This window comes from Triticum aestivum, chromosome 2D (assembly GCF_018294505.1).
Source record: "Triticum aestivum cultivar Chinese Spring chromosome 2D, IWGSC CS RefSeq v2.1, whole genome shotgun sequence".
In the NCBI taxonomy this organism is placed as follows: domain Eukaryota; kingdom Viridiplantae; phylum Streptophyta; class Magnoliopsida; order Poales; family Poaceae; genus Triticum; species Triticum aestivum.
The window spans coordinates 596700318-596772406 of NC_057799.1; the positions used below are offsets into that span (position 1 = coordinate 596700318).

A 72089-nucleotide genomic window follows, 5' to 3' on the forward strand; every position below is an offset into this window, starting at 1 on the left:
AGATATGGGTATATCTACTTGATGAAACATAAATCTGAAACATTTGAAAAGTTCAAATAATTTGAGAGTGAAGTGGAAAATCATCGTAACAAGAAAATAAAGTTTCTACGATCTGATCGTGGAGGAGAATATTTGAGTTACGAGTTTGGTCTTCATTTGAAACAATGCGGAATAGTTTCGCAACTCACGCCACCTGGAACACCACAGCGTAATGGTGTGTCCGAACATCGTAACCGTACTTTATTAGATATGGTGCAATCTATGATGTCTCTTACCAATCTACCACTATCGTTTTGGGGTTATGCATTAGAGACAGCTGCATTCACGTTAAATAGGGCACCATCTAAATCCGTTGAGACAACACCATATGAACTGTGGTTTGGCAAGAAACCAAAGTTGTCGTTTCTTAAAGTTTGGGGTTGCGATGCTTATGTGAAAAAGTTTCATCCTGATAAGCTCAAACCCAAATCGGAGAAATGTGTCTTCATAAGATACCCAAAGGAAACTGTTCGGTACACCTTCTATCACAGATCCGAAGGCAAGATATTCGTTGCTAAGAATGGATCCTTTCTAGAGAAGGAGTTTCTCTCGAAAGAAGTTAGTGGGAGGAAAGTAGAACTTGATAAGGTAACTGTACCTGCTCCCTTATTGGAAAGTAGTTCATCACAGAAATCTGTTCCTGTGACTCCTACACCAATTAGTGAGGAAGCTAATGATAATGATCATGTAACTTCAGATCAAGTTACTACCGAACCTCGTAGGTGATACGTCTCCAACGTATCTATAATTTTTTATTGTTCCATGCTATATTATATTCTGTTTTGGATGATTAATGGGCTTTATTATACACTTTTATATTATTTTTGGGACTAACCTATTAACCGGAGGCCCAGCCCAAATTGCTGTTTTTTTTGCCTATTTCAGTGTTTCGCAGAAAAAGAATATCAAACGGAGTCCAAACGGAATGAAACTTTCGGGAACATGATTTTCGGAACAAACGTGATCCAGAGGACTTGGAGTGGACGTCAAGCAATCAACGAGGTGGCGACGAGGCAGGGGGCGCGCCTACCCCTCTGGGCGCGCCCTCCACCCTCGTGGGCCCCTCGTAGCTCTCCTGACCAACCAACTTCTTCCTCCTATATATACCTACGTACCCCCAAACCATCAGCACGGAGCCAAAACCCTATTTCCACCGCCGCAACCTTCTGTACCCGTGAGATCCCATCTTAGGGCCTTTTCCGACGCTCCACCGGAGGGGGCATTGATCACGGAGGGCTTCTACATCAACACCATAGCCTCTCTGATGATGTGTGAGTAGTTTACCTCAGACCTTCGGGTCCATAGTTATTAGCTAGATGGCTTCTTCTCTCTCTTTGGATATCAATACAAAGTTCTCCTCGATTCTCTTGGAGATCTATTTGATGTAACTCTTCTTTTTGCGGTGTGTTTGTCGAGATCCGATGAATTGTGGGATTATGATCAAGATTATCTATGAACAATATTTGAATCTCCTCTGAATTCTTTTATGTATGATTGGTTATCTTTGCAAGTCTCTTCGAATTATCAGTTTGGTTTGGCCTACTAGATTGATCTTTCTTGCAATGGGAGAAGTGCTTAGCTTTGGGTTCAATCTTGCGGTGCTCGATCCCAGTGACAGTAGGGGAAACGACATGTGTTGTATTGTTGTCATCGAGGATAAAAAGATGGGGTTTATATCATATTGCATGAGTTTATCCCTCTACATCATGTCATCTTGCTTAAAGCGTTACTCTGTTCTTGTGAACTTAATACTCTAGATGCATGCTGGATAGCGATCGATGTGTGGAGTAATAGTAGTAGATGCAGGCAGGAGTCGGTCTACTTGTCACAGACGTGATGCCTATATACATGATCATACCTAGATATTCTCATAACTATGATCAATTCTATCAATTGCTCGACAGTAATTCGTTTACCCACCGTAATACTTATGCTATCTTGAGATAAGCCACTAGTGAAACCTATGGCCCCCGGGTCTATTTTCCATCATATTAATCTCCCGTCAACAAGCTATTTCTATCTTCGTTTATTTTGCTTTCTTTACTTTTACTCTTTATCATAAAAATACCAAAAATATTATCTTATCATCTCTATCAGATCTCACTCTCGTAAGTGACCGTGAAGGGATTGACAACCCCTTTATCGCGTTGGTTGCGAGGTTCTTATTTGTTTGTGTAGGTGCGTGGAACTCGAGCGTGGTCTCCTACTTGATTGATACCTTGGTTCTCAAAAACTGAGGGAAATACTTACGCTACTTTACTGCATCACCCTTTCCTCTTCAAGGGAAAACCAACGCAGTGCTCAAGAGGTAGCAAGAAGGATTTTTGGCGCCGTTGCCGGGGAGGCCTACACCAAGTCAAGTCAAGATTTGACTCCCGACAACGAGCCATTTCTGGCGCCGTTGCCGGGGAGTCTACGCACAAGTCAAGACATACCAAGTACCCATCACAAACTCTTATCCCTCGCATTACATTATTTGCCATTTGCCTCTCGTTTTCCTCTCCCCCACTTCACCCTTGCCGTTTTATTCGCCCTCTCTTTCCCTTTGCCTCTTTTTCGCTTGCTTCTTGTTTGCTCATGTGTTGGATTGCTTGCTTGTCACGATGGCTCAAGACAATACTAAATTGTGTGACTTTACCAATACCAACAACAATGATTTTCTTAGCACCCCGATTGCTCCTCTTACCGATGCTAAATCTTGTGAAATTAATGCTGCTTTGTTGAATCTTGTCATGAAAGATCAATTCGCCGGCCTTCCTAGTGAAGATGCCGCTACCCATCTAAATAGCTTCGTTGATTTGTGTGATATGCAAAAGAAGAAAGATGTGGACAATGATATTGTTAAATTGAAGCTATTTCCGTTTTCTCTTAGAGATCGCGCTAAAACTTGGTTTTCGTCTTTGCCTAAAAATAGTATTGATTCTTGAAATAAGTGCAAAGATGCTTTTATCTCAAAGTATTTCCCTCCCGCTAAGATCATCTCTCTTAGAAACGATATTATGAATTTTAAGCAACTTGATCATGAACATGTTGCACAAGCTTGGGAGAGGATGAAATTAATGATACGTAATTGCCCTACTCATGGTTTGAATTTGTGGATGATTATACAATTTTTTTATGCTGGATTGAATTTTGCTTCTAGAAATCTGTTAGATTCGGCCGCGGGAGGCACTTTTATGGAAATCACCTTAGGAGAAGCTACTAATCTCCTAGATAATATTATGGTTAATTATTCTCAATGACATACCGAAAGATCTACTAGTAAAAAGGTGCATGCGATAGAATAAATTAATGTTTTGAGTGGAAAGATGGATGAACTTATGAAATTGTTTGCTAATAAGAGTGTTTCTTCTGATCCTAATGATATGCCTTTGTCTACCTTGATTGATAATAATAATGAATCTATGGATGTGAATTTTGTTGGTAGGAATAATTTTGGTAACAACGCGTATGGAGGGAACTTTAATCCTAGGCCGTTCCCTAGTAATTCCTCTAATAATTATGGTAATTCCTACAACAATTCTTATGGAAATTTTAATAAGATGCCCTCTGATTTTGAGACTAGTATTAAAGAGTTTATGAATTCGCAAAAGAATTTCAATACTTTGCTTGAAGAGAAATTGCTTAAAGTTGATGAGTTGGCTAGGAACGTTGATAGAATTTCTCTTGATGTTGATTCTTTAAAGCTTAGATCTATTCCACCTAAGCATGATATCAATGAGTCTCTCAAAGCCATGAGAATTTCCATTGATGAGTGCAAAGAAAGAACCGCTAGGATGCGTGCTAAGAAAGATTGCTTTGTAAAAGCGTGTTCTTCTAATTTTTATGAGAATAAAGATGAAGATCTAAAAGTTATTGAAGTGTCCCCTATTAAATATTTGTTTTGCAATATGAATCTTGATAATGATGGGACTGGAGATGAGTCAACTTTAGTTAGAAGGCGTCCCAAAAATTCGGAGTTTTTAGATCTTGATGCAAAATTTGGTAAATGTGGGATTGAAGAGGTCAAAACTTTAGATATCAATGAACCCACTATCTTGGATTTCAAGGAATTTAATAATGATAATTGCTCTTTGATACATTGTATTTCCTTGTTGCAATCCGTGCTAAATTCTCCTCATGCTTATAGTCAAAATAAAGCTTTTACTAAACATATCGTTGATGCTTTGATGCAATCTTATGAAGAAAAACTTGAGTTGGAGGTTTCTATCCCTAGGAAACTTTATGATGAATGGGAACCTACTATTAAAATTAAAATTAAAGATCATGAATGCTATGCTTTGTGTGATTTGGGTGCTAGTGTTTCCACGATTCCAAAAACTCTATGTGATTTGTTAGATTTCCGTGAATTTGATGATTGTTCTCTAAACTTGCACCTTGCGGATTCCACCATTAAGAAACCTATGGGAAGAATTAATGATGTTCTTATTGTTGCAAATAGGAACTATGTGCCCATAGATTTTATTGTTCTTGACATAGATTGCAATCCTTCATGTCCTATTATTCTTGGTAGACCTTTCCTTAGAACGATTGGTGCAATTATTGATATGAAGGAAGGAAATATTAGATTCCAATTTCCGTTAAGGAAAGGCATGGAACACTTTACTAGAAATAAAATAAAATTACCTTATGAATCTATTATGAGAGCCACTTATGGATTGCCTACCAAAGATGGCAATACCTAGATCTATCCTTGCTTTTACGCCTAGCTAGGGGCGTTAAACGATAGCGCTTGTTAGGAAGCAACCCAATTTTATTTTATTTTTTGCTTTTTGCTTCTGTTTAGGAATAAATATTTGATCTATCCTATGGTTAGATTCGTTTTTGTTTTTTAATTAGTGTTTGTGCCAAGTTAAACCTATAGGATCTTCTTGGATGATAGTTATTTAATCTTGCTGAAAATTCCAGAAACTTTCTGTTCATGAAAACAATTGTTAAAAATCACCAGAACGTGATAAAATATTAATTCCAATTGCAGCAGATCAATAAACAAATTATTTAGGTCTTCCTATTTTGGTAGATTTTTATGAGTTCTAGAAGTTTGCGTTAGTTACAGATTACTACAGACTGTTCTGTTTTTGACAGATTCTGTTTTTCGTGTGTTGTTTGCTTATTTTGATGAATCTATGGCTAGTAAAAGAGTTTATAAACCATATAGAAGTTGGAATAGAGTAGGTTTAACACCAGTATAAATAAAGAATGAGTTCAATACAGTACCTTGAAGTGGTGTTTTGTTTTCTTTCGCTAACGGAGCTCACGAGATTTTCTGTTGAGTTTTGTGTTATGAAGTTTTCAAGTTTTGGGTAAAGATTTGATGGATTATGGAACAAGGAGTGGCAAGAGCCTAAGCTTGGGGATGCCCAAGGCACCCCAAGGTAAATCTAAGGACACCAAAAAGCCAAAGCTGTTGGGGAACGTAGCGATAATTCAAAATTTTCCTATGTGTCACCAAGATCAATCTAGGAGATGCTAGCAACGATAGAGAGGGAGTGCATCTTCATACCCTTGAAGATCGCTAAGCGGAAGCGTTACAAGAACGCGGTTGATGGAGTCGTACTCGCGGCGATTCAAATCGCGGAAGATCCGATCTAGCGCCGAACGGACGGCGCCTCCGCGTTCAACACACGTACAGCTCGGGGACGTCTCCTCCTTCTTGATCCAGCAAGGGGAGATGAGAAGTTGAGGGAGAACTCCAGCAGCACGACGGCATGGTGGCGATGGAGCTCGTGGTTCTCCGGCAGAGCTTCGCTAAGCACTACTACTACGGAGGAGGAGTTGGAGGAGGAGAGGGCTGCGCCAGGGATGTGGTCCTGCAGCCCTCCCTCCACCCCTCTATTTATAGGGAGAAGGGGGAAGGGGGTCGGCCCCTCTAGATGAGATCTAGAGGGGGGCGGCCAAGGGGGAGGGGGCTTGCCCCCCAAGCAAGGGGCGGCGCCCCCCTTTAGGGTTCCCCCAAACACTAGGCGCATGGGCCCTAGGGGGGATGGCGCCCAGCCCACTTAGGGGCTGGTTCCCTTCCACCTACAGCCCATAAGGCCCTCCGGGGCAGGTGGACCCTCGCGGTGGACCCCCGGAATCCCTCCGGTGGTCCCGGTACAATACCGGTATACCCCCGAATATTTCCGGTGACCGTATGATGACTTCCCATATATAAATCTTCACCTCCGGACCATTCCGGAGCTCCTCGTCATGTCCGGGATCTCATCCGGGACTCCGAACAACCTTCGGTAACCACATACTATTTTCCCATAACAACTCTAGCGTCACCGAACCTTAAGTGTGTAGACCGTACGGGTTCGGGAACCATGCAAACATGACCGAGACGTTCTACGGCCAATAACCAACAGCGGGATCTGGATACCCATGTTGGCTCCCACATGTTCCACGATGATCTCATCGGATGAACCACGATGTCGGGGATTCAATCAATCCCGTATACAATTCCCTTTGTCTATCGGTATGTTAATTGCCCGAGATTTGATCGTCGGTATCCCTATACCTTGTTCAATCTCGTTACCGGCAAGTCTCTTTACTCGTTCCGTAACGCATGATCCCGTGGCTAACTCATTAGTCACATTGAGCTCATTATGATAATGCATTACCGAGTGGGCCCAGAGATACCTCTCCGTCATACGGAGTGACAAATCCCAGTCTCGATTCGTGCCAACCCAACAGACACTTTCGGAGATACCTGCAGTGCACCTTTATAGCCACCCAGTTACGTTGTGACGTTTGGTACACCCAAAGCATTCCTACGGTATCCGGGAGTTGCACAATCTCATGGTCTAAGGAAATGATACTTGACATTAGAAAAGCTCTTAGCAAACGAACTACACGATCTTGTGCTATGCTTAGGATTGGGTCTTGTCCATCACATCATTCTCCTAATGATGTGATCTCGTTATCAATGACATCCAATGTCCATGGTCAGGAAACCATAACCATCTATTGATCAACGAGCTAGTCAACTAGAGGCTTACTAGGGACATGTTGTGGTCTATGTATTCACACATGTATTACGGTTTCCAGTTAATACAATTATAGCATGAACAATAGACAATTATCATGAACAAGGAAATACAATAATAACCATTTTATTCTTGCCTCTAGGGCATATTTCCAACAGTCTCCCACTTGCACTAGAGTCAATAATCTAGTTCACATCACTATGTGATTGTAATGAATCCAACACCCATGGGGTTTGTTCATATCTCGCTTGTGAGAGAGATTATTAGTCAACGGGTCTGAACCTTTCAGATCCGTGTGTGCTTTACAAATCTCTATGTCATCTTGTAGATGCAGCTACCACGCGCTACTTGGAGCTGTTCCAAATAACTGCTCTACTATACGAATCCGGTTTACTACTCAGAGTCATCCGGATTAGTGTCAAAGTTTGCATCGACGTAACCCTTTACAACGAACTCCTTTTCCATCTCCATAATCGAGAAAATTCCTTAGTCCACTAGATACTAAGGATAAGTTCGACCGTTGTCATGTGATCCCTTCCTGGATCACTATTGTACCCCTTGACTAACTCATGGCAAGGCACACTTCAGGTGCAGTACACAGCATAGCATACTGTAGAGCCTACGTCTAAAGCATAGGGGACAACTTCGTCCTTTCTCTCTCTTCTGCCGTGGTCAGGTCTTGAGTCTTACTCAATACTCACACCTTGTAACACAGCCAAGAACTCCTTCTTTGCTGATCTATTTTGAACTCCTTCAAAATCTTGTCACGGTATGTATTCATTTGAAAGTACTATTAAGCGTTTTTGATCTATCCTTATAGATCTTGATGCTCAATGTTCAAGTAGCTTAATCCAGGTTTTCCATTGAAAAACACTTTTCAAATAACCCTGTATGCTTTCCAGAAATTCTACATCATTTCTGATCAACAATATGTTAACAACATATACTCATCAAAAATCTATAGTGCTCCCACTCACTTCTTTGGAAATACAAGTTTCTCATAAACTTTGTATAAACCCAAAATCTTTGATCATCTCATCAAAGCGTACATTCCAACTCCGAGATGCTTACTCCAGTCCTTAGAAGGATTGCTGGAGCTTTGCATACTTGTTAGCATCTTTCAGGATTGACAAAACCTTCTGGTTGTATCACATACAACCTTTCCTCAAGAAAATCGTCGAGGAAACAATGTTTTTGACATCCTATCTGCAAGATTTCATAAATAATGCAGTAACTGCTAATATAATTCCAACAGACTCTTAGCATCGCTGCGAGTGAGAAAATCTCATCGTAGTCAACTCCTTGAACTTGTCGGAAAACATCTTAACAACAAGTCGAGCTTTCTTAATGGTGACACTTACCATCATTGTCCGTCTTCCTTTTAAAATCCATCTGCACCCAACAGCCTTACGACCATCAAGTAGTTCTTCCAAAGTCTATACTTTGTTTTCACACATGGATCCTCTCGGATTTTATGGCCTCGAGCCATTCGTCGGAATCCGGGCCCACCATCGCTTCTCCATAGCTCGTAGGTTCATTGTTGTCTAGCAACATGACTTCCAAGACAGGATTACCGTACCACTATGATGTAGTACGCATCCTTGTCGACCTACGAGGTTTGGTAGTGACTTGATCTGAAGTTTCATGATCACTATCATCAGCTTCCACTTCAATTGGTGTAGGCGCCACAGGAACAACTTCCTGTGCCCTGCTGCACACTAGTTGAAGTGACGGTTCAATAACCTCATCAAGTCTCCACCATCCTCCCACTCAATTCTTTCGAGAGAAACTTTTCCTCGAGAAAGGACCCATTTCTAGAAACAATCACTTTTGCTTCCAGATCTGAAATAAGAGGTATACCCAACTGTTTTGGGTATTCTATGAAGATGCATTTATCCGCTTTGGGTTTGAGCTTATCAGCCTGAATTCTTTTCACATAAGCGTCGCAGCCCCAAACTTTTAAGAAACGACAGCTTAGGTTTCTCTAAACCATAGTTCATACGGTGTCGTCTCAACGGAATTACGTGGTGCCCTATTAAAGTGAATGTGGTTTTCTCTAATGCCTAACCCATAAACGATAGTGGTAATTCGATAAGAGACATCATGGTATGCACCATATCCAATAGGGTGCATTTATGATGTTCGGACACACCATCACACTATGGTGTTCCAGGCGGTATTAGTTGTGAAACAATTTCCACAATGTCTTAATTGTGTACCAAACTCGTAACTCAGATATTCATCTCTATGATCATATCATAGACATTTTATCCTCTTGTCACGATGATCTTCAACTTCACTTTGAAATTACTTAAACCTTTCAATATTTCAGACTTGTGTTTCATCAAGTAAATATACTTAGAATCTACTCAAATCATCTGTGAAGTAAGAGCATAATGATATTCACTGCGTGCCTCAGCACTCATTGGATTGCACACATCAAAATGTATTACTTCCAACAAGTTGCTTTCTTGTTCCATCTTACTGAAAACGAGGCCTTTCAGTCATCTTGCCCATGTGTTATGATTTGCATGTCTCAAGTGATTCAAAATCAAGTGAGTCCAAACGATCCATCTGTATGGAGTTTCTTCATGCATATCTACCAATAGACATGGTTCGCATGTCTCAATCTTTTCAAAAATGAGTGAGTCCAAAGATCCATCAACATGGAGCTTCTTTATGCGTTTTTACCAATATGACTCAAATGGCAATGCCACAAGTATGTGGTACTATCATTACTATCTTATATCTTTTGGCATGAACATGTGTATCACTACAATCGAGATTCAATAAACCATTCATTTTAGGTGCAAGACCATTGAAGGTATTATTCAAATAGACAGAGTAACCATTATTCTCTTTAAATGAATAACCATATTGTGATAAACATAATCCAATCATGTATATGCTCAACGCAAACACATAATAACAATTATTTAGGTTTAACACCAATCTCGATGGTAGAGGGAGCATGCGATGCTTGATCACATGAACCTTGGAAACACTTCCAACACATATCGTCATCTCACCTTTAGCTAGTCTCCGTTTATTCCGTAGCCTTTTATTTCGAGTTACCAACACTTAGCAACCGAACCGGTATCTAATACCCTGGTGCTACTAGGAGTACTAGTAAAGTACACATTAACATAATGTATATCCAATATACTTTTGTCGACCTTGCCTGCCTTCTCATCTACCAAGTATCTAGGGTAGTTCTGCTTCAGTGACTGTTCCCCTCATTACAGAAGCACTTAGTCTCGGGTTTGGGTTCAACCTGGGGTTTCTTTACTAGAGCAGCAACTGATTTGCCGTTTCATGAAGTATCCCTTCTTTCCCTTGCCCTTCTTGAAACTAGTGGTTTTACTAACCATCAACAATTGATGCTCCTACTTGATTTCTACTTTCGCAGTGTCAAACATCGCGAGTTGCTCAAGGATCATCATGTCTATCCCTGATATGTTATCGTTCATCACGAAGCTCTAATAGCTTGGTGGCAGTGACTATGGAGAACCATCACTATCTCGTCTGGAAGATCAACTCCCACTCGATTCAAGCGATTGTAGTACTCAGACAATCTGAGCACATGCTCAACGATTGAGTTTTTCTCCCTTAGTTTGCAGGCTTAAGAAACTTGTCAGAGGCCTCATACCTCTTGACGTGGGCACTAGTCTGAAATCCCAATTTCAGTCTTTGGAACATCTCATATGTTCTGCGACGTTTCAAAACCGTCTTTGGTGCCACAATTTTAAACCGTTAGCATTACGCACTGAACTATTACGTAGTCATCAAAACGTGTATGTCAGATGTTTCGCAACATCTACAGACGACGCTCGAGGTTCAGCACACCGAGCGGTGCATTAAGGACATAAGCCTTCTGTGCAGCAATGAGGACAATCCTCTGTGTACGGACCCAGTCCGCATAATTGTGAAGGAAATATGCCCTAGAGGCAATAATAAAGTATTATTTATTTCCTTATATCATGATAAATGTTTATTATTCATGCTAGAATTGTATTAACCGGAAACATAATACATGTGTGAATAGATAGACAAACAGAGTGTCACTAGTATGCCTCTACTGGACTAGCTCGTTAATCAAAGATGGTTATGTTTCTAGCCATAGACATGAGTTGTCATTTGATTAACGGGATCACCTCATTAGGAGAATGATGTGATTGACTTGACCCATTCCGTTAGCTTAGCACTCGATCGTTTAGTATGTTGCTATTGCTTTCTTCACGACTTATACATGTTCCTATGACTATGAGATTATGCAACTCCCTTTTACCGGAGGAACACTTTGTGTGCTACCAAACGTCACAACGTAATTGGGTGATTATAAAGGTGCTCTACAGGTGTCTCCAAAGGTACTTTTTGGGTTGGCGTATTTCGAGATTAGGATTTGTCACTCCGATTGTCGGAGAGGTATCTCTGGGCCCACTCGGTAATGCACATCACTATAAGCCTTGCAAGCATTGTAACTAATGAGTTAGTTGCGGGATGATGTATTACGGAACGAGTAAAGAGACTTGCCGGTAACGAGATTGAACTAGGTATCGAGATACCGACGATCGAATCTCGGGCAAGTAACATACCGATGACAAAGGGAACAACGTATGTTGTTATGCGGTCTGACCGATAAAGATCTTCGTAGAATATGTGGGAACCAATATGAGCATCCAGGTTCCGCTATTGGTTATTGACCGGAGAGGTGTCTCGGTCATGTCTACATAGTTCTCGAACCCGTAGGGTCCGCACGCTTAACGTTACGATGCAATTATATTATGAGTTTATATGTTTTGATGTACCGAAGGTTGTTCGGAGTCCCGGATGTGATCACGGACATGATTAGGAGTCTCGAAATGGTCGAGACATAAAGATTGATATATTGTAAGCCTATGTTTGGACATCGGAAGTGTTCCGGGTGAAATTGGGATTTTTCCGGAGTACCGGGAGGTTACCGGAACCCCCCGGTAACTTAATGGGCCTTATTGGGCCTAGGTGGAAGAGAGGATAGGAGGCTAGGGCAGGGGCACGCCCCCTTCCCCCCAATCCGAATAGGACAAGGAGAGGGGGGCGGTGCCCCCCCTTCCTTCCTCCCCTCCACCTCTTCCCCCCTTCCTCTCCTAGTCCAACATGGAAAGGGGGGAGTCCTACTCCCGGTAGGAGTAGGACTCCTCCTGGCGCGCCACACCTCCTAGGTCGGCGGCCTCCCCCTTGCACCTTTATATACGGGGGCAGGGGGGCACCTCTAGATACACAATTGATCAACGATCTTTTAGCCGTGTGCGGTGCCCCCCTCCACCATATTACACCTCGATAATATCGTTGCGGAGCTTACGCGAAGCCCTGCGTCGGTAGAACATCATCATCGTCACCACGCCGTCGTGCTGACAAAAATCTCCCTCAACACTCGGCTGGATCGGAGTTCGAGGGACGTCATCGAGCTGAACGTGTGCTGAACTCGGAGGTGCCGTGCGTTCGGTACTTGATCGGTCGGATCGTGAAGACGTATGACTACATCAACCGCGTTGTGTTAACGCTTCCGCTTTCGGTCTACGAGGGTACGTGGACAACACTCTCCCCTCTTGTTGCTATGCATCACCATGATCTTGCGTGTGCGTAGAATTTTTTTGAAATTACTACGTTCCCCAACAGTGGCATCCGAGCCAGGTTTTATGCGTTGATGCTATGCACGAGTAGAACACAAGTGAGTTGTGGGCGATATAAGTCATACTGCTTACCAGCATGTCATACTTTGGTTCAGCGGTATTGTGAGATGAAGCGGCCCGCACCGACATTACGCGTACGCTTACGCGAGACTGGTTTCACCGTTGCGAGCACTCGTTGCTTAAAGGTGACTGGCGGGTGTCTGTCTCTCTCACTTTAGTTGAACCGAGTGTGGCTACGCCCGGTCCTTGCGAAGGTTAAAACAGCACCAACTTGACAAACTATCGTTGTGGTTTTGATGCGTAGGTAAGAACGGTTCTTGCTAAGCCCGTAGCAGCCACGTAAAACTTGCAACAACAAAGTAGAGGACGTCTAACTTGTTTTTGCAGGGCATGTTGTGATGTGATATGGTCAAGACATGATGCTATATTTTATTGTATGAGGTGATCATGTTTTGTAACCGAGTTATCGGCAACTGGCAGGAGCCATATGGTTGTCGCTTTATTGTATGAAATGCAATCGCCATGTAATTGTTTTACTTTATCACTAAGCGGTAGCGATAGTCGTAAAAGCAATAGTTGGCGAGACGACAACGATGCTACGATGGAGATCAAGGTGTCGCGCCGGTGACGATGGTGATCATGACGGTGCTTCGGAGATGGAGATCACAAGCACGGTGCTTCGGAGATGGAGATCACAAGCACAAGATGATGATGGCCATATCATATCACTTCTATTGATTGCATGTGATGTTAATCTTTTATGCATCTTATCTTGCTTTGATTGATGGTAGCATTATAAGATGATCTCTCACTAAAATTTCAAGATAAAAGTGTTCTCCCTGAGTATGCACCATTGCGAAAGTTCTTCGTGCTGAGACACCACGTGATGATCGGGTGTGATAGGCTCTACGTTCAAATACAACGGGTGCAAAACAGTTGCACACGCGGAATACTCAGGTTAAACTTGACGAGCCTAGTGAAGGAAATATGCCCTAGAGGCAATAATAAAGTATTATTTATTTCCTTGTATCATGATAAATGTTTATTATTCATGCTAGAATTGTATTAACCGGAAACATAATACGTGTGTGAATATATAGACAAACAGAGTGTCACTAGTATGCCTCTACTTGACTAGCTCGTTAATCAAAGATGGTTATGTTTCCTAGCCATAGACATAAGTTGTCATTTGATTAACGAGATCACCTCATTAGGAGAATGACGTGATTGACTTGACCCATTCCGTTAGCTTAGCACTCGATCGTTTAGTATGTTGCTATTGCTTTCTTCATGACTTATACATGTTCCTATGACTATGAGATTATGCAACTCCCGTTTACCGGAGGAACACTTTGTGTGCTACCAAACCTCACAACGTAAATGGGTGATTATAAAGGTGCTCTACAGGTGTCTCCAAAGGTACTTGTTGGGTTGGCGTATTTCGAGATTAGGATTTGTCACTCCAATTGTCGGAGAGGTATCTTTGGGCCCACTCGGTAATGCACATCACTATAAGCCTTGCAAGCATTGTGACTAATGAGTTAGTTGCGGGATGATGTGTTACGGAACGAGTAAAGAGACTTGCCGGTAACGAGATTGAACTAGGTATCGAGATACCGACGATCAAATCTCGGGCAAGTAACATACCGGTGACAAAGGGAACAACGTATGTTGTTATGCGGTCTGACCGATAAAGATCTTCGTAGAATATGTGGGAGCCAATATGGGCATCCAGGTCCCGCTATTGGTTATTGACCGGAGTCGTGTCTCGGTCATGTCTACATAGTTCTCGAACCCGTAGGGTCCGCACGGTTAACGTTACGATGACAGTTTTATTGAGTTTTGATGTACCGAAGGAGTTCGGAGTCCCGGATGAGATCGGGGATATGACGAGGAGTCTCGAAATGGTCGAGACATAAAAATCGATATATTGGACGACTATATTCGGACTTCGGAAAGGTTCCGAGTGATTCGGGTATTTTTCGGAGTACCGGAGAGTTACGGGAATTCGTACTGGGCCTTAATGGGCCATACGGGAAAGGAGAGAAAGACCTCAAAAGGTGGCCGCACCCCTCCCCATGATCTGGTCCAAATTGGACTAGGGAAGGGGGGCGCACCCTTCCTTCTTTCTCCTTCCCCCTTCCCTTCTCCTACTCCCACAAGGAAAGGAGGAGTCCTACTCCCGGTGGGAGTAGGACTCCCCCCTATGGCGCGCCTCTCCCCTTGGCCGGCTGCCTCCCCCTTGCTCTTTATATACGGGGGCAGGGGGCACCCCAGAGACACAACAATTGATCCTTGAGATCTCTTAGCCGTGTGCGGTGCCCCCCTCCACCATATTACACCTCGATAATACCGTTGCGGAGCTTAGGCGAAGCCCTGCGTCGGTGGAACATCATCATCGTCACCACGCCGTCGTGCTGACGAAACTCTCCCTCAACACTCGGCTGGATCGGAGTTCGAGGGACGTCATCGAGCTGAACGTGTGTAGAACTCGGAGGTGCCGTACGTTCGGTACTTGATCGGTCGGATCGTGAAGACGTACGACTACATCAACCGCGTTGTGATAACGCTTCCGCTGTCGGTCTACGAGGGTACGTCGACAACACTCTCCCCTCTTGTTGCTATGCATCACCATGATCTTGCGTGTGCGTAGGAATTTTTTTGAAATTACTACGTTCCCCAACACCTAGCATATGCAGATATGGCCTCGGAACACGGAGACCGAAAGGTCGAGCGTGAATCATATAGTAGATATGATCAACATAGTGATGTTCACCATTGAAACTACTCCATCTCACGTGATGATCGGACATGGTTTAGTTGATTTGGATCACGTAATCACTTTGATGATTAGAGGGATGTCTATCTAAGTGGGAGTTCTTAAGTAATATGATTAATTGAACTTGAATTTATCATGAACTTAGTACCTGATAGTATCTTGCTTGTCTATGTTAATTGTAGATAAATGGCCCGTGCTGTTGTTCCGTTGAATTTTAATGCGTTCCTTGAGAAAGCAAGCAATTACATGGACTGGGTCGGTAACTTGAGGATTATCCTCATTGCTGCACAGAAGAATTACGTCCTGGAAGCACCGCTAGGTGCCAGGCCTCCTGCAAGTGCAACACCAGAAGTTATGAACGTCTGGCAGAGCAAAGCTGATGACTACTCGATAGTTCAGTGTGCCATGCTTTACGGCTTAGAACCGGGTCTTCAACGACGATTTGAACGTCATGGAGCATATGAGATGTTCCAGGAGTTGAAGTTAATATTTCAAGCAAATGCCCAGATTGAGAGATATGAAGTCTCCAATAAGTTCTACAGCTGCAAGATGGAAGAGAATAGTTCTGTCAGTGAGCATATACTCAAAATGTCTGGGTATAATAATCACTTGATTCAACTGGGAGTTAATCTTCCGGATGATAGCGCCATTGACAGAATTCTTCAATCACTGCCACCAAGCTACAAGAGCTTCGTGATGAACTATAACATGCAAGGGATGAATAAGACAATTCCCGAGCTCTTCGCAATGCTAAAGGCAGCGGAGGTAGAAATCAAAAAGGAGCATCAAGTGTTGATGGTCAGTAAGACCACTAGTTTCAAGAACAAGGGCAAAGGGAAGAAGGGGAACTTCAAAAAGAACAGCAAGCAAGTTGCTGTTCAGGAGAAGAAACCCAAGTCTGGACCTAAGCCTGAAACTGAGTGCTTCTACTGCAAGCAGACTGGTCACTGGAAGCGGAACTGCCCCAAGTATTTGGCGGATAAGAAGGATGGCAAGGTTAACAAAGGTATATGTGATATACATGTTATTGATGTGTACCTTACTAATGCTCGCAGTAGCACCTGGGTATTTGATACTAGTTCTGTTGCTAATATTTGCAACTCGAAACAGGGGCTACGGATTAAGCGAAGATTGGCTAAGGACGAGGTGACGATGCGCGTGGGAAATGGTTCCAAAGTCGATGTGATCGCGGTCGGCACGCTACCTCTACATCTACCTTCGGGATTAGTTTTAGACCTAAATAATTGTTATTTGGTGCCAGCGTTGAGCATGAACATTATATCTGGATCTTGTTTGATGCGAGACGGTTATTCATTTAAATCAGAGAATAATGGTTGTTCTATTTATATGAGTAATATCTTTTATGGTCATGCACCCTTGAAGAGTGGTCTATTTTTAATGAATCTCGATAGTAGTGACACACATATTCATAATGTCGAAGCCAAAAGATGCAGAGTTGATAATGACAGTGCAACTTATTTGTGGCACTGCCGTTTGGGTCATATCGGTGTAAAGCGCATGAAGAAACTCCATACTGATGGACTTTTGGAATCACTTGATTATGAATCACTTGGTACTTGCGAACCATGCCTCATGGGCAAGATGACTAAAACACCGTTCTCCGGAACTATGGAGAGAGCAACAGATTTATTGGAAATCATACATACAGATGTATGTGGTCCGATGAATATAGAGGCTCGTGGCGGATATCGTTATTTTCTCACCTTCACAGATGATTTGAGCAGATATGGGTATATCTACTTAATGAAACATAAGTCTGAAACATTTGAAAAGTTCAAAGAATTTCAGAATGAAGTTGAAAATCATCGTAACAAGAAAATAAAATTTCTACGATCTGATCGTGGAGGAGAATATTTGAGTTACGAGTTTGGCCTACATTTGAAACAATGCGGAATAGTTTCGCAACTCACGCCACCCGGAATACCACAGCGTAATGGTGTGTCCGAACGTCGTAATCGTACTTTACTAGATATGGTGCGATCTATGATGTCTCTTACTGATTTACCGCTATCGTTTTGGGGTTATGCTTTAGAGACGGCTGCATTCACTCTAAATAGGGCACCATCAAAGTCTGTTGAAACGACACCTTATGAACTATGGTTTGGCAAGAAACCAAAGTTGTCGTATCTTAAAGTTTGGGGTTGCGATGCTTATGTGAAGAAACTTCAATCTGATAAGCTCGAACCTAAATCGGAGAAATGTGTCTTCATAGGATACCCAAAGGAGACTGTTGGGTACACCTTCTATCATAGATCCGAAGGCAAGACATTCGTTGCTAAGAATGGATCCTTTCTAGAGAAGGAGTTTCTCTCGAAAGAAGTGAGTGGGAGGAAAGTAGAACTTGATGAGGTAACTATACCTGCTCCCTTATTGGAAAGTAGATCATCACAGAAACCAGTTTCTGCGACACCTACGCCAATTAGTGGGGAAGTTAATGATAATGATCATGAAACTTCAGATCAAGTTATTACTGAACCTCGTAGGTCAACCAGATTAAGATCCGCACCAGAGTGGTACGGTAATCCTATTCTGGAGGTTATGTTGCTAGACCATGACGAACCTACGAACTATGAAGAAGCGATGGTGAGCCCAGATTCCGCAAAATGGCTTGAGGCCATGAAATCCGAGATGGGATCCATGTATGAGAACAAAGTATGGACTTTGGTTGACTTGCCCGATGATCGGCAAGCCATTGAAAATAAATGGATCTTCAAGAAGAAGACTAACGCTGACGGTAATGTTACTGTCTATAAAGCTCGACTTGTTGCGAAAGGTTTTCGACAAGTTCAAGGGATTGACTACGATGAGACCCTCTCACCCGTAGCGATGCTTAAGTCTGTCCGAATCATGTTAGCAATTGCCGCATTTTATGATTATGAAATTTGGCAAATGGATGTCAAAACTGCATTCCTGAATGGATTTCTGGAAGAAGAGTTGTATATGATGCAACCGAAAGGTTTTGTCGATCCAAAGGGAGCTAACAAAGTGTGCAAGCTCCAGCGATCCATTTATGGACTGGTGCAAGCCTCTCGGAGTTGGAATAAATGCTTTGATAGTATGATCAAAGCATTTGGTTTTATACAGACTTTTGGAGAAGCCTGCATTTACAAGAAAGTGAGTGGGAGCTCAGTAGCATTTCTGATATTATATGTGGATGACATATTGCTGATTGGAAATGATATAGAATTTCTGGATAGCATAAAGGGATACTTGAATAAGAGTTTTTCAATGAAAGACCTCGGTGAAGCTGCATATATATTAGGCATTTAGATCTATAGAGATAGATCAAGATGCTTAATTGGACTTTCACAAAGCACATACCTTGACAAAGTTTTGAAGAAGTTCAAAATGGATCAAGCAAAGAAAGGGTTCTTGCCTGTACTACAAGGTGTGAGATTGAGTAAGACTCAATGCCCGACCACTGCAGAAGATAGAGAGAAGATGAAAGATGTTCCCTATGCTTCAGCCATAGGCTCTATCATGTATGCAATGCTGTGTACCAGACCTGATGTGTGCCTTGCTATAAGTTTAGTAGGGAGGTACCAAAGTAATCCAGGAGTGGATCACTGGACAGCGGTCAAGAACATCCTGAAATACCTGAAAAGGACTAAGGATATGTTTCTCGTTTATGGAGGTGACAAAGAGCTCATCGTAAATGGTTACGTTGATGCAAGCTTTGACACTGATCCGGACGATTCTAAATCGCAAACCGGATACGTATTTACATTGAACGGTGGAGCTGTCAGTTGGTGCAGTTCTAAGCAAAGTGTCGTGGCGGGATCTACGTGTGAAGCGGAGTACATAGCTGCTTCGGAAGCAGCAAATGAAGGAGTCTGGATGAAGGAGTTCATATCCGATCTAGGTGTCATACCTAGTGCATCGGGACCAGTGCAAATCTTTTGTGACAATACTGGTGCAATTGCCTTAGCAAAGGAATCCAGATTTCACAAGAGAACCAAGCACATCAAAAGACACTTCAATTCCATCCAGGATTTAGTCCAGGTGGGAGACATAGAAATTTGCAAGATACATAGGGATCTGAATGTTGCAGACCCGTTGACTAAGCCTCTTCCACGAGCAAAACATGATCAGCACCAAGACTCCATCGGTGTAAGAATCATTATTGTGTAATCTAGATTATTGACTCTAGTGCAAGTGGGAGACTGAAGGAAATATGCCCTAGAGGCAATAATAAAGTATTATTTATTTCCTTATATCATGATAAATGTTTATTATTCATGCTAGAATTGTATTAACCGGAAACATAATACATGTGTGAATACATAGACAAACAGAGTGTCACTAGTATGCCTCTACTTGACTAGCTCGTTAATCAAAGATGGTTATGTTTCCTAGCCATAGACACGAGTTGTCATTTGATTAACGGGATCACCTCATTAGGAGAATGACGTGATTGACTTGACCCATTCCGTTAGCTTAGCACTCGATCGTTCAGTATGTTGCTATTGCTTTCTTCATGACTTATACATGTTCCTATGACTATGAGATTATGCAACTCCCTTTTACCGGAGGAACACTTTGTGTGCTACCAAACGTCACAACGTAATTGGGTGATTATAAAGGTGCTCTACAGGTGTCTCCAAAGGTACTTTTTGGGTTGGCGTATTTCGAGATTAGGATTTGTCACTCCGATTGTCGGAGAGGTATCTCTGGGCCCACTCGGTAATGCACATCACTATAAGCCTTGCAAGCATTGTAACTAATGAGTTAGTTGCGGGATGATGTATTACGGAACGAGTAAAGAGACTTGCCGGTAACGAGATTGAACTAGGTATCGAGATACCGACGATCGAATCTCGGGCAAGTAACATACCGATGACAAAGGGAACAACGTATGTTGTTATGCGGTCTGACCGATAAAGATCTTCGTAGAATATGTGGGAACCAATATGAGCATCCAGGTTCCGCTATTGGTTATTGACCGGAGAGGTGTCTCGGTCATGTCTACATAGTTCTCGAACCCGTAGGGTCCGCACGCTTAACGTTACGATGACAGTTATATTATGAGTTTATATGTTTTGATGTACCGAAGGTTGTTCGGAGTCCCGGATGTGATCACGGACATGACGAGGAGTCTCGAAATGGTCGAGACATAAAGATTGATATATTGGAAGTCTATGTTTGGACATCGGAAGTGTTCCGGGTGAAATCGGGATTTTTCCGGAGTACCGGGAGGTTACCGGAACCCCCCGGTAACTTAATGGGCCTTATTGGGCCTAGGTGGAAGAGAGGAGAGTAGGCTAGGGCAGGGCCGCGCCCCCCTTCCCCCCCAGTCCGAATAGGACAAGGAGAGGGGGGCGGCGCCCCCCCTTCCTTCCTCCCCTCCACCTCTTCCCCCCTTCCTCTCCTAGTCCAACATGGAAAGGGGGGAGTCCTACTCCCGATAGGAGTAGGACTCCTCCTGGCGCGCCACACCTCCTAGGCCGGTGGCCTCCCCCTTGCACCTTTATATACGGGGGCAAGGGGGCACCTCTAGACACACAATTGATCAACGATCTTTTAGCCGTGTGCGGTGCCCCCCTCCACCATATTACACCTCGATAATATCGTTGCGGAGCTTAAGCGAAGCCCTGCGTCGGTAGAACATCATCATCGTCACCACGCCGTCGTGCTGACGAAACTCTCCCTCAACACTCGGCTGGATTGGAGTTCGAGGGACGTCATCGAGCTGAACGTGTGCTGAACTCGGAGGTGCCGTGCGTTCGGTCCTTGATCGGTCGGATCGTGAAGACGTACGACTACATCAACCGCGTTGTGTTAACGCTTCCGCTTTCGGTCTACGAGGGTACGTGGACAACACTCTCCCCTCTCGTTGCTATGCATCACCATGATCTTGCGTGTGCGTAGAATTTTTTTGAAATTACTACGTTCCCCAACAAATTGCTACTGTCAACTTTCAACTAAATTTTCTCTAGGAACATATCTTAAACAGTAGAACTAAAGCGTAAGCTATGACATAATTTGCAAAGACCTTTTGACTATGTTCATGACAATTAAGTTCATCTGATTATTTAATGAACTCCCACTTAGATAGACATCCCTCTAGTCATCTAAGTGATACATGATCCGAGTCAACTAGGCCGTGTCCGATCATCACGTGAGACGGACTAGTTATCATCGTTGAACATCTTCATGTTGATCATATCTACTATACGACTCATGTTCGACCTTTCGGTCTCTTGTGTTCCGAGGCCATGTCTGTACATGCTAGGCTCGTCAAGTCAACCTAAGTGTTTCGCATGTGTAAATCTGGCTTACACCCGTTGTATGCGAACATTAGAATCTATCACACCCGATCATCACGTGGTGCTTCGAAACAACGAACCTTCGTAACGGTGCACAGTTAGGGGGAATACATCTCTTGAAATTTTAGTGAGGGATCATCTTATTTATGCTACCGTCGTTCTAAGCAAATAAGATGTAAACATGACAAACATCACATGCAAATCATAAAGTGACATGATATGGCCAATATCATCTTGCGCCTTTTGATCTCCATCTTCGAGGCGCGGCATGATCACCTTCGTCACCGGCATGACACCATGATCTCCATCATCGTGTCTTCATGAAGTTGTCTCGCCAACTATTACTTCTACTACTATGGCCAACGGTTAGCAATAAAGCAAAGTAATTACATGGCGTTTTTCAATGACACGCAGGTCATACAATAAATTAAGACAACTCCTATGGCTCCTGCCGGTTGTCATACTCATCGACATGCAAGTCGTGATTCCTATTACAAGAACATGATCGATCTCATACATCACATATATATAATTCATCATATCCTTTTGGCCATATCATATCACATAGCATACCCTGCAAAAACAAGTTAGACGTCCTCTAATTGTTGTTGCATGTTTTACGTGGCTGCTATGGGTTTCTAGCAAGAACGTTTCTTACCTACGCAAAAGCCACAACGGTGATATGCCAATTGCTATTTACCCTTCATAAGGACCCTCTTCATCGAATCCGATCCGACTAAAGTGGGAGAGACAGACACCCGCTAGCCACCTTATGCATCAAGTGCATGTCAGTCGGTGGAACCTGTCTCACGTAAGAGTACGTGTAAGGTCGGTCCGGGCCGCTTCATCCCACAATGCCGCTGAATCAAGATAAGACTAGTAATGGTAAGCAAATTGAACAAATCATCGCTCACAACTACTTTGTGTTCTACTCGTGCATAGAATCTACGCATAGACCAAGCTCATGATGCCACTGTTGGGGAACGTAGAGATAATTCAAAATTTTCCTACGTGTCACCAAGATCAATCTAGGAGATGCTACCAACGAGAGAGAGGGAGTGCATCTTCATACCCTTGAAGATCGCTAAGCGAAAGCGTTACAAGAAAGCGGTTGATGGAGTCGTACTCGCGGCGATTCAAATCGCAGAAGATCCGATCTAGCGCCGAACGGACGCCGCCTCCGCGTTCAACACACGTACAGCCCGGGGACGTCTCCTCCTTCTTGATCCAGCAAGGGGAGAGGAGAAGTTGAGGGAGAACTCCAGCAGCACGACGGCATGGTGGCGATGGAGCTCGTGGTTCTCCGGCAGAGCTTCGCTAAGCACTACGGAGGAGGAGAGGGCTGCGCCAGGGATGTGGTCCTGCAGCCCTCCCTCCACCCCTCTATTTATAGGGAGAATGGGGAAGGGGGCCGGCCCCTCTAGATGAGATCTAGAGGGGGGCGGCGGCCAAGGGGGAGGGGGCTTGCCCCCCAAGCAAGGGGGACGCCCCACCTTTAGGGTTCCCCCAAACCCTAGGCGCATGGGCCCTAGGGGGATGGCGCCTAGCCCACTTAGGGGCTGGTTCCCTTCCACCTACAGCACAGAAGGCCCTCCGGGGCAGGTGGACCCTCCCGGTGGACCCCCGGAACCCCTCCAGTGGTCCCGGTACAATACCGGTATACCCCTGAATATTTCCGGTGACCGTATGATGACTTCCCATATATAAATCTTCACCTCCGGACCATTCCGGAGCTCCTCGTCATGTCCGGGATCTCATCCGGGACTCCGAACAACCTTTGGTAACCACATACTATTTCCCATAACAACTCTAGCGTCACCGAACCTTAAGTGTGTAGACCCTACGGGTTCGGGAACCATGCAGACATGACCGAGACGTTCTCCGGCCAATAACCAACAGCGGGATCTGGATACCCATGTTGGCTCCCACATGTTCCACGATGATCTCATCGGATGAACCACGATGTCGGGGATTCAATCAATCCCGTATACAATTCCCTTTGTCTATCGGTATGTTAATTGCCCGAGATTTGATCGTCGATATCCCTATACCTTGTTCAATCTCGTTACCGGCAAGTCTCTTTACTCGTTCCGTAACGCATGATCCCGTGGCTAACTCATTAGTCACATTGAGCTCATTATGATGATGCATTACCGAGTGGGCCCAGAGATACCTCTCCGTCATACGGAGTGACAAATCCCAGTCTCGATTCGTGCCAACCCAACAGACACTTTCGGAGATACCTGCAGTGCACCTTTATAGCCACCCAGTTACGTTGTGACGTTTGGTAAACCCAAAGCATTCCTACGGTATCCGGGAGTTGCACAATCTCATGGTCTAAGTAAACGATACTTGACATTAGAAAAGCTCTTAGCAAATGAACTACACGATCTTGTGCTATGCTTAGGATTGGGTCTTGTCCATCACATCATTCTCCTAATGATGTGATCCCGTTATCAATGGCATCCAATGTCCATGGTCAGGAAACCATAACCATCTATTGATCAACGAGCTAGTCAACTAGAGGCTTACTAGGGACATGTTGTGGTCTATGTATTCACACATGTATTACAGTTTCCAGTTAATACAATTATAGCATGAACAATAGACAATTATCATGAACAAGGAAATACAATAATAACCATTTTATTATTGCCTCTAGGGCATATTTCCTTCAGTCTCTTTTCCACACTTGTGCTTCAAAGTAGCACCATGATTTTTATGATAGAGAGTATCTTGTTTTGTCACTTTCATATACTAGTGGGAATTTTTCATTATAGAACTTGGCTTGTATATTCCAACAATGGGCTTCCTCAAATGCCCTAGGTCTTCGTGAGCAAGCAAGTTGGATGCACACCCATTTAGTTTCTTTTGTTGAGCTTTCATACATTCATAGCTCTAGTGCATCCGTTGCATGGCAATCCCTACTCCTTGCATTGACATCAATCGATGGGCATCTCCCTAGCTCGTTGATTAGCCGCGTCAATGTGAGACTTTCTCCTTTTTTGTCTTCTCCACATAACCCCCATCATCATATTCTATTCCACCCATAGTGCTATATCCATGGCACACGCTCATATATTGCGTAAAGGTTGAAAAAAGTTTGAGATTACTAAAGTATGAAACAATTGCTTGGCTTATCATCGGGGTTGTGCATGATGAGAGCATTCTTGTGTCACAAAAATGGAGCATGCCCAAACTATATGATTTTGTAGGGATGAACTTTCTTTGGCCATGTTATTTTGAGAAGACATAATTGCTTAGTTAGTATGCTTGAAGTATTATTACTTTTATGTCCATATTAAACTTTTATCTTGAATCTTTCGGATCTAAATATTCATACCACAAATAATAGAATTACATTAAAAATTATGCCAAGTAGCATTCCACATCAAAAATTCTGTTTTTATCATTTACCTACTCGAGGACGAGCAGGAATTAAGCTTGGGGATGCTTGATACGTCTCCAACGTATCTATAATTTTTGATTGTTCCATGCTATATTATATTCTGTTTTGGATGATTAATGGGCTTTATTATACACTTTTATATTATTTTCGGGACTAACCTATTAACCGGAGGCCCAGCCCAAATTGCTGTTTTTTGCCTATTTCAGTGTTTCGAAGAAAAAGAATATCAAACGGAGTCCAAACGGAATGAAACTTTTGGGAACGTGATTTTTGGAACAAACGTGATCCAGAGGACTTGGAGTGGACGTCAAGCAATCAATGAGGAGGCCACGAGGCAGGGGGCGCGCCTACCCCCCTGGGCGCGCCCTCCACCCTCGTAGCTCCACCGACCTACTTCTTCCTCCTATATATACCTACGTACCCCCAAACCATCAGCACGGAGCCAAAACCCTATTTCCACCGCCGCAACCTTCTGTACCCGTGAGATCCCATCTTGGGGCCTTTTCCGGCACTCCGCCGGAGGGGCATTGATCACGGAGGGCTTCTACATCAACACCATAGCCTCTCCGATGATGTGTGAGTAGTTTACCTCAGACCTTCGGGTCCATAGTTATTAGCTAGATGGCTTCTTCTCTCTCTTTGGATCTCAATACAAAGTTCTCCTCGATTCTCTTGGGGATCTATTTGATGTAACTCTTCTTTTTGCGGTGTGTTTGTCGAGATCCGATGAATTGTGGGTTTATGATCAAGATTATCTATGAACAATATTTGAATCTCCTCTGGATTCTTTTATGTATGTTTGGTCATATTTGCAAGTCTCTTCGAATTATCAGTTTGGTTTGGCCTACAAGATTGATCTTTCTTGCAATGGGAGAAGTGCTTAGCTTTGGGTTCAATCTTGCGGTGCTCGATCCCAGTGACAGTAGGGGAAACGACACACCAAACTAAACTGATAATTCGAAGAGACTTGCAAAGATAACCAATCATACATAAAAGAATTCATAGGAGATTCAAATATTGTTCACAGATAATCTTGATCATAAACCCACAATTCATCGGATCTCGACAAACACACTGCAAAAGAAGAGTTACATCAAATAGATCTCCAAGAGAATCGAGGAGAACTTTGTATTGAGATCCAAAGAGAGAGAAGAAGCCATCTAGCTAATAACTATGGACCCGAAGGTCTGAGGTAAACTACTCACACATCATTAGAGAGGCTATGGTGTTGATGTAGAAGCCCTCCGTGATCAATGCCCCCTCCGGCGGAGCGTCGGAAAAGGCCCCAAGATGGGATCTCACGGGTACAGAAGGTTGCGGAGGTGGAAATAGGGTTTTGGCTCCGTATATGATGTTTCCAGGGTATATGAGTATATATAGGCGAAAGAGGTCGGTCAGGAGAGCTACGAGGGGCCCATGAGGGTGGAGGGCGCGCCCGGGGGGGTAGGCGCGCCCCCTGCCTCGTGGCCTCCTTGTTGATTGCTTGACGTCCACTCCAAGTCCTCTGGATCACGTTTGTTCCGAAAATCACGTTCCTGAAGGTTTCATTCCATTCGGACTCCGTTTGATATCCTTTTCCTTCGAAACACTGAAATAGGCAAAAAAACAGCAATTCGGGCTGGGCCTCCGGTTACTAGGTTAGTCCCAAAAATAATATAAAAGTGTATAATAAATCCCATTAAACATCCAAAACAGAATATATAATAGCATGGAACAATCAAAAATTATAGATACGTTGGAGACGTATCAAGCATCCCCAAGCTTAATTCCTGCTCGTCCTCGAGTAGGTAAATGATAAAAACAGATATTTTGATGTGGAATGCTACTTGGCATAATTTTCAATGTAATTCTCTTATTTGTGGCATGAATATTCAGATCCGAAAGATTCAAGATAAAAGTTTAATATTGACATAAAAGTAATAATACTTCAAGCATACTAACTAAGCAATTATGTCTTCTCAAAATAACATGGCCAAAGAAAGTTCATCCCTACAAAATCATATAGTTTGTTTATGCTCCATTTTCGTCACACAAGAATGCTCTCATCATGCACAACCCCGATGACAGGCCAAGCAATTGTTTCATACTTTAGTAATCTCAAACTTTTTTCAATTTTCACGCAATATATGAGCGTGAGCCATGGATATAGCACTATGGGTGGAATAGAATTTGATGATGGGGGTTATGTGGAGAAGACAAAAAAGGAGAAAGTCTCACATTGACGCGGCTAATCAACGAGCTAGGGAGATGCCCATCGTTTGATGTCAATGCAAGGAGTTGGGATTGCCATGCAACGGATGCACTAGAGCTATTAATGCATGAAAGCTCAACAAAAGAAACTAAGTGGGTGTGCATCCAACTTGCTTGCTCACGAAGACCTAGGGCATTTGAGGAAGTCCATTGTTGGAATATACAAGCCAAGTTCTATAATGAAAAATTCCCACTAGTATATGAAAGTGACAAAACAAGAGACTCTCTCATAAAGATCATGGTGCTACTTTGAAGCACAAGTGTGGAAAAAGGATAGTAGCATTGCCCCTTTTTTTCTTTTCTTTTTTGTGCCTTTCTTTATTTTATTTGGCCTTTCTTTTTTTATTTGGGACAATGCTCTATGAATGATGGTCATCACACTTATATTTATTTACAACTCAATGATTACAACTCGATACTAGAACAAAGTATGACTCTATATGAATGCCTCCGGCGGTGTACCAGGATGGGCAGTGAATCAAGAGTGACATGTATGAAATAATATGCATGGTGGCTTTGCCACAAATATGATCTCAACTACATGATCATGCAAGGCAATATGACAATGATGAAGCGTGTCATGATAAACGAAACAGTGGAAAGTTGCATGGCAATATATCTCGGAATGGCTATGGAAATGCCATAATAGTTAGGTATGGTGGCTGTTTTGAGGAAGATATAAGGAGGTTTATGTGTGATAGAGCGTATCGTATCACGGGGTTTGGATGCACCGGCGAAGTTTGCACCAACTCTCAAGGTGAGAAAGGGCAATGCACTGTACCGAAGAGGCTAGCAATGATGGAAGGGTGAGAGTGCGTATAATCCATGGACTCAACATTAGTCATAAAGAACTCACATACTTATTGCAAAAATCTACAAGTCATCAAAAACCAAGCACTACGCGCATGCTCCTAGGGGGATAGATTGGTAGGAAAAGACAATCGCTCGTCCCCGACCGCCACTCATAAGGAGGACAATCAAAGAACACCTCATGTTTCAAATTTGTTACACAACGTTTACCATACGTCCATGCTACGGGACATGCAAACTTCAACACAAGTATTTCTCAAATTCACAATTACTCAACTAGCACAACTTTAATATTACTACCTCCATATCTCAAAACAATCATCAAGCATCAAACTTTTCTTAGTATTCAACGCACTTATAAGAAAGTTTTTACTAATCTTGGACGCCTATCATATTAGGACTAATTTCACAATTTAAGCAAATTACCATGCTGTTTTGTAGGATTCTCAAAATGATATAAGTGAAGCATGAGAGAACAATAGTTTCTATAAAACAAAACCACCACCGTGCTCTAAAAGATATAAGTGAAGCACTAGAGCAAAAACTATATAGCTCAAAAGATATAAGTGAAGCACATAGAGTATTCTAATAAATTCCGAATCATGTGTGTCTCTCTCAAAAGTGTATTCGGCGAGGATGATTGTGGTAAACTAAAAGCAAAGACTCAAATCATACAAGACGCTCCAAGCAAAATACAGTGGTGAATAAAAATATAGCTCCAAGTAAAGTTACCGATGGACGAAGACGAAAGAGGGGATGCCTTCCGGGGCATCCCCAAGCTTTGGCTTTTTGGTGTCCTTGGATTGACCTTGGGGTGCCTTGGGCATCCCCAAGCTTAGGCTCTTGCCACTCCTTGTTCCATAATCCATCAAATCTTTACCCAAAACTTGAAAACTTCACAACACAAAACTCAACAAAAAATCTCATGAGCTCTGTTAGCGAAACAAAACAAAACACCACTTCAAGGTACTGTATTGAACTCATTCTTTATTTATATTGGTGTTAAACCTACTGTATTCCAACTTCTCTATGGTTTATAAACTATTTTACTAACCATAGACTCATCAAAATAAGCAAACAACACACGAAAAACAGAATCTGTCAAAAACAGAACAGTCTGTAGTAATCTGTATCTACCGCAAACTTCTGGATCTCAGAAAAATCTACCAAAATAGGACGACCTAGATAATTTTTTTATTGATTTACTTCAATTGGAATTAGTAATTTATCACGTTCTGGTGATTTTTAACAATTGTTTTTGTGAACAGAAAGTTTCTGGAATTTTCAGCAAGATCAAATAACTATCATCCAAGAAGATCCTATAGGTTTTACTTGGCACAAACACTAATTAAAACACAAAAACAAATCTAACCAGAGGCTAGATCAAAGATTTATTCCTAAACAGGAGCAAAAAGCAAAAAAAAACTAAAATAAAATTGGGTTGCCTCCCAACAAGCGCCATCGTTTAACGCCCCTAGCTAGGCATAAAAGCAAGGATAGATCTAAGTATTATCATCTTTGGATTTCGAGAAGAAAAGGGAAAACTTATTTTCTATAGCATTAATATTTCTATTCTTAAAGAGCACATGGCCATTAATAGTAGAAGAAAGATTAAGCATATTGCGAAAGTTTGCATCTAAACTAGCCTTCATCTCTTTGATAGTTTCGTTTTGATAGGAAAGCAAAAGAGAGGTAGATTCGACCTTCTCATTCATGGGGTGCCCAAATATGGTTTTCATCTTTTCATAGGTATCTACGGCATCCCCTTCAAGAAAACCGTCCTCAAAAATAGAGTCTAAGACATGCTTAGACGACGAAGGTAAGGCAACATAAAAGCTTTTTAAGTATATTTCGATTTGGTATTGGGGCACATAGCTGGCCCGAATTCTTAGTAACCTATCCCAAGCATCTTTCAAAGACTCATCAAGTAAATAACGAAATATTCCGGGATCATCTTCATCAAAATTATTCTGACTCTCATTGATGACCTCGGTAGGTCTTTCTATAGCATCATGGTTTATGAGCTTAGAGAGGATAGAGGGATTATCCAAGGCATTAAAACCCAGGAGAGAACCCCTAACCCTTTTTGAATCAGACATAGCGAAAGAAAGGCAAGCGGAAAAGAGGGCGAACGGAAAAAGAGGGCGAATAGAACGGCAAGGGTGAAGTGGGGGATAGGAAAACGAGAGGCAAATGGCAAATAATGTAATGCAAGGGATAAGAGTTTGTGATGGGTACTTGGTATGTCTTGACTTGTGCGTAGACTCCCCGGCAACGGCGCCAGAAATCATTCTCGCTACCTCTTGAGCACTGCGTTGGTTTTCCCTTAAAGAGGAAAGGGTGATGCAGTAAAGTAGCGTAAGTATTTCCCTCAGTTTTTGAGAACCAAGGTATCAATCCAGTAGGAGACCACGCTCAAGTCCCACGCACCTACACAAACAAATAAGAACCTTGCAACCAATGCGATAAAGGGGCTGTCAATCCCTTCACGGCCACTTGCAAAAGTGAGATCTGATAGAGATGATAAGATAATATTTTTGGTATTTTTATGATAAAGACTAAAAGTAAAGAAAGCAAAATAAACGGCGCCAGAAATAGCTTATTGACGGGAGATTAATATGATGGAAAATAGACCCGGGGGCCATAGGTTTCACTAGTGGCTTCTCTCAAGATAGCATAAGTATTACGGTTGGTAAACGAATTACTGTCGAACAATTGATAGAATTGAGCATAGTTATGAGAATATCTAGGTATGATCATGTATATAGGCATCACGTCCGTGACAAGTAGACCGACTCCTGCCTGCATCTACTACTATCACTCCACACATCGACCGCTATCCAGCATGCATCTAGAATATTAAGTTCATAAGAACGGAGTAACGCTTTAAGCAAGATGACATGATGTAGAAGGATAAACTCATGCAATATGATATAAACCCCACCTTTTTATCCTCGATGGCAACAATACAATACGTGTCGTTTCCCCTACTGTCACTGGGATCGAGCACCGCAAGATTGAACCCAAAGCTAAGCACTTCTCCCATTGCAAGAAAGATCAATCTAGTAGGCCAAACCAAACTGATAATTCGAAGAGACTTGCAAAGATAACCAATCTACATAAAAGAATTCAGAGGAGATTCAAATATTGTTCATAGATAATCTTGATCATAAACCCACAATTCATCGGATCTCGACAAACACACCGCAAAAGAAGAGTTACATCAAATAGATCTCTAAGAGAATCGAGGAGAACTTTGTATTGAGATCCAAAGAGAGAGAAGAAGCCATCTAGCTAATAACTATGGACCCGAAGGTCTGAGGTAAACTACTCACACATCATCGGAGAGGCTATGGTGTTGATGTAGAAGCCCTCCGTGATCAATGCCCCCTCCGGCGGAGCGCCGAAAAAGGCCCCAAGATGGGATCTCACGGGTACAGAAGGTTGCGGCGGTGGAAATAGGGTTTTGGCTCCGTATATGATGTTTCTAGGGTATATGAGTATATATAGGCGAAAGAGGTCGGTCAGGAGAGCTACGAGGGGCCCACGAGGGTGGAGGGCGCGCCAGGGGGTAGGCGCGCCCCCTGCCTCGTGGCCTCCTCGTTGATTGCTTGACGTCCACTCCAAGTCCTCTGGATCACGTTTGTTCCAAAAATCACGTTCCCGAAGGTTTCATTCCGTTTGGACTCCGTTTGATATCCTTTTCCTTCGAAACATTGAAATAGGCAAAAAAACAGCAATTCAGGCTGGGCCTCCGGTTAATAGGTTAGTCCCAAAAATAATATAAAAGTGTATAATAAAGCCCATTAAACATCCAAAACAGGATATATATAATAGCATGGAACAATCAAAAATTATAGATACGTTGGAGACGTATCAAGGTGCCGTGCGTTCGGTACTTGGATCGGTCGGAATGTGAAGACATACGACTACATTAACCGCGTTCTCATAACGCTTCCGCTTATGGTCTACGAGGGTACGTGAACAACACTCTCCCCTCTCGTTTCTATGCATCACCATGATCTTGCGTGTGCGTAGGAATTTTTTTGAAATTACTATGTTCCCCAACAGCAGCCTCACTAGGCTGGCTCCCGAGGAGCGGAGATATCTATGCAAGGGGCACCTCGCGAGGTTCACGTGACGTGAGCCATGATGACCAAGGCCAGGCGGGCGCCAGCGAGCATAGTGTACCAGTTTCCCCTTTGGTGCTAAAGAGGCAGCGCGGGCGAGGAGTCCCGAGGAACCAAGCAAAGGTTTCCATATCGGTGCAACGAGACCAAGACCAGCAGGACGGCATGACAGAGGTCACCGCGGAGCCCACAGCTGCATCACCACCAGAGCCTTTGGCAGGCGAAGACCACCTTTTGTCAGGATAGCTTGTACTAGTTGTCTCCCTTCAAAATTGGCCGTTGTGGGATCCCTTCCCGCCTACATTGGGGAAGAGGATCTTCCAGGGCCTCTATAAATAGGACTAGCCACTACCATAGGAGGCATCTCATCTTGGATTAGATCCATTCCACCAAGGCCATCTCACTAGCTCACCGAGCTCAAGAACACCTCTCCTTAGGAGGCTGTGCATACCATGTACTCGTTCATCCTCAGCCTACAAGGCAATCCACCACGCCACACTGGAGTAGGGTATTACACCACAACGGTGGCCCGAACCAGTATAAACCCTCGTGTCTCTTGTTCCTTGGATTCAACGAGCTAGGCCTTGAGATCGTTGTGCGAGCGAGCTAGGGAGAGAGAGTTCTTTGTGCGCACCCCAGAGTTCGAACCTCAAGGGTTTGCCGGAACCCAGAATCCGACATGCTCGGTTTAGTCGATTGCACGCATTAGCAATAGGAGAACTGCCCTGAAAGTTTTACACGGGTAGTACCAAGGTCACACCAAAGAGGGCACATTATATTTGAAGTTTTGTCGTCAAAAGACTTGTGAATTCGGCATGCCCGTTATAAACATATTTTTCTACGAATAATATTTTTTGTGTGCGTGGTATTCATTGTTACGTGTATTCGTATCATCAAATGATTGATGTGCATGTAATTGCATGTAATATAGGCTTCGAAAGTAGGGGCTGTGTTTGCACGAGCGGACATTTGAGGGGTGGGCGGACGCTGTCTGCAGACACGTCCGAACACGTCAATGGACCTATAGGGCTCATATTAGCCTAGTCCCGTTGTAGATGCTTTAAGGAACCCGTTGAGCATACTAAGTGCTATGCTACAGTCATTGGTTGATCATACTAAGTGCTAACGTATTGATACTTGATGCAAGTACAATGGAGTGTGTGTTGGTTAGGTCATCGAGAGCTTTTGCAAGGAGAAAGATGTGACAGCTCCCGGGTGCCCCTACACCCTCATGAACAGTAAATTCAAAAAATATATATCTAAAACTTTGGGGATCAAAGATGATAAAATTTTTGACGTCCTTGCAAATTTTCAGCCACAAATAACACTCGAGGAGCCTTCACCAAAAATAACAAAATTACTGTTCAAAAGTGCACATAAACTTTGAATACAGATTTTTTTAGGTGAGGACTCCTCGAATGTTATTTAAGGCTGAAACTTTGCACGAAGTCGAATGTTTGATCATGTTTTATGTTCCAAAGGTTCAATTTTTTTTATTTTGTTATCATTTTCTTTTTCAGTTTACTGTTCATAGAGGGTGTAGAGGCACCCGGGTGTTGAAAGTCCTGTCTCTTTTGCAAGTGCAAACTCGGTGTTTATTTCATGTTACACTTACTTGTATGTAAAATTGAAAGCACAAGTGCTTCCTGGGTGATTTTGGTAATTAATGTCAACATATCTCTTGTCTAATACTTCTATCTAGTATATTTCAGAAAGTTCAACAAAGGTGTGGCATGGACAAGAGGATGTGGAACCCCTTCAAGATGCTAAGGACAAACATTGGCAAAAGCTCAAGACTCTACATTTTCATTTTAGTGATCCAAGATCACATTGAGTCCATAGGAAAGCCAATACTTATAAAAGGGATGATGTGTTGCTTAATGGCTTGCTTGCTCAAAGTGCTTAGTGATATGCTCCAAAGCCCTCAAACACTTTCTCAATTCCACATATGTCCTCAACCTAAAGTCAAACTCGGCCCCACGGATTTGATCTATCCGGCGCCATCGAGTTCATTTGACATAGCCACTGCCAGAAACCCTAATCAGTTCGGTCTCACCGATGGGATCTCGGTCTCACCGAGATGGGCTTGCAAACTCTCTGTTGGCTATTGCAACTATTTCGGTCTCACCGAGATATGCAGTCGGTGCCACCGAGTTTGCTTGACCAACTCTCTGTTTGCTCATTACCAAAATTGGTCTCACCGAGTTTGTGTAATCGCTCAAACCGAGTTGAGGTTTTACCCTAACCCTAGCACATTAGTCCCACCGAGTTGATCATGTCGGTCCCACCGAAAAGCCTAACATTCACATTTTGAACCATATCGGTCAGACCGAGTTTCTCGATTCGGTCCCACCGAGTTTGGTAAGTTGTGTGTAATGTCTAGATTTTGTGTGGAAGCTATATATACCCCTCCATCCTTCCTCCATTCGTGAGGAGAGCCATCTGAACGTGCCTACACTTCCACTACACATTTTCTAAGAGAGAACCACCTACACATGTGTTGAGACCAAGACATTCCAATCCAACCACAAGAATCTTGATCTCTAGCCTTCCCCAAGTTGCTTTCCACTCAAATCATCTTTCCACCAAATCCAAATATGTGAGAGAGAGTTGAGTGTTGGGGAGACTATCATTTGAAGCACAAGAGCAAGGAGTTCATTATCAACACACCATCTATTACCTTTTGGAGAGTGGTGTCTCCTAGATTGGTTAGGTGTCACTTGGGAGCCTCCGTCAAGATTGTGGAGTTGAACCAAGGAGTTTGTAAGGGCAAGGAGATCGCCTACTTCGTGAAGATCTACCCAAGTGAGGCAAGTCCTTCGTGGGCGATGGCCATGGTGGGATAGATAAGGTTGCTTCTTCGTGGACCCGTCATGGGTGGAGCCCTCCGTGGACTCGCGCAACCGTTACCCTTCGTGGGTTGAAGTCTCCACCAACGTGGATGTATGATAGCACCACCTATCGGAACCACGCCAAAAATCTCCATGTCTTCAATTGCGTTTGCACACTCCAATCCCATCCCTTTACTTTCTTGCAACTTGCATGCTTTACTTTCCGCTGCTCATATACTTTTGCCATGCTTGCTTGAAATGTATTGTGAATGTTCAAACTTGTGCTAAAACTCCACCTTAACTTGAAGAACTTAAAAACTGCTACTTTTCTTTGTTGATGATCTAATCCCCCCTCTAGACACCTCTTCTCGATCCTTTCAAAAATGCATCTTCGAGTGTTTATAAATATACGTACTAATTAGTGAGTAAAATGCCAAAAACCACCATAATCCCGGGCGACTTCTAAAAGAAAATCACGGTTTGAGTAATAGTTTGAAAAAAACATCCGTTCACTATTTTTTTGCCAAATGCACTAAAAGCTTGATTGAGTGCGTTTTGACAACAAAACTAAAAATAACTCACTAAAATCTCGATTGAGCGTGTTTTGATAACGAAACTAACAGTGACCGTGGGGGTGACACCTAGCGGTGCCTAGCCCAACTGTTTCCCCCTTCCCCAATTCCCCCGCCCTCCTCATCACTTCCGCTCTTGCTCATGCGACACAAAGCGATGACGGTAACGATTGCTTGGCAAAGTGTCGGGACAGACAGTGGATCCCAACGGCGGAGACCTAGCAGCGTGTTGGAGTAGGAGCGGGTCGACTGTGGCGACCCCCTGCAGCGCATTAGAGCACTCGCCGTCGCCGTATGACCTCAAATCGAGAGCGACAACAATGGCCATGGCCAAGTTCTGGAAGGCCAGTTCGAAGTACAACCACCATTTTACCTCCAGTCTAGGGGTGTCGAGTAAGTTCTCCCCCGCCAATCTGCATTGACTGATTAGGGTTTCTGTATGTGAGAAATTGGGAATTAGGGTTTGTAAATGACGAATTGGCGATATCTTTATTATTTTCTGTAATTTGTCTTTCTTTGTTTAGCTTGGAAGATGTGACATGCGATGATAAGTTTGATTTGCAGAGATACACCAATTGTATTGATGCTTAAGCCTGGACTTATCATTTGAAGAAATAAAGATCTGGTGACTTGCACTTGCATTTCATTTCATAATGAAAATATGTTGCCGATAATTAATTTCCTTTTGGTTTGTTTTGGACAAATAGATCTACCCGAGGTGCTCCAAGCTCTTCCTCTGGTGCTGCTTCTTCATCTGCAACAATAGCTATTGGAACCCCTCCCGATCCAAGTGCCTCTTCTCTAAAAAGACCACAACTGCTCCTTCTCCAAGAGCTCCTAATCCAAGTGTTCCTGCTATAAGATATTCTCCAACAGAGGCCCCAACAACTAATTCTCTAAGAGCTCATGCTCCAAGTTCTTTTGCTCCAAAGAGGTCCTTCTCCAAGGCCCCCAAGATCATCTTCTGCCCCAAGAGCTGCTGCTAGAGCACCATTATCTGCTCCAAGAGTTGATGGACCTAGTTCATCAAGAGGTGATGGTGCTAGACCTACATAGAAGAGGAGCAAGGAAAAGACACGAAGGATGATGGAGTACTTGGTAACAAGTGAAACAAGTGACGAGTTGTTGAATGATGCTGAACTTTGAGTGTTGAACCTGTTGAACTATTTGATGTTGATCATGAGCAAGTACTTTCTTTTGAGGTTGAACTTGTTGAACTATTCCTTTTTTGATGTTGGCATATAACTAGTTGAACTATTCCTTTTTTATGTTGACTTAGAACTAGTTGAACGAATGATGTCTTGGTATTGATGTTGAACTAGTTGAATGAATGATGTGCTGAATGAATGAATTTGTAGATGAATGATGAACGATGCATTTGTCATGATTTTTTCAAGGATACATCGATGTATAGATTCGTAGAAGAAGTGCCAAGATGGTAGATATAATGCCAAGCGGCATACAAAGCATGAAAACAAGCATACCACGACTACAACGACAAACCACTCGCCTTGTACGACCTCCAGCCACAAGTGGCAAAGAGGTAGAACACAGAGCACCAAGACCGCGCCATAACCAAACCCAACACCCTGAAAGCATGTTCTTGACATCGAGCCCTGGCTGAATCAACGCACCCTCCACCCATAGCGTCAAAGTTGATGTATCCTTGAAAAAAGATGTATGCTTGTTGATCGAACTTGTTGATGATCTAGCTTGTTCATGAATGATTCCAAAATTGATATTGAACTTTGAGTGCAGAACCTGCATTTGTCATGAATGATTAACTTTTTTTTTACCCGCCGCCCACTACCCCCTCCGTTTCTTTTTAGTTTGCATATAAGATTTAGTCAAAGTTAAACTTTGTAAAGTTTGACCAACTTTGTAAGAAAACATATCAACATTTACAATACTAAAGCTACATGGCATGAAAATTAATTTCATGATGCATTTAACAATATTTGATTTCATATTGTGAATCTTGATATTTTTTCTCTAAACTTAATCAAAGTTAACAAAGTTTGACTTGGCTAAATCTTATATGCAGACTAAAAAGAAACGGAGGGAGTATCTCCCAGCTGAGATTCCGAACTCTCCTGCGGGCCACCCATGTCACCCACCGTGCGTACAGATGAACCAGTCCCACTGTCCCAGTGACTCCAACACACAGGTCCCCCGCTCCCCTCCTCTCCCCAGCGGGCGCTCCCGTGAACCGGGTCCGCGTGCGCCCAGCAGCGGGCGGCGCTCCCGCGGCCTCCTCCACAGCCGTACACCGAGCCCAGCGTGCCCCGAACCAAACCAGAGCGAGCGTCCAAAACCCCGCTTTGCAGCTGGCAAAGCCTTCTCCCGGAAGCCACCCTGCCACTGCGAGCACGAGCGCGAGCGCGAGACGGCCCATGGCTCCGCCGGCGCCATTCCTCTACGCCCGCAACTCCGGCGACGGCACTAGTGCGGCGAGCCCCCTCCTCTTCCTCTCCTTCTCTCTCTTCGACTCTCTCTCTCTCCCCCTCTCTAAGTACGGGCGATTTTTGTCCCGCGCGCTTTGTGTGTGTGCAGGCCAGGACGCGGCCCTGCGGGCGGCCTTCGAGGGCGACCTCCAGCGTCTCAGAGGTTGGTCCTCTCCTTCCGCCCCATGTTCCTGAGCTTTTCCCCGCCTCGCGGGGCCATAATTTGTTGGATTCGGTTAGGGTTTTGCTTTTGGCTGCCGCCGTAATCGAATTGCCGGCGGCTAGATTAGATATATTTTGACAGGATGAGATGCTTCAAATGCCACCGTTGTTCCGTTAGCTGCACCAATCCGGGATCCTATTTAATTTGCACGACACTAAGAACGATCCCTTCTTAGCGTAATTTTCCATGATTATGAAATTACCTTGTTAATTTTGGTGTCAGCTTTCGCATTGTAGGCAAGTAAGTGAAAAATTTGCTGTACACGGTAATTATTCTCGAAATTATGAAATGTTTTTGTGCGATTGTGGTCTTGTGGGCTGTTCAAAGGGATAGGCGAGCTGTTGAGAATTTGGTTAAAAACAAGTCCTTGCACGGGGCACATCTTCTGACTTTACAATCACACCACTATTCTTTTTGTCGGGTCTATGCACTGATTGACGGTGTGTCCAAGATATGAACAAGTCCCTTTACTTTAGGAGCACAAATGGGTAACCTCCAAGCTCCAACTCTTTAGTTCAATCAAGTGGATTAAATTTCCAAAATCACAGATTTAGTTCATTTGATTGAAGTAAGGAGGGGTGGTGGAGGGCACCCTAAAGCTCACCAGTTTGCATCCCCGCTTGACTTAGTGAGGTTCTTGTCCATGCAACACATGTGGTCTCCTTTTCTTTTGGTTCTCTAGCTAGTTATAATTTGGCAATTTGCTTCATTAATGTATTGATGCTTGGGTGTTTACTTTGGGAGAAAGGTACTGTAAAGAGTCTTGTCGACCCAAGGGTGGTCTTCTCTTTCGAAATGGGTGGCCTTGGGGTGCTGCACCTCGCAGCCTGCAGTGGGCATCTTGAAGCTTGCAAGTACTTGGTGGAGGAACTGGGGGGAGATGTGAATGCTCCTGCTCCTGGAGTTGGAGGTATTCCTATAACTCTTTTCTCATCTCTAATGTCTATGTTTTAGCACTATGAGATGTCTGAATTGGGTTGTTGTGCTTTTTGATTGCAGACTTTGCAGGTGTGACACCCTTTATGACATCTGCTCAGTCCGGCGATGTTTCGACTGTGAAGTATTTGCTTGATCGTGGTGGTGATGTAACTAAAGCAGATGGTCAAGGACGCACAGTTCTTCACCATGCGGCATGCAAAGGTAGCTTGGCCCCTCACCCATGCAATTTGTTTTATATTACCAAGCATATCGCTTCATTGTGTAGGTCACTCCAATAATATTGTAGAAGAGAAATATTGTGACCATTTTTCATATGGTCACTATAGATCTTTTTTCTGAAATATAACTAGTCAAAGTTGGATAAATTTGTCCCACCTATGATTTACACCATCGTGGTCACTATACTAGCAGTTACTTGCTGTCGTATACTTAGATGTGTTGCCACATGACTTGTGGAATTATTTTATTCATGACAGGAAGCTGTAAGGTTACTGAGTTTCTACTTTCAAAAGGAGTACCTGTTGACATAGACTGTGGCCGTGGTACACCGCTCCATCAAGTTGCTACCAACGAAAAGGATAAAACAGTGAAGATTTTGTTGGAACACCATGCAGATGTATATAACCATTACCTTTGTGATAAAAAAACCTTCATTTTTAATTTTCTAGAGTTGATTTGCATTATATGTAGACATACACATATATTTCTGGTCGTTGGGGTTGACAACTTACATATGGCATGTCATAATCCATTTCTTGGATGATAACGTGTCCTAGATGATCTTAAAGGGTGCTTGATTTGAGGGCCACCTCAACCTAGGATGTGTTTATGTCCTAATCATATGATATCATGTGATTATCACATGCTTTTTTCTCCCTAATTTTGTAAATAGTCTTATGCTTATGAGGGATGAGGTGCCGATAGACCAGCCAATTACATCCTTCAAACCAAATGAGTTACGGTTGGAGCTTCCTTTGAAATTTGTCTCTGAGTCTTGATGTGAAAATTTCAGTTGGTGTCATTGTCAAGTTTGAGTAAAGTATGGTGCTCATTTGTCTCTGGAGATAATTTTGGTTCCATGTGTCATTTGTGCTTTGTCCATTGGAGTCACGAACATATAGTGCAGCGTTAGCTCTTTTAAGTACTAGAAGCTTGCATGCTAACTTGGTCTTTTTAGTACAGCTGCAACTAAACATATTGAAGCATTATATATGTCTATTTGTTCCGTTGTATTCTATAAGAATTATTACTCTTGGACTAAGGAGAAATCTCACGTTCTTCTTTCAGCCTAACACTACTGTAACCGGTTTGGGTACTGCCCTGATGGGTGCTCTTTTATACCGTTCATTGAAATGCATGAAGCTGCTGATTAAGGCCAGTCAGTATTCTATTGTCTACATCTGTTCATTGCTATGTACTGATTTTACATGGAGATAGAACCGTGAAACTTTTATTCCACAATCCTTTTCGCAGGGTGGTGCTGATGTCAATCGAAGGAACTCCCTTCTGGCTACTCCGTTGGTGGTCGCTACAGGGCACAAAGGCTATACCAACTTTGTGCAGTTTCTGTTGAAGGCAGGAGCGGATCCAAATATTCCCGATGCTGTATGTTTTCTATATTTTCTAGTTCCATTATACTTAAACGTCTACTGACATTATTATTCAACTCTTAAGCATTGTTCCAAATATCGGCCAGTTAATCGTCATCTCGGCCAGTTAATTGCATCTCGGGCCCCAGCCGATATGGAAAGGGCCTATTCGGCTCATCAACTGCTGGCAGTGATTTATCGGTCTGACAGCCAAAATATCGGCCAGTTAATCTTCATATCGGCCAATTAATGGCCGATCTCGGCCAGTTAATGGCCCATTTTCTGCTGCTGCTGCTGCTGCTGCTGCTGCTGTGCTGCTCTCCTCTGTGATGTACATGTACTGATGTGCTGTTGCTGTCCTATGTAGATCTAAACATCTAGTATGTGCTGATGTGTTGCATTTGTCATTTGTAGCTACGGTTGCTTCTACTGCAGCAAGTGCTCCAACATCTAGTATAACACTTTTCCTTGCTACATTAACCATGTACAATAGCATATTTATACATTTACTACATTGCATGTTGTTATGTAGCCTAGGATATATAGATATGACCCTAGCTAACCTACCGATAAATGGGTTACCTATAAATTCAGTTAATAGGGCGATTCGCTGATTTATCCCTACTCGGCACCCGACCGATATGGTACCAGTTACCGATATCCTGAACAATGCTCTTAAGGAGCTAGTTTAGTTTTAGCAATGAAATCAAGGTGCTTTAAGTCTTTGGAGTATTTCTTCTAACAGAGATTGATACAACGAAGAAGGTGTTTCCAAGAAATTTCATTGTAATTCTTAGTCATAGGAGTTACTTTGTATTTTCTTGGATCTTAGATCTAAATCAGTGTACCTGTAATTGTTATGAGTATGAATAAAATTACAGGTGTTTCTAAAAAAAAGGCGCTTTCAGTCTTTTGACTATGCAATGAGAAGTTGCACTTAGGCAAAAGGTAGGCGTGTGAGCTTTCAATTTAACGGTTTATATCAACAAATGCATATTGCTGTTGCTGACGATACTCCCTCCATTTGAAAATATTTGATGTTCTAGTTTTGTTCTAAGTCAAATTTTTTAAGTTAAAATCAAATTATAGATAAATTTACCAACATCGAAACCAAATTGCACTTAAAGAATGTTTGACTTGGGAGAAAATTATAACATCAAATATTTTGGATCGAAGAAGCAAATTTTGAGTTCTGGAACAACATGCTCTGTTCTGTGCAATCCTGTATATGTGTATATCATTAGTCTGAAATGTTTTTGAATACGGTGGATGTCCTTGTATTGAGCCCACAAGTACCCAATATACCTGTGTTTCTCTATTTAATATGTGGTCGGTGCTTAACTTAACAGTTGATGAGATACTAATATCTCATAATGCAGCATTCAGGGTAGCAACATTTGCTGAATGCACTCATCCAGCAATCACTAAAATGACTTGACTTCTCTCAGCTTACTTTATGTTTTTTTCATCCCAATCGTTGGTATTCATTAAATTACTCTGAAGTGTCAAATTGTATTTGTGCTATCAATAATTGTAGACCAATTTTATAATTCATGTCTAGCTACTTTTCCTTATTGTTTTTATCTATATATTTCATGGGGACTCATAAAGGGTATGCCACTAAAAATTACCGTTGCTTCTCAATCTCAACTATTGCTGAAATACCTGTTCTTAATCCCTTGCTGAAGAATGACCTTTTGGTATGCTGTCGGAGTATGTTCACTGTTTAAATTGCTACTAGAATTTGGAAATGCTTGCTGGGATAAATCCTGGTTGCAACATTTGGTACCAATATTATGTAAACCTTATACTCCCTCCGTTCCTAAATATAAGTCTTTTTAGACATTTCAAATGGACTACAATATACGGATGTATGTAGACATATTTTAGAGTGTAGATTCACTCATTTTGCTTCGTATGTAGTCACTTGTTGGAATCTCTAGAAAGACTTATATTTAGGAACGGAGGGAGTAGTTTCCTATATGGGTTATCTCTTTTCATAATGCTCATATTCTTTTACTGCATTCTAAAGGGTCCTTTAATTATGTAGTTTATTTCAAAAGAGTTTGACATTTTTCCTTTTGTTGCCCAGTATGGTAGGTTACCAGTAGAGCATGCTGCGAGACGTGACTGCAGGGAAGAAGTTGAAATGCTGTTTCCTTTGACTTTCCCAATTCCAACTATCCCAAACTGGAGTGTAGATGGAATCATCTTGCATGCAAAATTTGAAAGTGCAAAGCCGCTGGTACACTATTTATTACTGTCACCCTGTAGATGAATTTTACTTGAATGCCTGGTCATATTTTTTGTTCGCTAGTCCTGAATTTGTCCATCAACTGTTATTACGTGGAGTTACTATATATGCATGGGACCACATTTGAAATGAGTATCATGACTTCGTTATGGGTTTTTTCTTCAGAGCATCATCTCATCAAAACCATAAAATTGAAGTATTTAAAGCTCTGAGAACAAACTACCAATTCTAATTTGGAAGGACCAGACTTGGTCTACTTGTTAGTTCTTGGCTGTTCAATGGTTAAAAAACAACAACTTGTTTTTTCAGTATCAATTCAATGAACTGCTGTAAACTGTTCGTGATGCGTAGCTTCAAGATACAGGAATGTTTTATAAGCATAATGCTTGTACCTAGTTCAAAGCATGACTCCTATATTGTGGATGTGAATTTGGCAACTGTGAAATATACCCGTTTATATGCTGTTTTAGTAATATATAGTAATAATTTGACATATTAATTCTAAAATTATGTTGGACCTTTTCCTCTTGTGATTAAAATCTTTGTCTTAGTATACATACTTGAGAATTTACCATAATGTGCACTTTGCATTGCAGCATAAGCATATCTAGATAACAAGCTATGAAGATTGTGTAACAGGGTTGTTAAGTTTCTATTTTAATTGGAATATCTTTGAAATGATGCTTCATTCCTACATTTTTTCCCATTGTTCTATCATTCAGGACCAAAGCCACCTTGAACGAACAAAAGCTATAATGAAGTCACAGGCAGATCATGCATTCAGGCTGAAGGACTATAAGTTGGCATCAAAAGCATATGGTGTGGTAAGCCCCTTAAACCTTATCTATGGATTATGGTGGTTTAGGAGGTAACTTTTTTCTATTAACAGGGAACCAATTGCAGAACATTATTTGTTTGCTAACCAGATTCCTAATGTTTGTTGTCTAGTTTCCCATTTATTAGCTGTTAATTTGCCATTATTATGTATTTCTATTGGATTAATATTATTTTTGGGGCTAATCTTAACGTGCTATAACGAGATGATAATCGTATAACCTGTTATGTTTGGCCATAGGCAATAAATGCAGCGCCGAGTGCAACATTGTACGCGAACAGGAGTCTTTGTAAACTGCTGTTGGATGATGGTGAAGGTGCTCTGTCAGATGCTCTCAGATGCAGAATGCTGCGACCTAACTGGGCAAAAGCTTGCTACCGTCAGGCTGCAGCTCACATGCTACTAAAAGTGAATTACTCCCTCCGTCCCACAATATAAGACATTTTTGCAAGCTAAACAAGATTGCAAAAATGTCTTACATTTTGGGACGGAGAGAGTACTAAAATTGTGTTTCCCTACTCTGCAGTCTATATAGTTGCTCATGTTCCTTTGATGTGCTTTACGTCTAGGAGTATAAACAAGCTTGTGATGCTCTCCTGGACGCTCAAAAATTAGATCCTGGAAACACAGAGGTTGAGAGAGAGCTACGGTAATCTGTTGTCTTGTATTTATCTCCTTTGAGTATACGTCTTGCAAGCATGAATGTCATCCTGGAAAAATAAAACCCGTACTAACGACTAGCATTCGCACGCTGTACTAGTGCGCCAAATGCCATTATATACCTACAATTCAAGTTCATTCAACTGTAGACTAAACATTTCCATTTCAATTTTTGGTGCCATTCTTCCATATATAGCTGATGGTGCTGGGATTAAAGCTGATTTTTTTTTCCATTTTGGTTAACCCTGTACAGGAAGGCCAGGGAATTAATGAAAGCTCCTGGTGAAGCTGACAAGTGAAGCATGGTGTTTAGCGTTAGAGTAGACCTTATGCTTTATGCTTTCTTAGGGGAATGTTCTTTTGGATTCCGTTAGAGTAGTTGGTCAACTGAATCTGATGGTACTTATGCGAGTAGAAGACTGGGGTGCTGTAAAACTTGCTGACTTGCGTAGAAACGAGATTAATCAGGAAGCAGGGGCGCTGAAATGCGGATGGGCGTTTACCACTTGAGTTAATTACGTTACAAGGTTGACTGAATCCAGTACAAATGCTCAATCTGAATGATGATTCCTTATGAATTTTGAATATTTGACAATCTTTCAGTCTGTAGTTGAGTTGAGAACAGGAAAACGGAAGCAGTACCACCCTGTCATTTGCATCTTCTAGCATAAGGTCATTTCCAGAGCATACATCTGTTCAACGGGGTTGTTTGGCGTACCGCTTTTGCCAATAAGCATGTACTTCCTGTACTCTACATATTGACCATTTCTGTGATATCCAATGCATGATGTAAAACTAATTCACTTACTACTCCCTCCGTCCGGAATTACTTGTTGCAGAAATGGATGAAAATGGATATATCTATAACTAAAATATGTCTAGATACATCCATTTGTATGACAAGTATTTTCGGACGGAGGGAGTACATCAATTCAAACATAGCAAGTTCATTTGAAACAAACATAGTTTAAACTACTACATCACGCCAAACTCCTCTGAGTCTACTTGAACTACATAAAACTACTCATCATTGTCGGACTCGGTCTCCAGCAGCTCCTAGAACTTCTCTTTTGATGCGGTTGTCCGAGTCGTTGAGCTCGTCGTCCTTCTCCGAGTCATCCCAGTCACCGTTGAGGGGCTGGCCTTGCCCTCCTTCACCGACTTCTTCTGCTTGGCGTCACGCTTCTAATAAAACTCTTGCTCGGCCTGGACAAACACCGGATGCTCGCGCGCGAACCTCACCAGCGTCTTCTTCATCCACAACCACAGCCGACATCGAAGCACGCACCAACACCCAAAGCCAAGCCCAAGCCCAAGCCATGGTGCCTTCAACAATCTAGAGCGTGAAGGAACGGTCAAAAGCGACGAACTAGGAAACATTGTCATCCAACCATCGCCCAAGGATAGAAGTCCTTCTATCTCTTTCATTGGCAAGCTCTCAACGCTCTTACGGAAGACACTCTATTCTGTGTCTTAGCCTATGTGAATGGTGAGCTGATTAAACACTACTAGGGAAATGCTTATACAAAGGAGCTCACCAGTAGCGTTTTTACAAAGGAAACGCTGCTGCTAAATAGCAGTAGCACTTGGTCAGCACGAGCGCTGCTAATATGAGCATAGCAGTAGCTCTGAAGCTAGAAAACGCGCTACTACTAAAATTGACAGACCGTTCCAGGTATACTAGGGATATTAGTAGCGCTCACTCGTTGAAAGCGCTACTACTATTGTTCTTAGCAATAGCGCTTTTTCCCTAACCAGCGGTGTCGTGGAATTTTCACGGCAGATGTCCTAGTGTGAGAACTTAGTCGTGAGGCCAACGCATCTATGTGGTAGCTTGAGAGGGGTTGGGCGGAATCGAGAAACGCAACATAAGACAAGGGTTTAGACAGCTTCGGGCCCCGGGAAACATCATCCGGTAACAACCCTACATGCTGTTTGTGGCTAGGTCTTATTATCATCACGAGGGAGTCGCCGTAAACCGGCTCTCCCAGTTATGTCTAGCCCTAAGATTATTTTCTCCCTCCTCTTGGGGTGCCCTGCCCCTCCTTATATAAGTTGAAGGGGCGGGTTACATGTAGAGTCCATCTCGGATTAAGACTTAAACTATTCTGACTTCTCTTCATGGGCTTCTTAACGTCTTGGGCTTCATAACGTCTCGGGTTTCATAACCCCAGGCGACAAAGTCTGCCGGGTTATGACTGTCAACCGAGTTATCACTGTCTGCCGGTTTATGACTGTCTGCCAGTTTATGATGGTCTTCCGGTTTATGAAGGTCTGCCGGTTTATGATGGTCTGCCGGGTTATGACTTCCTGCTGGTTTATGATTGTCTTAACCCCTGCCGGGTTATCATCTGACTTAACACCTGCCGGGTTATCATCTGACTTAACTCCGGCCGGTTTACCAAGTACCAGCCGGGTTATAACTCCGGACGGGTCATGCCACGGGGAATATCCTCGACATTAACCCCCAGTTTAATTTGGATTTATCCATGTTAAACTGATCCTGATCATCCTTAAATCCTTGTCATTTCCTTCTTCTAGAAAATCCGGGTCAATAGGCCAGCTTCATAATCAATTTGCTGACATTGGTTTGTCACAGAGAAATATTGTGAAGAATAACTCCTTTGACTCAGCTCCCAATGCTTAACAAAAATATTGGTCTTTGAAATACTCATCTGATCTTCATCCGGTTTAAGAATGTAGAACTTGCCGGTTTATCATTACAAAAATTGCCGGTTTATAAATACCGATGGCACCGGGTCATAATTGTAGTTAACATCAAGCTTGAAAATATACCTCTTATATGCCTATCACTTGTAGCCCCCAAGTCTTAAGAAGGGAACGTAGTAACATCTTAAGACTTGCTTCAATATAAATGTTGCAACCTTGAAGAAATCCAATTTGTTCATCTCTGTCACTAGTCAAAACTGAGTATTCCACATATGTAGCCCCCAAATGCCGGGTTGTCATGCTTGCAGCAACCTGGGACTTATGCTCATAAAAACTTCAACCAGTGTAGCCCCCAAGGGCCGGCTCATTAAGATAATATTGAGCTGGGACTTTATATAAACTTCATTGAAAATAACTTCATATGATGTAACTCCCATCATGGGGCTTGAACCCACGTCCACAAGGTTAAGAGCTTTGTGCTTTACCAACTAAGGAGTGGACCCTTCAATATAATGGATTAAAACTTGTGTAACTTGAATTGTTGACAGGAACAATTGGTAGCCTCCAAGGGCCGGCTCATTACAATGTGATGAGTCGGGTCTTCAATAAGGTGATGAAAAAATGACTTTTCATTAGCCCCCAAGTGCCATGGTGCATGCTGGCAGTGACATGGGACTTGCATATTTGATGTAATCTCAATTTGAATAATGTAGCCCCCAAGTGCCGGGTCGTAAGCCTGCAGCGACTCGGGACTATTCCTTCCATTGTAGAATAAATCATATCCATTGCGCTGAAACGACTTTGAAAACCTCAACCATAATATTGGTTATTGATAACCATAATAAAAATCCAGCCATGTTGGCTATTTAAAGATTTGAATAATATAACCTGGTTTGAAAACCGATTCTTGCCATATAAACCGGTATATCCGTGCACATATGATACATGTTATGATGATGTAATGATGATGCAATATATGATGATGTATGTGTATGATCAAGAGGGTTTAAGCTATGGTTCGGATACGACCAGAGCCCCCAAGTAGTCATAATTGTGGCACTGTGCCGATCAAGAGGTGTAGCTATGGTTCGAATACGACCAAGCCCCCAAGTGATTTCCCTGGTGCCCTTATGCCTATCAAGAGGTGTAGCTATGGTTCGAATACGACCAAGCCCCCAAGTGATTTCCCTGGTGGCCTTAAGCCTATCAAGAGGTGTGACTATGGTTCGAACATAGCCCCCAAGTGATATTGTGAGCTGTGCTCAAGGGATACTCATGTTTGAGCTGTGCTGTGCAGCAGACTCTCTTTGGCCCCTTATGATAATATTGGCTTGATAGACGGATTATCGAAGTAACCAGAGCTGTGCTCTTATGATAATATTGGCTTGATAGTCGAAATCAAGAGGGTAGTAACGCTATGTTCTCTTTGGTGAATACACCTATGTTTGAACAGGAAGCCCCCAAATGATATTGTGAGCTGTGCTCTTGCAACAGACTCTCTTTGGTCCCTTTAATTTTTCATGAGAACTCGAACTTGCGAGAGATTATTCTTTTGAACCGGAAATTCTTAAACCGGATATTGAGAGCTTCAAAGCTTTGTGGGAGACAGCTTTCCCTTGAGCCGGATTTTATACCGGAATCCTTCTTTTTAAGCCGGAAATTTTCTGACGGCCTTTAAATTTGCACCAATATGGCGGTTTTGGGTCCTGCATTAGATAACTTTGCAAGCCGGAGTAATTGCTCTTTTAAAGAAAGCAATATATAATATAAAAATATATTGGATGGATTTCACCTGATATGCTAGGTTAGTTAATATCCACCGCGGGGTTGATGATCACCATGGTGAAGTTGAAATCAATCATGGCCGAGTTGGCTGCGGCAGCAGGCAGATGAGCCGGCCGCGGCAATGTAAGCCGGCGTGGACGGGCGAGGCAATTGCAGGCACGAGCGACGAGTCAGTCGCGTGTGTTGATGTAGCAGAGGCCGCGATTTGCGCACTATCCGTCGAGCAGCACGATACGGACAAGCGCTAGCGCAAAAAATAATTTGGCGCACGCCCCTTACGACACCTTTGTAATGAATAATGATCCTGTGAAAAAATACCATAGACCAAAGTAATTGTTCTTAAATAATTTAATATGTGCTGATAAGATACATAGAAAGGATAGCACCTGGTATTTTCATTGGATCGACATACAACAAAAAGTGTGATGTAGCCCTTGCACCGCTGCTCCTTTTCTTTATATGACGCCAAACTAGTGGCAGTACTTGTATTTGTAGTAGTTTATACTACTAGTGCATGAATCAGACTGACCCTTTGACTTTTCCAATCTCCAGCGAGCGTAACTCCACAGCGAAAAAGGCCTGCAGGGGCGTGGCGTAGAGCATCAGGTAGCCGGCTCAAGCGGCTCAGATGGCAGAAGAGGCGGGGGTGGCCCGGAGCAGAGGTGAAGCGGCCGCGGACATGGCGGCTCACCACGTGTGGCGGCGCTCGACGCGGGAAAACCCGGAGGCACAAGGCGGCTCTCCGGCAGTGGCTCGACGCGGGGCGGTTTGGTGCGGCTCAGCGCCTACTCCAGCAGTAAAGCGGAGGAGACCCAGCGGCGGCTTAGGATTCAAGCGGGTCGACACCGCGGCGGCGAGCGCGTGGTGGCGTAGAGCGGCGGGTTGAGGTGAGCGCGGCGGCCGGCTTCGAAACGAGCGGTGGCTCCAGGCGACTTGCAGTGGCGGACCGACCCACAAGCAGCAGGGCGAGTCCGTGGTGACCCGGCAGCGGCTCGAGAAGAGGTGAACCGGCGACGGCGATTCATGGAGGAGGGTGGCTGAAGTGGCTCAAGGTGGTTCCGGTTTGTCGGGCACCGTGGAGATCCCCAGCGAGGAGAGGCGAAGCGGCAAACTGGCACGGGATGCGGGATCTTGCGCAGAGGGAGGTGTGACGCCCCCGATTCAATCGTACACTAATCATACACGCAAACGTGTACGATCAAGATCAGGGACCCACGGGAAGATATCACAACACACTCTAAAAATAAAATAAGTCATACAAGCATCATAATACAAGCCAGGGGCCTCGAGGGCTCGAATACAAGTGCTCGATCATAGACGAGTCAGCAGAAGCAACAATATCTGAGTACAGACATAAGTTAAACAAGTTGCCATAAGATGGCTAGCACAAACTGGGATACAGATCGAAAGAGGCGCAAGCCTCCTGCCTGGTCGTCGTCAGCAGGATGCACGTAGTAGTAGGCACCTCCGGTATAGTAGGGGTCGTCGTCGACGGTGGCGTCTGGCTCCTGGGCTCCAGCATCTGGTTGCGACAACCAGGTAGAAGGGAAAGGGGGAAAAGAGGGAGAAAAGCAACCATGAGTACTCATCCAAAGTACTCGCAAGCAAGGAGCTACACTACATATGCATGGGTAAATGTGTAAAGGGCCATATCGGTGGACTGAACTGCAGAATGCCAGAATAAGAGGGGGATAGCTAATCCTGTCGAAGACTACGCTTCTGGCCACCTCCATCTTGCAGCATGTAGAAGAGAGTAGACGGTAAGTTCACCAAGTAGCATCGCATAGCATAATCCTACCCGGCGATCCCCTCCTCGTCGCCCTGTTAGAGAGCGATCACCGGGTTATATCTGGCACTTGGAAGGGTGTGTTTTATTAAGTATCCGGTTCTAGTTGTCATAAGGTCAAGGTACAACTCCAAGTCGTCCTGTTACCGAAGATCACTGCTATTCGAATAGATAAACTTCCCTGCAGGGGTGCACCACATAACCCAACACACTCGATCCCATTTGGCCGGACACACTTTCCTGGGTCATGCCCGACCTCGGACGATCAACACGTCGCAGCCCCACCTAGGCTCAACAGAGAGGTCAGCACGCCGGTCTAAATCCTAAGCGCGCAGGGGTCTGGGCCCATCGCCCATTGCACACCTGCACGTTGCGTACGCGGCCGGAAGCAGACCTAGCCCCCTTAATACAAGCGCGAGCTTACGGTCCAATGCGGCACGCGCCGCTCAGTTGCTGACGTCACGAAGGCTTCGGCTGATACCACGATGTCGAGTGCCCATAACTGTTCCCGTGTAGTTGGTTAGTGCGTATAGGCCAGTGGCCAGACTCAGATCAAATACCAAGATCTCGTTAAGCGTGTTATTATGAAGTAACCGCGAACGCCAACCAGGGCCAGTCCCACCTCCCAGTAGTATAGCATGGCAGACGGACAAGAGTGTAGGGCCACTGATGGAATACTAGCATCCTATACTAAGCATTTAGGATTACGGGTAAGGGTAACAACTGTAGCAACAATGACAGGCTATGCAGCAGAATAAGATTAACGGAAAGCAATAACATGCTACACTACTCTAATGCAAGCAGTATAGAGAAGAATAGGCGATATCTGGTGATCAAGGGGGGGGGGGGCTTGCCTGGTTGCTCTGGCAAGGAGGGGTCGTCAACACCGTAGTCGAACGGGGCACCAGCAGCAGCGTCGGCCTCGTAGTCTACTGGAGAGAAGAGGGGGAAGAAACAATGAATACAATGCAAACATATGCATAACGATGCATGACAAAGCAAACAACGGTGTTAGACGTACCCTAACGCGGTACTAGGTGATACCAAAAAAGGGGGGAAACATCCGGGAAAGTATCCCTAGTGTTTCGCGTTTTCGGACAGATGAACCGAAGGGGAAAAGTTGTGTGTTCGCTATGCTAGGAATGTGTGGCGGACAAACGGGATGCGTATTCGGATTCATCTCGTCGTTCTGAGCAACTTTCATGTATAAATTATTTTCATCCGAGTTACATATTATTTTATATGATTTTTCAAAATTTATTTGAATTTCTAAAATTACTGGATTATATTAATTCGAATTAAAAAGAGTAAATACTCTTGTCACATAGTGCAGTGCCAGCCATAGTGTATGACAGGTGGGGTCAGGTTCAAACTCAATAGTCCAGTCAGCAGTTGACTGGTCAAACTGGCGGGTGGGACCTAGCTGTCATAGAGACAGTGCAAATTAATAGTTCAATTAATTTAACAGATTTGGTGAGGGGGCCGCATGTCATAGAGTCAGTTTTGATTTAGAGTTAATCTGCACAATTTATTTAGTGGGTGGGCCCCATGTGGCATAGGGTAGCAACTAAATTAACTAGCACTAATTAGTTCCTAAACTAATCTACAGAGGGCCGGCCACACATCCAGCCACGCGTGTGTTGCCAAGGCCAACACACATGGGCGCAAAATCACGGTGGCCATGACCATTAGCAGTAGTAAAGCAACAGCGTAGTAGCAGGAGTAAGCAGCAGTAGAGCAACTGCGCAAGAGCGGCAGCAGCGCAGCAAGCAGAGGCATCAGGCGGCGGGCGGCTGCAGCACAAGAGCAGCAGGTACAGGCAGCGGGCGACAGCAGTAGCGCACGGGAGCAGCAGGAAGAGCAGCGCAGCAGCGAGCGGGAGCGCGTGGGCCAACGCGAGCGCGCGCGAAGGGGCGAGCACGCCAAGCGCGGAGCAGCAGCGGGCGTGGGGTATCGGCGGCAGCAGCAACGACAGAAGGCGGGGGGCGCGGCCGTGGCGCGCACGTGCGTGCTCGCCGGCGACGCGGGACTGATCTCCAGGCCGCCAAACAGAGCAGGGCGAGCTCCTACGGAACCAGCGCGAGGCGCCGCATCGATCCACGCAACGGGTGCGAGCTGAGGCCGACCAAAATGACGACTACGACGAGCTGATGCGGCGGCCGGAGCGGATCTCGTGGAAGGGCGGCAAGAGAACGAGAACGACACCTAGAGGAAAGGGGGATCGAGGCGGAGCTCACTGTGATGCCTGGGGAAGGCTCGGGGTTATCGGAGGCGCGCGGATCGACGCATCGAACGGCTGCGACCGAAGGTTGAAGATGGATCGATCCCGTCGTTGCAGGGCTCCCCGGCGTCGTGTCGGTGTAGCAGGAGACGTAGACGGTGGATGCGGTTCTTCTGGACACGGAGATGCGGCGAACGATGGCCGATGGTCACGTGTACGGCGACGGCACGGCGATGGCAGCGTCGGACTTGTGTGGGGGAGGAGGAGAACGACGCGAGGAAGGGGAATGGACATGCTAGGGTTCTCCAGGGGGGTCGGGGTGGGCTATATCCAGTACGGGAAGGCAGCGGATGGCCGACACGTGGAGGGTCTGTGGCGTGGACGCGGCGCGAGTGGCCACCGAGCTCCCTGTGAGCAGTAGGAAGGAGAAGGCGGCCTGGTGGGCCGGGCTGGTGGCCTAGTTGGCCCAAACGGCCCAGGGGGGTTGGTTTCTTCTTTCCTTCATTTTCTGTTATATTTTCCTTTTCTTTTGTTGTTACATTTTAGTTCCTCTTTTATTTTAGTTTTATAAACTATAAAAAGTATTCCCTAATTTAGTGTTAATAAATATGCTACTGCCACATATGTTTGGGCAACTAAACAAAATAGTTTAATATTTTATTTATCGTAAAAGGCATTTAACTAATTGTTTTGCTACCGTTTTATCTATTCTTCTGCACTCAAATATTTCTACTACAATGTGGTTTCTCCACCATAACTACTTTTTCTTTATTTGGCACAACTCGAACATTTTAGTTTTAATATTTGAAAACCTTTATCGTCTGACTTAAATTCAAATTCGAGTTTGAATCGGTTTTGAAGTAAAGCAAGATTAACAACAGTAACCATGGTGACGTGGCATCATTAACGTGTGATTACTGTAGCCTAATTATCTGGGCGTCACAATTCTCCTCCACTACAAGAAATCTCGTCCCGAGATTTAAGAGGTGGTGTAAGGGGGAGATTTTTGGTTGTGAAATTCTAACGGATCTTCTCGGTCTTGGTTGCTCTTCTCAAAGAGGTCGATCCATTACGTTGATGTCTTCATTTCTCTGCTTCAGGTCATCGTTATGAAATCGACATTCTTCCTTCGGGAATCTTCACCGTACTTCGAAAGGGTAAGAAGGGAAAACTCTATAAGGACGGATTCTAACAAGATCGAGCATCAGACGGTTAACTCAGGGGAAGAAGCATAAGTATCTCTCGAATTGAAACTTAAGAAGATATCGAGAGCAAAGTAAGAAGGTACCATGAGAAGTTTCAAACGGATAGGCAAGCGTTCGATGCCTAATCAGAAGGTGAAAGGGGTTCAGAGCAACGAGAATAAGTACTGCGTCTGATACCAGAATTGACCACTTGGCAGGTGGCCCGTGAGTTACATAAGAAGTCAAGCGCGAGGAATAACTTTGACAACAGGGTGTACAGGAGAGTCAGGTTTCGATCCTGTGGAACTGTGGGTTATGGGCCCACCATGTGGGTTAAAAGTAGGAAGGGCGATGACGTCTTGCATGATCATGTAAGCAAGGTATGTCAGATGATAGCCTATCAGTTATGTTGGCAACAACATCAGTACCAAGGGCGAGGGACGAAGAGAACCATTTTCCTGCTCGTTGAACGAGGCGGACCAATAGGCAAAGTTCTCGTCCATCGGTGGTTACTGGAATGTCATCAACAAAAGTAACAGGGTCTTACTAACAGAGTGGTACAACGAGGTGTTTACATAAGCAGGGACATATTACTGCTTATATAATGTAGATCACAAGAAGGTTTAAACAAACCAATGGAAAGGAAAAGTGATTATCAGATTAAACAGAACAATGGAAAGGAAAATGTGTTTAAACACATATTTCAAGGGTATATCCTTCCCAAGGACAAGTAGCGCGTGATATCCGTTGCAGGATATAATGTCGAAAACCCTTTAGGTAAGGGGGGAGAAATTTCATGACATTACCCATGCAACGGTGTTTGGATAATTGAGCAAGAAACATTTAGCATTGGGCTTCAAATGTTCTTGTTGAAAATTGGAGTACCATAGACATGCTTTGAGATAGCATTGACATGGTCTTCAAGCAAAGGTCGGACTTCAGATACTCCAGGGATTTATCAGGAACAACTTATAGAATAAGTCTTACAATTTCCTCATGGAAGAATGGTTAATCTTGCTAAAAAGGAAGAACCATAACTGTCATGGTTTTGTCACGGCAGATGTCCTAGAGAAAGGACTTAGTCGTGGAGCCATCGCTACGTGTTAGCTTAAAGGGGTTAAAGCGGACAAGGGACGCAAGAGAGTTTTATACTAGTTCGGCCCTTACGATGAAGGTAAAAGCCTATGTCTAGTTGTGATGGAATTGATGGGGTTTCGATGACCAGGGAGCGAATACGCTTTGCCTGAGTCTCGAGTTATTGTCTGTTGTCCTTGAACCTCCACCGGGTCGTCCCCTTATATACATGGGTTGACGCCCGTCGGTTTACAGACTCTGAGGCCGGCTCATAATCGTGTCCGACTCGGTCTCTGCTACTTCTATCTTACAACACAAGTTTACATATCAATGCCGGTTTGTGTCTACAGGCCTTAAACCGGCTTTGGGCCCTAGGCCTTCATGAAGCGTCATCGTCTGTCTTCATAGGCTTCAGATACAGATGAACTACTTATGGGGTTAACCCGGCCACTCCTGGCCGGTTTACGCCCAGTGGTAATATCCCCAACATTCGGCCCCTGATTGATTTGAACTGGTTCATGTCAATCCTCAATACTTAAGAAATTTGCTTCTTCAACATCTTCACATGATCTTGTAAACCGTCGTGACATCATCTTCTAGGATCATGGTAAACCTCCGTGACGTCACCTGCTATTTAAAACTGTGTATAATCCACCTTCATTAATGAGCCTCCGACAATCGAGGCGACAGCTCCGCCTCATATCCAAAAATTCGGCTCCTCGATTTTCGCGCCTGTCGGTTATCTCCCTTATAAATAGGGCAAGGGGGTCTTTCCAATTTCCCCCTCGTGCCTCTTCGCGTCATCGTCATCCTCGCGACGCCCGAGCCTTCGACCTCAAAGGCCGTCGCCAACCTTCGACTGCTGCACCAACCTTGGCCGCTGCATCGACCTGAACGTACCAGAGCTCCTTCGCGCGCCGCCGCTGCTCGACAGCCTCCGTAAGTCTCCCCTTTCTCTTACCATAGATCTGCACTTAGGGTTTCTGTCGTTCATCAGTGTTCTTCACCGCCCTTCTTTATCCTTACTTATATCCATGGATTAGATCCAAAAAACACATAGATCTCGCGCGGTAGTAGTTTTAGCACCTGTTTGATATCCAACTCATCTCATTTAAGTAGAAAATCCCATCTGAACCTTCATCAACTGCTTCGGTACCAATTTTTAGGTCTGAATATATTTTCATTTTCTGACATGCGGTAGATCCAAAATTACAATGCCAACTTGTGAAACCTGTTTTTCCCTTCACTTATACATCTTTAATACCAGATTGGGCGGTTCACATACAAAATGATGACCCAGTAGATACCATTAGTCCCCTGTTGAACCGCCAATGCTTTCATCACTGTACTGTTTCCATTGTCAGACTCCGGCTTCGAATAACCAATTCCGGTTTATCAATATGCTTGTATCCTTATACTGCTGTATAGTTGTCCACTGTAAATCGTAAACTGGCAATAATCATGTTTCAGATTTCCATTGCCATGGCCAAGCAAGTGTATGAATGCAATTCGGCTCCTTCTTGAGTAACCGAGGAACAATTAAACAATCTTGTTAAAACAGGCGCTTTAGCCAAGAAAGATGTCATCCACTGGAGGGTCCCTGGCCCGGAAAGTCCTCCTACACCCAAGGACGGAGAGGTAGTCGTGTTTGCTGATCATCTCGGACAAGGTTTTAGCCCTCCCAGTTCAAAAAATTTCCGGGATGTACTGGCCAATTTTCAGCTGCGCCCTCAAGACATCGGTCCCAATTCTGTGACCAACATCTGCCACTTCCAAGTCCTTTGTGAGGTTCATCTGCAAGAGGAACCTTCAGTCGAACTATTTAGGGATTTCTTTCACTTAAACCGTCGCACAGAGTTCTCAGATGGACCCAATACGGAGCTGGGTGGAATGGCGGTTCAGAAAAGGAAGGAAGTCACCTTCCCTCACCCCAAACTCCACAGTCACCCCAAAAGAGTGGAACCAGACTTGGTTTTACTGCATTTATACATCTCCATCTGATGAAAATCCTTTGCCGGGTTACCGCCCTGAACGTCTTAGCAACACACATCCTTTTCCTCAGAGGTTGACAGCAAGAGAAAGGGCCAACTATGCTCCCCAATTATCAAAGCTTAGAGCCTTCATGGCGAACGATTTAACAGGAGTTGATCTTGCTCGTTGCTGGATAAGCTGGAGTATTCTGCCCTTAAGCCGGCGCCCCGGTTTGATGTGTGAGTACACGGGGAGTTTGAAGGATGCTCAGCGGCACATTGACATTCAGCTTACAGATGCAGAAGTCACTGAAGCTGTAAAGAAGATACTGAACGAACCGGAGGCTGTCTGTGCCCAAACCGGACTACTCCCTTTCTGCACCTTCAACAAACCACCAGCTATAAGAATCATATAATCTTTTTATCTGAAGTTGCTTCTGTCCAAATATTCTCTGAAAGTGTGATTATTTTCTGACGGGGTGACGATCCGTTCTGGAACAAGAAGCCATCCCAAGATAAACCGGCGAAGCCGCAAGATAAACCGGTCAAGCCAGTTTGTCCAAAGACCAAGGTTGTTAGAAAACCTGCCAAGAGAAGGACTACTGCATCCTCCGATCTACTAGCTGATGACGATGTGCGTAATCCGGAACCAGAGGTAGAACTTGACTCTCTTGGTTCATTTTTCGTACATCTCATTGACAATGATTATTATCAGGACGACGCTAAAGGCAGTCATGCTGAGGACGTAGAGGTAACCATTCTTTCCTCCGATTCAGATCCTCTGCCAACATCAAAAATCCGTCAAGCAAACCGGAAAGTAAAATTTTCTCACCCTTTTGCTTACTTGGACCCAAACTTTCTTTTGAAGACGCAGCAGCACGTGGCTCGCCGTACAACCGGCACAGCGGCCAGGTAGTTACCTCCGCCGGTTTACCGAACAGTCCGGTTCGGAAATGCCGATCAAAGGTCTCTTATCCCAATGATACTTCATGCCCAAAAGCAGGTTGTTTTCGCCAGCCTCTTAACCTGTCCGATTCAAATTATCAGGGTACTTCTCACTCATCCTCTGGCGAGTCATCGGCCACACAGCTTCCACCCCTCAAAACAGTTCCTGGGTGAGCTATGCACGTGTCTTTATCCTTGACGTGTTATCTTTACATACTGTACTGATCCTTATGTCTATCTTTTCTCAGCGCCAAGCCAAGACCCAGCAAGAAAGCTCGGTTAAGCAAACCGGCTGATGATAATGTAGCTGCTGAACCGGAAACAACTCCAGATCTGGAAGAAACCGACGCTGACGCCATGCTTCACGATCCGCCGCCTCAAGACCATGACTTCCTTGCTGAACAAGTGCAAGTTGACACTACAAGCCATGCAGACCGGCCAACCAGCCCTGCCCGAATTGATGACAAACCGACCAGTCCGGTTAAGGGTACTGACAATCCGCCAACTCCAGCGAAGGCTGCTGATGACCAAGATGATGACATTATGATTACTGGCACTGGCCACACCACTCCTGGCAACCCTGTCGCTTTGTCAAAGCATACTGCCAAGGACGAGCTTTCTGCTATCGGCAAAGGCAAATGGAATGCCGATTTATCAAGCTACACCAATCTCAATGCTCAAGACATTCACTCTGGCTTCTTGAACCGTCTATATACCAGCCATGACTATGAAGCTAGTTTGGTAAACTTGATGAAGGAGCGATATGAGGTAACTACTATTTTTCTCTTTTGTCCAATTGCAGTTTATCAACTCCTAGTAGCTCCCAAGTGACGGTTTATGATACCAATCTAAACCGGCACTTTTACCATAACTTAACTTTGCATATTTAGCTTCCAGGGACCGGATTACCTTTTTAAGATGAACCAGTTCCTTAAAATTTGCCATACTGCTCTTTCACCGGTATAGCTCCCAAGGGCCGGTTTAACTTTATAAAGATGAACCGAGACTGTAGAAGAATTCTCATACCAACAGTTTTTGAACAAACACACATTAGCCCCCAAGTGCCAAGATTAATACTTGTATTGTGCTTGGGATTTGTAGAAATTTCTGATAAGGAGCAAATATGCATTAGCCCCCAAGTATCAAGGGGATAACTTGTTATGTGCTTGGTACTTCAAATATGTACTATCAACTCATTGTGTATCTGTCTCTTTATAGGCTGAACTGAGCAAGAAGGAAAGCCAAACCGCTGATCTGCAAGAGAACATCAAGTCCCAATAGGCCAAAACTTCAAAAGCAAAAGATGAGCTGACGAGCGCTTTAGCCGCTATGGAAAAGCTAAAGGAGAGCTTTGCCAAGGAGCGGGCGGATTGGAACACAGAGAAATCCGCTTTGCGGAAAAGAGCTGAAGACGCAGAAGCAGCTCTCAAACCAGTGGTAGACGAGCTGACTGGTGTAAAGCGGCAAGTACATGCGATGACCGCTGCTGTGTTTGGTAAGCATCTTTTCCTTAATACTTTCAACATATCTTCCCATGCGTTGACGGTTTACTGATGTTTGTAATGATGCAGGAACTCGCATTAGTCATCTGGGCTCTCATGTTCAGAAGAAGGTGAAGGCTGCCTACACGCTGATAGAACAATTGTATACCGGCGCTGAACGAATTATCTGCACCGCTTCTCACAATAAGCCGCCCCCGACGTTAATCAAGGATACCTTAGACATGCTATCTATGCTGCCTGCCTGGGTAGAAGAGCTAAAGAGGTCTGCTGCAAGGGCTGGCGCTCTGACCGCTCTAACCCGGGCAAAGGCGTGGGTGCCTGATCTTGATCCGGTGGACGTGGCTAAAGGCTTCCTAAGCTTAAAAGAAGACGGATCACAATTTGGCCAGGAGGATCTCCGTGCCATAAACCGGGAAGTACGTCCACTGGCTTGTAAATTGGCTGAAGAAGTTGATCTCTCACACTATCAGGCAAGTTATGATGATAAGAACAGACGGGTTGCGGCGCCAGTTCCAGAAGCGCAAAATCTGACCCCTCCAATCCGTAAGCACACTTATGCCCCTGATATTGAACCGTCAACCCTTATAAGCGACGAAGCTGTGTTCCAAGCTTTAACTGGGATCGACTGGACAACTGTTGACTTTCAGCCGCTGGGTAGAGACGAAGAAGATGAACCGGTGCAAGATGATCCGCAGCCGTCAGGTCAAGCTGATAAGCAATCATAATCCGGGGGCCGGTTTAGTCTTCCACTTGCTGCAATGCTTATTGAGAACCAATTATCCCTTTGGGCACTGAAACGCCTTGTAATAGGCTAGTTAAAACACTTGGTCTGTTATGCCTTCGTGCATATTTATCTGCGACTGATGCATGTTAATCCACCATGCTTAAGATATGATGTTCATAACCCATAGCTATTTATTCAAGCTATTCCTGTAGATAAGAAATTAAAAGCGCCCTGGCGGTTTACCACCGGGCGGGTCATGATACCCAAATATATATATGACCAAGGTTTATAACCAAGGTTGTAAAAGATAACCAAATATGGAAATACATGATACCTGTTACCTTTAGGCATAGTGTTGGCTGACCAACCTTGTAATGAGGGTAATAACCCTAATCCGGAGTAAAATTAACTCCTGTTATATGATGTTGGTTTACAATAAAACCGTTCCGGGTTGTGATAAACACCGGTTTACTCCATACTGGCGACTATGAGTCAAAACCAGACCGGGCTGATAGTCTCTGGAGTATAACTTGATCATGTACTGCAACTTGTAGTTGACAGTCTACCCGGGTTGATAAACACCGGTTTGAAAACGTCACAAATCTTATGAAAACAAAGAAAACTCAGCAAAAGGCAAATAAAAACCGTTGTAGTCGAGACTTTTCACGGGCTGCCAGGCCCCAAATTTGATCAAGAGGTGTAGCTATGGTTCGGGTTCGACCAAGCCCCCAAGTGATGCTGTGGCATTACGCCGATCAAGAGGTGTAGCTATGGTTCGGGTTCGACCAAGCCCCCAAGTGATGCTGTGGCATTGCACCGATCAAGAGGTGTAGCTATGGTTCGGATACGACCAAGCCCCCAAGTGATGCTGTGGCATTACGCCGATTAAGAGGTGTAGCTATGGTTCGGATACGACCAAGCCCCCAAGTGATGCTGTGGCATTACGCCGATCAAGAGGTGTAGCTATGGTTCGGATACAACCAAGCCCCCAAGTGATGCTGTGGCATTACGCCGATCAAGAGGTGTAGCTATGGTTCGGGTTCGACCAAGCCCCCAAGTGATCTAATATCAAGCTTTGAGAAGCTAAATCAAGGGGTAAACCGGACGCCGCTTTGTAAGCTCCATGTAACCACACATGATGTAAGAAAACAACAGATACCCCGCTTTAGCTGAGGTTCCGGTTTATTATATTGATCATAATATATACAATGTCGTAATATGTACATAAGCAGAGCCTGTAGCTCAAGTATAGTAGGGCCGAAGATGAGCAATATTCCACGACCGGTTGGTCTCCTCCTCCGATTTACATGAGTCTTTGCGCTCTCGAACATCGATTAGATAGTATGACCCATTGTGCAGATTCTTGCTGACCACAAAAGGTTCTTCCCAAGGGGGGATAGCTTGTGCATATCCGTCTGATCCTGGATGAGTCGAAGCACCAAATCTCCTTCTTGAAAGGTTCTGGTTCTAACCCGGCGGCTATGATAACGACGCAGATCTTGCTGATAAATCGTCGAACGGGCTGCCGCCATGTCACGCTCCTCATCTAACAGGTCAAGAGCTTCCTGCCGTGCCTTCTCGTTGTCAGCTTCAACGTATGCCGCTACACGAGGTGAGTCATGACGGATGTCACTAGGAAGAACCGCTTCCGCTTCATAAACCATAAAGAACGGTGTATATCCTGTCGATCTGTTCGGTGTGGTATTGATGCTCCATAACACTGAAGGTAGCTCCTCAACCCAACAACCCGGCGTCCGTTGCAAAGGAACCATAAGCCGGGGTTTGATGCCTCTCAAGATCTCTTGATTGGCCCTCTCCGCTTGACCATTGGACTGGGGGTGAGCCACTGATGACACGTCAAGCCGGATGTGCTCACGTTGACAGAACTCCTTCATGGCACCCTTTGACAGATTGGTACCATTGTCTGTTATAATGCTGTGTGGAAAGGCCAACCGGAAGATCACCTTTTTGATGAATTGAACCGCCGTGGCTGTGTCACACTTACTAACTGGCTCTGCCTCCACCCACTTTGTGAACTTATCAACCGCCACCAAAAGGTGGGTCTTCTTGTCCTTGGACCTCTTGAAAGGCCCAACCATATCCAGCCCCCAAGTTGCAAACGACCAGGTGATTGGAATCATCCACAATTCTTGAGCCGGTACATAAGCGCGCCTTGAGAATTTCTGACAACCATCACATCTTTTGACCAAGTCCTCGGCATCAGCATGAGCTGTCAACCAATAGAAACCGTGACGAAACGCCTTGGCCACCAAAGATTTTGAACCGGCGTGGTGACCACAATCTCCTTCATGGATCTCACGCAAAATTTCACGGCCTTCCTCAGGAGACACACAGCATTAAAACGCCCCTGTTACACTGCAATGATGTAACTCTCCATTGATAATAGTCATGGACTTGGACCACCGAGTTATCTTCCTGGCCAAAGTTTCATCCTCTGGTAACTCGCCCCGGTTTATATACGCCAGATATGGAACTGTCCAATCCGGGATAACATGAAGAGCCGCCACCAACTGGGCCTCTGGATCAGGAACAGCCAAATCCTCTTCACCAGGGAGCTTGACGAACGGATTATGCAAAACATCCAGGAAGATATTAGGTGGAACCGGTTTACGTTGGGAACCCAGGTGGCTTAAAGCGTCCGCCACTTCATTCTTCCGTCGTCCGCGTGATCCACCTGATAACCTTTAAAGTGACCTGCAACAATATCCACCTCACGACGATATGCTGCCATTAGTGGGTCCTTGGAATCCCAAGTGCCGGACACTTGTTGAGCCACTAGATCTGAGTCACCGAAGCACTTAACTCGGCTTAGGTTCATCTCCTTAGCCATCCGAAGACCATGGAGTAAAGCCTCATATTCAGCTGCATTGTTAGTGCAAGGGAACATTAAACGGAGAACATAACAAAACTTATCACCTCGTGGGGAAGTTAATACGACTCCAGCCCCCGAGCCCTCCAATTGCCTGGACCCATCAAAATGAATAGTCCAATAAGTGTGATCCGGCTTCTCCTCTGGCGCCTGTAATTCTGTCCAATCATTGATGAAATCCACAAGTGCCTGAGATTTGATCGCCGTTCGGGGTATGTATTTCAACCCGTGAGGCACGAGCTCGATAGCCCACTTAGCAATCCGACCAGTTGCTTCCCTGTTCTAGATAATATCCCCCAAAGGAGCAGCGCTGACCACCGTGATGGTGTTGGAAATATGCCCTAGAGGCAATAATAAAATGGTTATTATTGTATTTCCTTGTTCATGATAATTGTCTATTGTTCATGCTATAATTGTATTAACTGGAAACTGTAATACATGTGTGAATACATAGACCACAACATGTCCCTAGTAAGCCTCTAGTTGACTTGCTCGTTGATCAATAGATGGTTATGGTTTCCTGACCATGGACATTGGATGTCATTGATAACGGGATCACATCATTAGGAGAATGATGTGATGGACAAGACCCAATCCTAAGCATAGCACAAGATCGTGTAGTTCGTTTGCTAAGAGCTTTTCTAATGTCAAGTATCGTTTCCTTAGACCATGAGATTGTGCAACTCCCGGATACCGTAGGAATGCTTTGGGTTTACCAAACGTCACAACGTAACTGGGTGGCTATAAAGGTGCACTGCAGGTATCTCCGAAAGTGTCTGTTGGGTTGGCACGAATCGAGACTGGGATTTGTCACTCCGTATGACGGAGAGGTATCTCTGGGCCCACTCGGTAATGCATCATCATAATGAGCTCAATGTGACTAATGAGTTAGCCATGGGATCATGCGTTACGGAACGAGTAAAGAGACTTGCCGGTAACGAGATTGAACAAGGTATAGGGATATCGACGATCAAATCTCGGGCAATTAACATACCGATAGACAAAGGGAATTGTATACGGGATTGATTGAATCCCCGACATCGTGGTTCATCCGATGAGATCATCGTGGAACATGTGGGAGCCAACATGGGTATCCAGATCCCGCTGTTGGTTATTGGCCGGAGAACGTCTCGGTCATGTCTGCATGGTTCCCGAACCCGTAGGGTCTACACACTTAAGGTTCGGTGACGCTAGAGTTGTTATGGGAAATAGTATGTGGTTACCAAAGGTTGTTCGGAGTCCCGGATGAGATCCCGGACATGACGAGGAGCTCCGGAATGGTCCGGAGGTGAAGATTTATATATGGGAAGTCATCATACGGTCACCGGAAATATTCAGGGGTATACCGGTATTGTACCGGGACCACTGGAGGGGTTCCGGGGTCCACCGGAGGGTCCACCTGCCCCGGAGGGCCTTCTGTGCTGTAGGTGGAAGGGAACCAGCCCCTAAGTGGGCTAGGCGCCATCCCCCTAGGGCCCATGCGCCTAGGGTTTGGGGGAACCCTAAAGGTGGGGCGTCCCCCTTGCTTGGGGGGCAAGCCCCCTCCCCCTTGGCCGCCGCCCCCCTCTAGATCTCATCTAGAGGGGCCGGCCCCCTTCCCCATTCTCCCTATAACTAGAGGGGTGGAGGGAGGGCTGCAGGACCACATCCCTGGCGCAGCCCTCTCCTCCTCCGTAGTGCTTAGCGAAGCTCTGCCGGAGAACCACGAGCTCCATCGCCACCATGCCGTCGTGCTGCTGGAGTTCTCCCTCAACTTCTCCTCTCCCCTTGCTGGATCAAGAAGGAGGAGACGTCCCCGGGCTGTACGTGTGTTGAACGCGGAGGCGGCGTCCGTTCGGCGCTAGATCGGATCTTCTGCGATTTGAATCGCCGCGAGTACGACTCCATCAACCGCTTTCTTGTAACGCTTTCGCTTAGCGATCTTCAAGGGTATGAAGATGCACTCCCTCTCTCTCGTTGGTAGCATCTCCTAGATTGATCTTGGTGACACGTAGGAAAATTTTGAATTATCTCTACGTTCCCCAACAGTGGCATCATGAGCTTGGTCTATGCGTAGATTCTATGCACGAGTAGAACACAAAGTAGTTGTGAGTGATGATTTGTTCAATTTGCTTACCATTACTAGTCTTATCTTGATTCAGCGGCATTGTGGGATGAAGCGGCCCGGACCGACCTTACACGTACTCTTACGTGAGACAGGTTCCACCGACTGACATGCACTTGATGCATAAGGTGGCTAGCGGGTGTCTGTCTCTCCCACTTTAGTCGGATCGGATTCGATGAAGAGGGTCCTTATGAAGGGTAAATAGCAATTGGCATATCACCGTTGTGGCTTTTGCGTAGGTAAGAAACGTTCTTGCTAGAAACCCATAGCAGCCACGTAAAACATGCAACAACAATTAGAGGACGTCTAACTTGTTTTTGCAGGGTATGCTATGTGATATGATATGGCCAAAAGGATATGATGAATTATATATATGTGATGTATGAGATCGATCATGTTCTTGTAATAGGAATCACGACTTGCATGTCGATGAGTATGACAACCGGCAGGAGCCATAGGAGTTGTCTTAATTTATTGTATGACCTGCGTGTCATTGAAAAACGCCATGTAATTACTTTACTTTATTGCTAACCGTTGGCCATAGTAGTAGAAGTAATAGTTGGCGAGACAACTTCATGAAGACACGATGATGGAGATCATGGTGTCATGCCGGTGACGAAGGTGATCATGCCGCGCCTCGAAGATGGAGATCAAAAGGCGCAAGATGATATTGGCCATATCATGTCACTTTATGATTTGCATGTGATGTTTGTCATGTTTACATCTTATTTGCTTAGAACGACGGTAGCATAAATAAGATGATCCCTCACTAAAATTTCAAGAGATGTATTCCCCCTAACTGTGCACCGTTACGAAGGTTCGTTGTTTCGAAGCACCACGTGATGATCGGGTGTGATAGATTCTAATGTTCGCATACAACGGGTGTAAGCCAGATTTACACATGCGAAACACTTAGGTTGACTTGACGAGCCTAGCATGTACAGACATGGCCTCGGAACACAAGAGACCGAAAGGTCGAACATGAGTCGTATAGTAGATACGATCAACATGAAGATGTTCACCGATGATAACTAGTCCATCTCACGTGATGATCGGACACGACCTAGTTGACTCGGATCATGTATCACTTAGATGACTAGTGGGATGTCTATCTAAGTGGGAGTTCATTAAATAATCAGATGAACTTAATTGTCATGAACATAGTCAAAAGGTCTTTGCAAATTATGTCATAGCTTACGCTTTAGTTCTACTGTTTAAGATATGTTCCTAGAGAAAATTTAGTTGAAAGTTGACAGTAGCAATTATGCGGACTGGGTCTGTATACTGAGGATTGTCCTCATTGCTGCACAGAAGGCTTATGTCCTTGATGCACCGCTCGGTGTGCTAAACCTCGAGCGTCGTCTGTGGATGTTGCGAACATCTGACATACATGTTTTGATGACTACGTGATAGTTCAGTGCGTAATGCTAATGGTTTAGAATTGAGGCGCCAAAGACGTTTTTGAAATGTCGCAGAACATATGAGATGTTCCATAGACTGAAATCGGGATTTCAGACTAGTGCCCACGTCAAGAGGTATGATACCTCTGTCAAGTTTCTTAAGCCTGCAAACTAAGGGAGAAAAGCTCAATCGTTGAGCATGTGCTCAGATTGTCTGAGTACTAAAATCGCTTGAATCGAGTGGGAGTTGATCTTCCAGACGAGATAGTGATGGTTCTCCATAGTCACTGCCACCAAGCTATTAGAGCTTCGTGATGAACTATAACATATCAGGGATAGACATGATGATCCTTGAGCAACTCGCGATGTTTGACACCGCGAAAGTAGAAATCAAGTAGGAGCATCAATTGTTGATGGTTAGTAAAACCACTAGTTTCAAGAAGGGCAAGGGAAAGAAGGGATACTTCATGAAACGGCAAATCAGTTGCTGCTCTAGTGAAGAAACCCAAGGTTGAACCCAAACCCGAGACTAAGTGCTTCTGTAATGAGGGGAACAGTCACTGAAGCAGAACTACCCTAGATACTTGGTAGATGAGAAGGCAGGCAAGGTCGACAAAAGTATATTGGATATACATTATGTTAATGTGTACTTTACTAGTACTCCTAGTAGCACCAGGGTATTAGATACCGGTTCGGTTGCTAAGTGTTGGTAACTCGAAATAAAAGGCTACGGAATAAACGGAGACTAGCTAAAGGTGAGATGACGATATGTGTTGGAAGTGTTTCCAAGGTTCATGTGATCAAGCATCGCATGCTCCCTCTACCATCGAGATTGGTGTTAAACCTAAATAATTGTTATTATGTGTTTGCGTTGAGCATATACATGATTGGATTATGTTTATCACAATATGGTTATTCATTTAAAGAGAATAATGGTTACTCTGTCTATTTGAATAATACCTTCAATGGTCTTGCACCTAAAATGAATGGTTTATTGAATCTCGATCGTAGTGATACACATGTTCATAGTAATGATAGTACCACATACTTGTGGCACTGCCATTTGAGTCATATTGGTATAAAACGCATGAAGAAGCTCCATGTTGATGGATCTTTGGACTCACTCGTTTTTGAAAAGATTGAGACATGCGAACCATGTCTATTGGTAGATATGCATGAAGAAACTCCATACAGATGGATCATTTGGACTCACTTGATTTTGAATCACTTGAGACATGCAAATCATAACACATGGGCAAGATGACTGAAAGGCCTCGTTTTCAGTAAGATGGAACAAGAAAGCAACTTGTTGGAAGTAATACATTTTGATGTGTGCAATCCAATGAGTCCTGAGGCACGCAGTGATTATCATTATGCTCTTACTTCACAGATGATTTGAGTAGATTCTAAGTATATTTACTTGATGAAACACAAGTCTGAATTATTGAAAGGTTTAAGTAATTTCAAAGTGAAGTTGAAGATCGTCATGATAAGAGGATAAAATGTCTATGATATGATCATAGAGATGAATATCTGAGTTACGAGTTTGGTACACAATTAAGACATTGTGGAAATTGTTTCACAACTAATACCGCCTGGAACACCATAGTGTGATGGTGTGTCCGAACATCATAACTGCACCCTATTGGATATGGTGCATAACATGATGTCTCTTATCGAATTACCACTATCGTTTATGGGTTAGGCATTAGAGACAACCACATTCACTTTAAATAGGGCACCACACAATTCCGTTGAGACGACACCGTAGGAACTATGGTTTAGAGAAACCTAAGCTGTCGTTTCTTGAAAGTTTGGGGCTGCGACGCTTATGTGGAAAAGTTTCAGGCTGATAAGCTCGAACCCAAAGCGGATAAATGCATCTTCATAGAATACCCAAAACAGTTGGGTATACCTCCTATTTCAGATCTGGAAGCAAAAGTGATTGTTTCTAGAAACGGGTCCTTTCTCGAGGAAAAGTTTCTCTCGAAAGAATTGAGTGGGAGGATGGTGGAGACTTGATGAGGTTATTGAACCGTCACTTCAACTAGTGTGTAGCAGGGCACAAGAAGTTGTTCCTGTGGCACCTACACCAATTGAAGTGGAAGCCTATGATAGTGATCATGAATCTTCGGATCAAGTCACTACCAAACCTCGTAGGTCAACAAGGATGCGTACTACATCATAGTGGTACGGTAATCCTGTCTTGGAAGTCATGTTGCTAGACAACAATGAACCTACGAGCTATGGAGAAGCGATGGTGGGCCCGGATTCCGACGAATGGCTCGAGGCCATAAAATCCGAGAGGATCCATGTGTGAAAACAAAGTATAGACTTTGGAAGAACTACTTGATGGTCGTAAGGCTGTTAGGTACAGATGGATTTTAAAAGGAAGACGGAGAATGATGGTAAGTGTCACCATTAAGAAAGCTCGACTTGTCGTTAAGATGTTTTCCGACAAGTTCAAGGAGTTGACTACGATGAGATTTTCTCACTCGTAGCGATGCTAACAGTTCGTTGGAATTATATTAGCAATTACTACATTATTTATGAAATCTTGCAGATAGGATGTCAAAAACATTGTTTCCTCGACGATTTTCTTGAGGAAAGGTTGTATGTGATACAACCAGAAGGTTTTGTCAATCCTGAAAGATGCTAACAAGTATGCAAAGCTCCAGCAATCCTTCTAAGGACTGGAGTAAGCATCTCGGAGTTGGAATGTACGCTTTGATGAGATGATCAAAGATTTTGGGTTTATACAAAGTTTATGAGAAACTTGTATTTCCAAAGAAGTGAGTGGGAGCACTATAGATTTTTGATGAGTATATGTTGTTAACATATTGTTGATCAGAAATGATGTAGAATTTCTGGAAAGCATACAGGGTTATTTGAAAAGTGTTTTTCAATGGAAAACCTGGATTAAGCTACTTGAACATTGAGCATCAAGATCTATAAGGATAGATCAAAAACGCTTAATAGTACTTTCAAATGAATACATACCGTGACAAGATTTTGAAGGAGTTCAAAATAGATCAGCAAAGAAGGAGTTCTTGGCTGTGTTACAAGGTGTGAGTATTGAGTAAGACTCAAGACCTGACCACGGCAGAAGAGAGAGAAAGGACGAAGTCGTCCCCTATGCTTTAGACGTAGGCTCTACAGTATGCTATGCTGTGTACTGCACCTGAAGTGTGCCTTGCCATGAGTTAGTCAAGGGGTACAATAGTGATCCAGGAAGGGATCACATGACAACGGTCGAACTTATCCTTAGTATCTAGTGGACTAAGGAATTTTCTCGATTATGGAGATGGAAAAGGAGTTCGTTGTAAAGGGTTACGTCGATGCAAACTTTGACACTAATCCGGATGACTCTGAGTAGTAAACCGGATTCGTATAGTAGAGCAGTTATTTGGAACAGCTCCAAGTAGCGCGTGGTAGCTGCATCTACAAGATGACATAGAGATTTGTAAAGCACACACGGATCTGAAAGGTTCAGACCCGTTGACTAATAATCTCTCTCACAAGCGAGATATGAACAAACCCCATGGGTGTTGGATTCATTACAATCACATAGTGATGTGAACTAGATTATTGACTCTAGTGCAAGTGGGAGACTGTTGGAAATATGCCCTAGAGGCAAGAATAAAATGGTTATTATTGTATTTCCTTGTTCATGATAATTGTCTATTGTTCATGCTATAATTGTATTAACTGGAAACCGTAATACATGTGTGAATACATAGACCACAACATGTCCCTAGTAAGCCTCTAGTTGACTAGCTCGTTGATCAATAGATGGTTATGGTTTCCTGACCATGGACATTGGATGTCATTGATAACGAGATCACATCATTAGGAGAATGATGTGATGGACAAGACCCAATCCTAAGCATAGCACAAGATCGTGTAGTTCGTTTGCTAAGAGCTTTTCTAATGTCAAGTATCATTTCCTTAGACCATGAGATTGTGCAACTCCCGGATACCGTAGGAATGCTTTGGGTGTACCAAACGTCACAACGTAACTGGGTGGCTATAAAGGTGCACTGCAGGTATCTCCGAAAGTGTCTGTTGGGTTGGCACGAATCGAGACTGGGATTTGTCACTCCGTATGACGGAGAGGTATCTCTGGGCCCACTCGGTAATGCATTATCATAATGAGCTCAATGTGACTAATGAGTTAGCCACGGGATCATGCGTTACGGAACGAGTAAAGAGACTTGCCGGTAACGAGATTGAACAAGGTATAGGGATACCGACGATCAAATCTCGGGCAATTAACATACCGATAGACAAAGGGAATTGTATACGGGATTGATTGAATCCCCGACATCGTGGTTCATCCGATGAGATCATCGTGGAACATGTGGGAGCCAACATGGGTATCCAGATCCCGCTGTTGGTTATTGGCCGTAGAACGTCTCGGTCATGTTTGCATGGTTCCCGAACCCGTACGGTCTACACACTTAAGGTTCGGTGACGCTAGAGTTGTTATGGGAAATAGTACGTGGTTACCGAAGGTTGTTCGGAGTCCCGGATGAGATCCCGGACATGACGAGGAGCTCCGGAATGGTCCGGAGGTGAAGATTTATATATGGGAAGTCATCATACGGTCACCGGAAATATTCGGGGGTATACCGGTATTGTACCGGGACCACCGGAGGGATTCCGGGGGTCCACCGCGAGGGTCCACCTGCCCCGGAGGGCCTTATGGGCTGTAGGTGGAAGGGAACCAGCCCCTAAGTGGGCTGGGCGCCATCCCCCCTAGGGCCCATGCGCCTAGTGTTTGGGGGAACCCTAAAGGGGGGCGCCGCCCCTTGCTTGGGGGGCAAGCCCCCTCCCCCTTGGCCGCCCCCCTCTAGATCTCATCTAGAGGGGCCGACCCCCTTCCCCCTTCTCCCTATAAATAGAGGGGTGGAGGGAGGGCTGCAGGACCACATCCCTGGCGCAGCCCTCTCCTCCTCCAACTCCTCCTCCTCCTCCTCCTCCTCCGTAGTGCTTAGCGAAGCTCTGCTGGAGAACCACGAGCTCCATCGCCACCATGTCGTCGTGCTGCTGGAGTTCTCCCTCAACTTCTCCTCTCCCCTTGCTGGATCAAGAAGGAGGAGACGTCCCCGGGCTGTACGTGTGTTGAACGTGGAGGCGCCGT

General features: G+C 44.1%; 1 protein-coding gene across 6 annotated transcripts; it reads left to right on the forward strand.

The window, feature by feature from the left end:
* The first annotated feature begins 37920 nt into the window (after nt 1-37920).
* On the forward strand, nt 37921-45293 carry LOC123054830 (ankyrin repeat and protein kinase domain-containing protein 1). Of its 6 annotated transcripts, none has more exons than XR_006426341.1 (13): nt 37921-38192; nt 38301-38354; nt 39163-39324; nt 39414-39554; nt 39830-39969; nt 40641-40727; nt 40827-40958; nt 41357-41395; nt 43035-43187; nt 43919-44020; nt 44272-44439; nt 44558-44680; nt 44945-45293. XR_006426341.1 is itself a non-coding variant. In XM_044478684.1 (13 exons), the coding sequence occupies exons 1-13, from the start codon at nt 38141-38143 to the stop codon at nt 44988-44990; spliced, it is 1356 nt and encodes a 451-aa protein (XP_044334619.1). In that variant the 5' UTR covers nt 37921-38140; the 3' UTR covers nt 44991-45293. The 6 variants fall into 6 exon arrangements, 5 of the variants coding, with proteins under 5 accessions (XP_044334619.1, XP_044334624.1, XP_044334621.1 ...); XM_044478684.1 differs by having other exon boundaries at nt 44601-44680; XM_044478689.1 differs by lacking the exon at nt 44272-44439 and having other exon boundaries at nt 44601-44680.
* The last annotated feature ends 26796 nt before the right edge of the window (nt 45294-72089 follow it).

Bases quoted from the DNA above. Each gene is read 5' to 3' on its own strand.
- LOC123054830 (XM_044478684.1), top strand. From the start codon at position 38,141: ATGGCTCCGCCGGCGCCATTCCTCTACGCCCGCAACTCCGGCGACGGC. The intron at 39,970-40,640 runs GTATATAACCAT...TTCTTCTTTCAG, and splicing joins TGTTGGAACACCATGCAGAT to CCTAACACTACTGTAACCGG. The intron at 41,396-43,034 runs GTATAACACTTT...TTTGTTGCCCAG, and splicing joins AGCAAGTGCTCCAACATCTA to TATGGTAGGTTACCAGTAGA.